Raw genomic sequence first — 72,089 nt, forward strand, 5'->3', positions numbered from 1 at the left:
AGGAAGCAGTTATCTTTAAAAGTGATGTCTAATGGGAGAACAAGCTGGTTACAGCTGAAGACAGAACAAGCCAGAGAATGAGAAAGAGTCTGAAGATGAAAACAAGTTGCTAGAGTTAGAGGCCAAACAAAGCAAAAATTCAGAAGCTGAAAGAAGTCAAGTTTGATTCAGTCAGCTTGGGGAGGTGTTTGAGCTAAAATAGTTAGGCTGAGTCAAGCAGGCAGAATTCAGAAAGAGTGAGAAATGGTGATTTTATTCAGAAGTAAGTCTCCAAAACAACAAGTATATCAGGAGAATGAAAGTTACTTTTAAAATCACCTGCTGGGATGATTTAGTGGCTTCTCAAATCAAGAAAGGAAAAGGACCAATCAGCCACATATCTGTCACCATCAGATGAGTTAGATTCGCTGTTGTTGCTATTGTTGCTCTTATATTTGTTGGTGATCAGAAAAGAAGCATTTCTAAAATTCTGTATGTAAATGAAGAAAATGCTGACTTTGAAACTGAAATTGAAATCTTGAAACATCTCTTTGCACCACTGAGCACCTCTTTTGTCATGGTCTAACAAACTTAAAAGATAAAAGATATCAACCATCAAAGCTAAGGCTACTATTACCAGATATACGGGCAAATACTATAGCAATTCTCTTTGTGTGAAGTCTTTGAAAGAGCTAAGTAAAGAGTAATTTTAATACCTGACATTCTTTTCCATAAAAAATTACCATATAAAGATATTGTTAAATCTATATAATACTCTCACCAGTCATCAATTAAGGAGAAAATTGTTGTCAGGCAGAGAAGAGTACCTACATTTGCTTGTCTTCTCCCACAGCAAATGGACCAACAGCAACCTGGTATCAAGCAATGGACGGTTGCCCTTCCATGCATATATTCCAAAGCATATTAAATGCGTTTAATCTATGTGTTGCTGGTTGTTTAATTCTGAAACTTTAAACAATAGAATGTAAAATATGTTTATTTTGTGAATGCTTTTTATCTGTGTTTCAGATTTATTTTGAAAATTATCTGAGTATAAAGCATATACTTCAAAAGCATATAAGACCCTGTTCAGTTTTTAATAAGCACTCTTGAAATTTCTCCCTTATACTTGTGACTTGACAACACCTTTCCTTACTTTCTCATTTTCCACATGTGTACACAAATACAGGTTACTTAGAATTTTCAACAAGAGATAATTAAGTGATAGTCATCCTACTACTGATACTTTTCACAGCTTTTTCTGCCAAGACTCTGATTCAAGCCATTATCTCTTATTTGAATCATAAAAGCAATTTCTATCTTACCATTTTCTTGACAAGCTACAGCAATTTCTTAGTGTGATAGTTCAACAATATCCAATCAATTGTCATGTAATTTGTAACGATGTCCAAGTTTTTGTAGGAGAAAACATGAGCTTTGTAATTACCTCTGGGGCCAAAGCATTCTCAACAGAGAGCAGTACAGAGGAGAGAGAGAGAGAGAGAGAGAGAGAGAGAGAGAGAGAGAGAGAGAGAGAGAGAGAATGCATGTGTGAAGCACAGTTTCTGTTAAATTATTATGAACAATGCCACAGTGGGCGGAATAGAGACCATGTTAACAGATGAGACATTAGATAATGAAACAGTGAGGATCTGGAACAGTGCTTAGTTATAAGTACATGACATAATTCCTAAGAGAAAGACCTATAAAGCTATACTTAATCAAAATTTTAAAATCTACTATTTAAAAGACAGTGTAAGCAGATCTAAGAGGCTTTGGGAGAAAGTGTTTGTAAAAAAAAATCACTGTTTAAAGACTGTTATCTAAAAATACAAACAGGTGTAAAAATAAAAATACAAGAAAGCTACGATAACTTATAATGGGGCAAAGACTACAAAAAAGGTCTCTTCAAAATTACTCAAACAGCATTAGATAGATGGATAGATAGATGATAGATAGATAGATAGATAGATAGATAGATAGATAGATAGATAGACAGGTCAATTGATAGGTAGAGATAGCCAACAAGGAAAGTAGGCCATGCACACTTAAATAGAAATGAAAAGCATTACATATCTCTCACTGTGATAGAACTTCAGTACATTAAAAAGTCAAATCTCTGAAGACATACTCAAGAATGACAAAAGTTTTGTTCTTTCAATGTAAATGCATGGATGATACAAACCCTTTGGAAGACAGTAAGCCAGTTTATTAGAAAGGAGATTATATGTATATATATATATATATATATATATATATATATATATATATATATATATTTGTGTGTGTGTGTGTTGGTATAGGTATAGGTATAGATATCATAGTCTAGCCATCTCTGACAAATTCTCATGGTCCTTCTTAATTTCCTTTACATGTTTCAAAGAGCAACATGCTTTGCCAGATGTATTTTTCATGCCTACATGTATTCTGTGTATAACTGGTCTCACTAGTCTTATCTTTTACCCTCTTTACTATCTGTGACACAGGTCTACAGAATCATTGAAATGATAAGAGAGGGTAAAGCATAAATTTTATCAAAATGAAGTATTGCATGTTTTAAAATGTCACTTAAAACTCATTATATGTAGTTAATATAATAAAAAAGAAAAACATTTAATACTGTTGAACTTTTTCAATGAAAAAGAAAGAAACCAAAAAGCACATAAAAACAGAATATCCATTCCTCCAAATTATTCCTTTATTCATGTTCAGTTTCTTACAATGTGGAGAGTTGTGGTATTAATTTGGAAAACTGCTAAATTTAAACATAGTTTTCATATTTGGGGCTAATTCTAAATATGCAAGTTGAGTTATTAATTTCCCCACAAGTAGGTAATAAATTTTCACAGATATTTCTTTTCATAGAAGGATTTCAAAATCATTTTGCATGAATCTGCTAAAGGAAAGCAAAGGTTTTTCTTTCTTCTCTTCTCTGTGTTAGAGGTAGAGTCTTATAATCCGGTTTTTGGTGACGATCAGAAATACAGACACACACACACAAACACAAACACACAGATGGGAGAATAAGGAGGAGGAAAGAGAGTCTATCTGTATATCTGTAGTCTTCTCATAACCAATGTGAATGTCAACCCAACATATTTTAACATGTTTCCTCTACATTACTTCTCCTATTTTATATTTAGTCTAAGAAATATACTTAATAAGTAAGTGACATATAAGAATGCTGTCTGAGGCTGAACCCAATTCACCTTGGTTAATAACCTGGAAAAGCAATGTTTGAAATGAGTACACTAATAATCTCATTAGGTTACATGCCAAGTGTCTCAGCAAAAACAATACCAGGATAATATGTACTAGTCTGCTTACCCAGAAGTACATTTTGCATGCATTCCCAGTCTATTTTGTATTGTTCTATGAAATATTGCAAACAGAAGCAGCTTGAAGAGGAAAGGTGAGATGTGTTTATTTCATGTTACAGGATGAAATGCATCATAGAAAGACAACAACACAGGAATTCAAGGCAGGAACCTGAAGTTGAAACCATAGAGACAATCTAATAACAGGATATGGCTAGACCTCCAAGGTTAAGTAGAATATAACAGAAAAACCATAACCTAAGCCAAAGACTATCAAACTTCCCCTATTTAACTTCAGAAATCTATCTTTGACAAATGCTTTAAAACCATTTAAACAACATTTTTTTTGGTTCTTTTTTCGGAGCTGGGGACCGAACCCAGGGCCTTGCGCTTCCTAGGTAAGCGCTCTACCACTGAGCTAAATCCCCAGCCCCCTAAACAACATTTTTTTAACTGATCAACTTTCAATAGTAACACTAGAACCTAATTTTTAAGTTAATTTTTTAATCAACTACTTGATTAAAATTGTTTTTCTGCTGCAGGGGTTTCCTGGAAGAATTTTTGAGTCATCTATGATGACTATCATACCATATAAAAACAAAGATATTTGGCTTTTACCTTTCCAATTTGTAGCTCTGTCAACACGTTTATATGTCTTACTTCTCCACTGAAAATACTGTATTGATTTGTCCTATTGGCATTGCCTATTTCCTTACAGAAGCTTTGCAGTTTGATGAGGTCCCATTTATCCATTCTTGAAACTGAGCAATTGAACTTCTATTTAGAAAATTTCCCCCTGTGCCAATGAGTTTGAGAATATTTCCCACTTTTTCTTCTATTAGAGTCAATGTATCTGATTTTATGTTAAGTTTCTTGATTAACTTGGACTTCAACTTCTGCAAGGTGATAAATTTGGATCTATTTTCTTTTTTTTTTTTTTTTTTTACATATCAACTGCCAGTTAGATCAGCACAATTTATTGAAGGTGCTTTCCTTTTTTTCCATTATATATTTTTGGCTTATTTTCAGAGATCAAGTGTCCCTAAGTGTGTGATTTTATTCTATTCTTCAATTCTATTCTATTGATCAATGTGTCTCTCTCTCTGTATCAATACCATGCAGTTTTTATCACTATTGCTCTGTAGCTATGAGTGTTTGAGGTCAGGGATGGTAATTCCCTCAGAAGTTCTTTTATTGTTAAGAATTGTTTTCATTATTATGGGCTTTTTTATTTTCTGGATGAATTTGAGAATTGTTCTTCCCATGTTTTTGGAGAATTGTGTTGAGATTTTGATGGGGATTGCATGGAATCTGTAGATCGCTTTTGGTAGTATGGCCATTTTGACTGCTAATTCTACCCATCCATGAGCATGGGAGATTTCTCCATTTTCTAAGATCTTCTTTGATTTCTTTCTCAAGAGACTTGAAGGTATTGCCCTACAGTGGGTAGAGGGAACTTGTAGAGCCATCTCCAGTAGAATGGCAGAATAAGGAGGGATGGGGTTGCCACCCCACAGTCAGAAACTCTGACCCATAATTGTTCCTGTCTGAAAGAACTTCAGTGATGGAAAGGGAGAGTATCCTGAGGAAAAAGGAAGTCCATTGACTGGTCCAAAGTGAGATCTAGCTCAAGGGGTAGCCCAAAAGCCTGACATTATTACTGAGGCTATGATGTAGTCACAAAAAGGGTCCTATCAGGAATGCCTTCTGAAGGACCCAACAAATAGCTGAAAGAGTCAGATGCAGATATTTACGCTCAAACAGTGGTCAGGAGCTGCTGACCCCTGTGGTTGAATTAGGGAGAAGATGGAGGAAGCTGAGGAGGAGGGCGATCCTATAAGAAGACCAGCATCTCAACTAACTTTGACCACTGAGATCTCTTAGACACTGAACCACTAACCAGGCAGCATACAACAGCTGATATCAGGCCTCTCAACACATATACAGCAGAGAACTGCTGGATCTGTGTTTGGTCAGAGAAGATACTCCTAACCCTCAAGAGACTGGAGGTCCCAGAGAATGAGAAGGTTTGGGAGCATGGGGAGTGGGTTTTGGGAGACCCTCATAGAGACAGAAGGAGGAGGTATGGGATTTGCAACAATCAGAGAGTGGACCAGGAGGGGAAGTCTGGACTGCAAAAAAATAGTGAAAAACCGTGACTTGTTCTTGATTTTACAGGAATTGCTTTGATGTTTTCACATTTAATTTGGTGTTGGCTATAGGATTAATGCAAATTGACTTTATTATATTTAGGTATGTCCTTTATATCCCTAAGTTCTCCAGGACTTTTATCACAAAGGGGAATTGGATTTTTTTCAAAAGCCTTTTCTGCGTCTAATGAGATAATCATGTGCTTCTGTTTTGCAGTTGTGTATGTTCAAGTGTCTTGGGATTGTTGAGATGATTCCTACTTAAGCATGTTGAAGAATATTGTGAATGTGATTCTGGAGTTGTTTTGAAACTATTTGTATTAAATATTTCAATTTACCTTCATAAGAAATATGGCTCTATACCTCTTTGTTGAATCATTTTCTTAGTTAGGGTTTCTCTTGATGAAACAAAGCATCATGACGAAAAAGCAAAATTATTTGTTGTCATTTACTCCTGTGGGGTGTGACTTCTTTTTATTTCAAAGCTTTTGGGTGTTCTGCTGTGCAATACTTTATTTTGTATATTTTTATATAGACCCTTAATGCTATAAACCTGCCTTTCCAAACCACCATCATGTGTCCCACAAGATTGGATGTGCTGTTTATTCACTTTCATTCAATTGTAGAAAGCCCTTAATTTTAAAAAAGTTCTGTCTTGACTCTTGTTTTCTTCAGTAGAGAAATGATCAGTTTTCATGAACTGTATGTTTTCTGTTGGTTCCAGTATTGATATCTACTTTATTCCATGACGATCAGATCAGTTGTAGGAAGTTATTTTATTTCTCTTGTTTCTATTTTTTTTCTATTTTTGTGTCCAAGTATGTGACCAATTTGAAGAAAGTTCCACTAAGAACTGAGAACAAGACATGTTCTTTTAGTTTGAGTAAAATTTTCTACAAGTGACTGTCAGATCCATTTGGAACATACAGTGAGACCAACAGCTGGACATTACTAAGAATGAATAATCTGGGAACACTCATCCCTAAACAGGGAATTTCCATCAAATCCTCTCTGCTGAAACAGAAGGGACAGAAGACATTAAGAAAACATGGCCCTCTGAATCAACATGAGCACAGCTCATGTTGCAGACACTGAAATGTCATGCACGGATGCTCAGTGGGTGTTCTGTCTGTGTATCATAGCTTCTCGTTTAGGATTTTGATGAGATTCACAGTCGTATGAATGAGTAATTCCCTAATTCTTTCTATTTCATGATATTTTTATTTACTATTTGGGGAATTCATATCATGAACACAGTCCCTTCCAAGTCCTGACCTGTTCTCACTGGCATTACATTTGTCTTGTCCGTTTTGTTTATTTGTTTGTTTGTTTGTTTCTAAATTGGATATTTACTTGCATTTTAAAGATAAGCTCCTTTACTGGTTTCCCATTCATAAACCCCCTATTTCACCCTCCTGCTTTCTTGTATGAGGGTGTTCCACCACACTTCCTGGCTTTGTGCCCTGACATTCCCTTACACTACGGGGTCCAGCATTGGCAGAACCAAGGGCTTCTCCTTCCATTGGTGCCCAACAAGGCCATCCACTGCTATCTATGAAGCCGGAGTCATAGATCAGTCCTCTTTGGGTGGTAGTTTAGTCCCTGGGAGTTCTGGTTGGTGGGTATGGTTGTTATTATGGGGTTGCAAGCCTATTTAGCTCCTTTAATTCTTTCTCTAACTCCTCCAATGGGGTCTCCATTCTCAGTTCAATGATTGGCTGCTAGCATTCACCTCTGTATTTGGCATGCTCTGGTATAGAATTTGAGGGGAAAGCTATATCAGGCTCCTATAAGCATTCACTCTTGGCATCAGCCATAATGTCTGGGCTTGGTGGCTGTATGTATATGAGCAGAGTCCCCAGGAGGGGCAGGCTTTGAATGGCCATTCCTTCAGTTTCTGCTCCAAACTTTGCCACCATATGTCCTCATATGAATATTTTTATTCCCACATTAAAGAAGGACTAAAATATCCACATTTGGTGGTCCTTCATGAGTTTCGTGTGGTCTGTGGATTATATCTTGGGTAATCTGAGCTTTTGGGTGAGTGCAAACCAGGGGTGGTTTTTGTGATTGGGTTACCTCAATCAGGACAATATTTTCTAGTTCTATTTTCCTATGAATTTCATGAAGTCATTGTTTTTAATAGCTGTGTAGTAGACCAGTAGGGTCAATGAACCATATTTTCTGTATCCATTCCTGTGTTGAAAGACATAAGGCTTCTTTTCATATTCTGGCTATTTTAAATAAGGCTGCTATTAACATAGTGGAGCATGTGTCCTTGTTACATGTTGGAGCATTGTTTGAGTATATGCACAGACTGGTATAGCTGGGTACTCAGGTAGTACTATGTCCAATATTCTGAGAAGACTCCAGACTGATTTCCAGCTTGTAAAACCACCAACAATGGAGGAGTGTTCCTCTTTCTCCACATCCTTGCCGCCATATCTTGTCACCTGAGTTTTTGACCTTAGGCATTCTGACAGGGATGAGGTGGAATCTCAGGGTTGCATTTATTTGCATTTCCATGATGACTAAGGAAGTTGAGCATTACTTCAGGTGATTTTCAAATATTTGATATTCCTCATCTGAAAATTCTTTGTTTAGCTCCGTACCCCATTTTAATAGGGTTGTGATTTTCTTGAGTTCTTTGTATATATTGGATATTAGTCCTCTATCAGATGTAGGATTGGTAAAGATACTTTCCCAATCTGTTGGTTGCCATTTTGTTCTTTACAGAAGCTTTGCAATTTTATGAGATCCCACTTGTCAATTCTTGATCTTAGAGCACAAGCCACTGGTGTTCTGTTCTGTAAATTTTCCCCAGTGCCTATGTGTTTGAGACTCTTCCCCAATTTTTTTTTCTATTAGTTTGAGTGTACCTGGTTTTGTGTGAGTGTCCTTGATCTCCTTGGACTTGAGATTCGTACAGGGCAATAAGAATGGATGAATTGGTTTTCTTCTACATGCTGACCTCCAGTTTAACCAGCTCCATTTATTAAAGATGCTATCTTTTTTTCACTGGATGGTTTCAGCTCCTTTGTCAAAGATCAAGTGACAAAGTGAGTGGGTTCATTTCTGGGTCTTCAATTCTATTCCATTGCTCTACCTGCCTGTCTCAGTACTGATGCCATACATTTTTTATCACTATTGCTCTGTAATATAGCTGAGGTAAGGGTTTATCTATCTTATTGATTTTCTTACAGAACCAGCTTCTGGTTTGTTGATTATTTGTTTCTACTTAGTTGATTTCAGCCCTGAGTTTGATTATTTCCTGCCATCTATTCTTCTTGGGTGAATTTGCTTCTTTTTGTTGTAGAACTTTTAGGTATGTTGTCAAGCTGCTAGTGTATGCTCTCTCTCCAGTTTCTTTTTGGAGGCACTCAGAGCTATGGGTTTTCCTCTTAGCACTGCTTTCTTTGTGTCCCATAAGTTTGGGTACATAATACCTTCATTTTTATTAAATTCTAAAAAGTCTTTAATTTCTTTCATTATTTCTTCCTTGACTACATTATCATTGAATAGAGTGTTTTTCAATTTCCATCTGCATGTGGGATTTCTGTCAATTTTGTTGTTATTGAAGTTCAGCATTAGTCTCTGGTGATCTGATATGGTGCATGGGATTATTTCAATATTCTTGTATATGTTGAGAACTATTTTGTGACCAATTATGTGGTCAATTTTAAAGAAGATCCTTCAAATGATCAGATGCTGAGAAGATATATTAAAGACATATTAAGATGATTAAATATATTTGGTTAATAAATTCTGTTAGATTCTCTGTGTCTTCATTTATTTTCTGTTTCCATGATGTGTCTATTGATGAGAGTTTGGTGTTGAAGATTCCCACTATAATTTTGTGAGATGCAATGTGTGCTTTGAACTTCAGTAAGGTTTCCTTTGTGGATGCACATGCCCTTGCATTTGGAGCATAGATATTAATTAAGGATTGAGAGTTCATCTGGTGGATTTTTCCTTTGATGAATATGAAGTGTTCTTCCTTATCTCTTTTGATATCTTTTTTTAATGTCGATTTTATTTGATATTTGAATGGCTACTCCAGCTTGTTTCTTGGGACCACTTGCTTGGAATGTTGTTTTCTAGCATTTTACTCTGAGGTAGTGTCTGTCTTTATCACTAAGGTGTGTTTCTTGTACACAGCAAAATGTTACGTCTTCTTTATGTATCCAGTCTCTTAGTCTGTGCCTCTTCATTGGGGAATTGAGTTGATTGATGTTAAGAAATATTAAGGAATAGTTATTGTTGTTTCCTGTTATTTTTGTTGTTAGAGGTAGAATTATGTTTGTGTGGATCTCTTCTTTTGGGTTGTTGTAAGATTACTTTCCTGCTTTTTTAAAGGTGTGGTTTCCATCTATTTTTTTGTAGGGCTGGAGTTGGGCAAATATATTGTTTAAATTTGTTTTTCCATGGAATATCTTGATTTCTCCATCTATATTAATTGAGTGTTTTTCTGATCATAGTAGCCTGGGCTGGCATTTTTCTTCTCTTAGGGTCTGTATGACATCTGCCCAGTATGTTCTGCCTTAAATAATCTCTTGTGAGAAGTCTGGTGTAATTCTGACAAGTTTGCCTTTTTATGTTGCTTGAACTTTTTCCATTACTGCTTTTAATATTCTTTCTTTGTTTTGTGCATTTGGTGCTTTGACTGTAATGTGACAGGAGGAATTTCCTTTCTGGTTCTATCTCTTTGGAGTTCTGTACTATTCTTGTATGTTTATGGGCATCTCTTTCTTTAGGTTAGGGAAGTTTTCTTCTATAATTTTGTTGGAGACATTACTGGTCCTTTAAGTTTGGAGTCTTCAGTCTCTTTTATACCTATTACCCTTAGCTTTGTTCTTCTTCTCATTGTGTTCTTGCTTTCCTGGAAGTTTTGGTTTAGGAGAGCTTTTTGCATTTTACATTATCTTTGTTGATTGATCAATGTTTTCTATGGTATCTTCTGCCCCTGAGATTTTCTCTTCTATCCTCTGTATTCTGTTGGTGATGCTTGAGTCTGTGACACCTAATCTCTTTCCTAAGTGTTCTATAACCGGGGCTGTGTCCCTTTGTGATTTCTTTATTGTTTCTGGAGCATCATCAAACTCCTTAAAGAAAATTGGTTGTTTTTCCTTCTCTTGCATTCTTTTCCTTCTATTGGTTTATCTTACCCAAACTTAATATCACAGTTGGTATTTAATCGTATTATATTTTATTTTGATATATTTCTAAAATATGAATGAATAAATAACTGAATGACAAGGAAGCCAATAGGGTAAATGTTAACAACTCAATGGCCACTAATACCTGTTGAGGAAGGGAAAATCAGTTTTCTCTCATAGAGTGACAGTGGGTACATGAAACTACATAACAGACTTACATAGATTTTCTGATTTGTGCTTTTATTTAGATATAGACTGACATATTTTCAGGGTTTTTTTTTTGTTTTTATGTATGTTTGGTTTATGTTTTTGATTTCTTTTGTCTCTGTTTTATTTTATTGTTTTCATTTGTAGAGCTAGTTTTTTTTTTGAAAAAAAACTTAAAGTTGCATAGTTAAGGAGGGGGAGGTTTTTTGGAAGGACTTGGCAGATAGGAAAATATCATTAAAATTTATGTTTAAATTACACACTTGTTTTAATAGATAAAAAAAGGGTATGGAATTTCCATTCATTTAACCCATATCAATCAACACAGCCTGATTCTCTGTTTTGTTTCTTCTACTATCCTATACCCTTCAATTTCATTCCCATACATATTCTCCATATTTCTTTTTTTAATAAATTAGCAAACTCATTAAGCTCAGAACACTACCTCATAAAATACAGTTTCCTTCTCCCATTTAGAATTTGTTTAGCCTTACATCTGTGTATAGGTCTTGAGGGAAATATTTGTTTGCCCAGAGAAACATCAGTTTGGTCTTTCCTGTCATCTTCTTCAAGGAATGTTATTATTGGTTTATGTACAGCAGAGAAATCCAGAGAGTCAGTGGAATGAATTGAAACAAATAGTGAGGGGAGTGGGGAACTTGGAGAACCACTAGAAACACCCAGCCTCCAGGAATGTGAGGAGCTTCGAGGACACAATGAGGATGACATTGGCCAAAATACCTAATAGCAGGGAGATAGAATGTGAAGAAACCAATTCCAGTAGGTAGAAATGGCCCCCGATGGGGGGATGGAGCCACCCACCTATCTCAAATTTTTAACTCAGAATTGTCCTTGTCTAAAGGAAATGCAGGGACAAAAATGGAGCAGAGAGGCTCTACCAGAACCTGACTAAGACAGATGAAGATACTTACAGCCAATCACTGGGCTGAATCCAAGGACCACGATGGAAGGTAGGGAAATGGCTGAAGAAGCTGAAGACTATTCCAGCCCCCTAGGAAGAATGACAGTATCAATTAACCAGACCCCTCAGAGCTCCCAGAAACTAAACCACCAACCAAAGAGTATACATGGGTTGGTCCATGGTTCCTGCTACTCACATAGCAGAGGACTGCCTCTTCTAGAATCAGTGAGAGGGAAGGAAGACACTTGGCACTATGGAGGCTTGATGCCCTAAAGAAGGGGGAATCCTAGAAGAATAAAGCAAGTGTGTATGGAGGGGGTGAAACCGTTTTGGAGGCAAAGGTGAGCAGGTGGTGTAAAGAGTTCATGGAGAAGAGAAAATGGGAAGACTAGGAAGGGGGATAACATTTGAAATGTAAACAAAATAATTAGTAAATTAAAAATTAGAAAGTTAAGAGAAGATTTTAAGGAAGGGAATATTAATACATTATCTTGTGAAGATGGACAGATTATTTCCTTAGGTGTGATAGACCCTTGAGACAGTCCTCACCTGTGATGAGGTCTTCCCACAAATCTTCATCCAAGTTACAGAACTTCATTCTCTAACAAATAATGCTCTTAGTTTAACCAACAATGTACTTCATGTCTTGGATTTGAATTTTCCTTGTAGTTTCTCAAGTATCATAACAACTGCTTAAGTTTGATTATCTTAAAATTGAGTTCTGTAGCTACGGGAGAGAAGGCTTCTTCTCTAGAGCACACTTAAAAAATCTCTAGATTTTTTTCTGTGCATCCGAAGCTGTTCACTCTTAGCACAAAGTTAATTGTTGCCCTTTGAGATGCTAGAAGTTGATTAAATTTATCATGTAGGATATTCTCTTCCCTTTTCAAGTTATCCAGTACTCCCAGGAGCAATCAGATAGCATTGCTCTTTTCTCCAAGTTTCAAAATTTTTATACAGAATTACCAGATTTTTTGCCTGTCATAATTGATGGATCATATTAACTCAATGTTTGTAAAATAGTTCACCCAAGGGATTTTTAAAATCTCTGAGCTTCTTAGGTCTCAATAACTGTAGGTGTTAGCAAGTTGGATAAACAATTCTAGATACTTAAAATTTTCATCCTAATACTTAAATTGCTCTAGAAACAAGTTTGTCACCAAAATCTTTATTACTCATGGTTCTGTAGAGAACGAGAGCTGAGAGAATGCAACTATACAGATATAAAATGGGAATTTAATTTTAAAGTGGTGTATAGGATGTGGTCACACTAGTCTCACAATATTTGTCTACCAATGGAAAGTTCAATAATCAAGTAGTTGTTCAGTCTACAAGGCCAATTGTCTCAATCAAATGTTAGTGTGCAAAACTCCCTAAGAAATAGGCTCTAATGCCAGAGAAGGAATAGATTGGCAGTGAGACTGAGGGAAAGCAGAAATAAAAATAGTGTTCTTTTTCCATGACTTACATGTAGGCTGCCATCAGAAAGTAAACCCACAGTAAGAGTGGATATTCTCACCTCAACAGATCCAAAATGAAAGTCTATCTTCCCTCTTCAAATTATGTAATTAAGAAAAACTCCCTAGCGGGTTTACCCAACTGCATGAGTATAATTGCAGATGTGCTAGGTGATGGTCAAGAATAGATATCACACTGTTGTATTGTGAATCCAAGCTCGGATCTTAATGATTGTAGAGCAATAGATTCACACAAGAAGCCCTTTGGTGACCCCCCCTAGTTAACATTTGGGTAGCTTCACATAGAAATGTTTATGCAACTGATATTCATGATCTTTATAGATTTGTAGAAGTTGATTTAGATCTACTCATCCAAAGCATTTAAAGATAGTTATGAGGCTGGAAGGCTAAATTATTTTTTTGATATGTAGGACAATTTTGGTTAAGCCAATATTACGATTTCTCCACTTAGCATGAGATCAATAGCTCTTTTTGCTAATTTATCAGTTTATAATAATAAATTCTATTTTAAGAACAAATTATCTGAATGTATCGCTAACAAAATTGACCTAATTTCATTATAAAACCATGAAATATGTTATATTTATTTCCCACTAGTTCTATTTTTATGTTTATGGGTATATATGAATTTTTTTTTTTATTTTCACAAAACACTATGAAGTTTAGTGATCTCTTCAGGCACCCTCAAGTTACAGAAATGACAGAAACTATGATCATTAAGCCCTCAGCATTTAAAACGAATTAGATTCCTAGTGTAATGTTTTGAAGAAATTTTATGAGATTCAATCTACCATGTTTACAATAAAATCACATTGAAGAAATGAAGCACTTGGAATTATGGTTAAGGAACACAGAAAATTAATGGATATATGATACTCAGAATATTCAAGAGCTGCACTTTACCTGGGTGATTTATTCTGGTTATTTAAATTTTCATCTAGTATGACTTTCTGATTTTAAGAAAAAAATACCTCTTATCATTACAGTCATATAATTCGTTTTAAACATTGAGCATAATGCATTCATATTGAAATGCATTGTGCTTTGTATTTACAAATAGGAACCTATGGAAAATGTAAATGTAGTTTTTAGTATTCAACAACACATATAAATAAGAAATTAGGGAGGGTGGTCATCACAAATGTCTAAATAGACATAAACAGACTTTTGCATTTGAGTGTGTGTGTGTGTGTGTGTGTGTGTGTGTGTGTGTGTGTGTGTGTGTGTATAGGGATAGATTAAGGCAGTTTTGGCCCTTAGGAAAATAATATATAATGATGGAGAAGCCCTATGGGTGGCACCATTTTATTATATGTGCTGTTGTCCTGAATGAAATTAGAATAGGAGTTGAGCAGGATATCTAACTGACCCCTTGCAAAGTATAAAATGTTTCTCTCTAATTTAAGATCTTCCTGCTAAGACTTAAATTCTAACATCCTATGATGGACACTATCCTTAAACTACAAGCCAAAACATTTGCCTCTTCTTAAGTTGTTTCAGTCAGGTATTTTGTTCTAACCTTATGTATGGTAATTACACAGCATTGCAATTATTCAATAAAAAGTATTTAAACTACCCTTACCCATGCAACTACTGAATAAAATATCTTTATATCATCATTTTTACCAATTCATAAAGTATAGGAAACCAAGATTAAACTCCAGCATCTCAAACAGTAATAGAGCCTTATTAAAAGGCAGACTTCAGTGTACTTCAAATGTAACTTAGGGGATATTTACCTATTTATAAGAAACTTTAATCTACACATATATAGAAAGTATAATTAACTATAATAGTAATTACATTTTCTTATGATTAAACATTATCATTTTTACGTATAAGATCCTTTAAACTCTTCCTCCTTAATTATCTTGAAATGCCTAATTAATCACTTTGCCCATAATTGTCTCCTCCTTTCAGAGGGTTAAGATGCAGCCTCAGCTAATACTTCCACTGACAGATGAATGTGTTTAAGAAATATATGGCATATGTGATATGGTTTTATTTAGTCATAAGAATGACTGAGATCTTGTCATTTGAAACTGGATATAACTGAAAGATGTTACATTAAGAAACATTAGGCACACACAAAGAAAAGTGTTCTAAGATCTCCATCACAACCAATCCACTTTGAATAATGTTGCAATCTGGGATATTTTTTTTTTTGTAATGAGAACACTGTGATTTAATGCTTCTTGTCTAAGGATCATACCTTAAGGAATAAGGCATTGAAACATGGACAGTTAAAAACAGTTTTGCTTTAATAGGTAGCACCTAGCTCTCAGGAAAATCCCTAGCCTCCCTTAAAATCATCCATTTGAAGGATGCTTAGACATTATGGGTAGAGAAAGGAATTGCAGAAAGCACAGCACTCATTTTTCCTTTCTCTTTAAGCAACGAGAGACTTCTAAGATTGTTGTGGGGATAATATTCCATGATCTGTTATTTATGGATGGATGGCAGCGTGTTGGTTGGCAAAAGTCTTACCTATAATTTTCCCACGCTGTGAAGACATGCCAACATAAAGAAAATAAAACCACTCACAATGGACTAAGTTTGACTTCCTAATATACACAATGTTTAAAGATATAATTTAGTGCTTTGAAAGCCTAAATAAAGGCTTACTTAGAAAATTATTTATCCACAAAATAATAGTTAGATTTCAGATATGTCAGGTGTTTATCATGGATATTTTTCCACATACAAGAATGAAACATATTGCCTAGCAAATAAAATCTAGCATGTTTGTTTAGTTTGCATGTGAATGCTCTATTACCACTCAAGGTACAAAAATACATTAAAATAGGCCACTTCAAAGAAAGCTTTCTCAAAACATTTGGTTTAAAATGATATTTTAATAAAATATTCATTCCTGTGGTATTTGAATAATCTGACTCCAAAAACCTTGAAATTAGATGTAGCTTTAGGAATATGGCCTTCTTCTTTAGTTGTTAAGCAGACTAAAGAATAGTGCATCTCAAAGACTGAAAATATTTTATTTTTACTCTCATTCACCAAGATAAGAGAATTATATTTTATGTTAAACATTGGAAGAGAATCAAACTGAATAAAACAAAACTCAGCAAAACAGAATAACCCATAAACCTTTATTAATAATTACAGTAGTAACAGCAGATTAAAAACAACAAAATTTTAAAAACAATAAAATGACAATAGCCACAAAGATTGAATCTTCCCTACTTTGCCTGAATATTTCTACTTCAAGAGTTTTTAAGTGGTTGCACAACTAGAATTTAAGTAATTAGTAAATATACAAGTGTAGTTTCCACTGTCAAATGGCTGAGAAAAAATAGTATGTCTGCTACAATCAGTATTGGTATCATGAGACATCTAACATCAAGACTGTTTAATAACAATATATCACAGAGATACCCAGAAATATATGAAATAAATAAGACTTAGACATACATTTTTCCACAGGAAATTCTTTTCTTTTTTAATTTTTTTATTAGATACATTTCTTTAATTACATTTCAAATGTTATTCCCCTTCCTGGTTTCCTGTTCATAAGCCCCCATTCCCTCCCCTCCCCCATATGGGTATTCCTCCCTATACATCCCCCTTATTACCCCCTTCCACATTCCCCTACACTGGGAGTCCAATCTTGACAGGACCAAGGGCTTCCCCTTCCACTGGTGCCCCAACAAGGCCATCCTCTGCAACATATGCAGTTGGAGCCCTGGGTCAGTCCACGCATAGTCTTTTGGTAGTGGTTTAGTCCCTGGAAGCTCTGGTTGATTGACATTGTTTTTTGTGGGGTTGCAAGCTCCTTCAATTCTTTCAAATACTTCCTCTAACTCCCCCCAAGGGGGTTCTGTTCTCAGGTGTGTGGTTTGCTGCTAGAATTGACCTCTGTATTGGACATGCTCTGGATGTGTCTCTCAGGAGAGATCTATATCCGGTCCCTTTCAGCATGTATTTTTTAGCTTCATCAAACTTATTTATTTTGGTGGCTGTATATATGGGCCATATGTGGAGCAGTCTCTGAATGGCCATTCCTTGAGTTGCTGCTGTAAACTTTGCTTCCATATCCCCTCCTATGGGTATTTTCCCCCTTTTAAGAAGGAGTGGGAGCATCTGCATTTTGGTCATCCTTTTCTTGAAGTCTTCCTGTGGTCTGTGGATTGTATCTTGGGTAATTCAAGATTTTGGGCAAATATCCACTTATCAATGAGTCCATACCAAGTGTGTTTTTCTGTATTTGAGTTACCTCACACAGGATGATTCCATTCTAGTTCATTCCATTTGCCTATGAATTTCATTAAGTAGTAGTTTTTATTTATAGCTGAGTAGTACTCCACTGTGTAGATGTACCACATTTTCTGTATCCATTCCTCTGTTGAAGGGCATCTGGGTTTTTACTGCTTCTGGCTATTATAAATAAGGCTGCTATGAACATAGTGGGGCATGTGTCTTTGCTGTATGTTGGGGCATCTTTTGGGTATATGCCCAAGAGAGGTATAGCTGGGTCCTCAGGTAGTGTAATGTCCAATTATCTGAGGAACCTCAAGACTGATTTCCAGAGTGGTTGTACCAGTTTGGGATCCCACCAACAGTGGTGTGTAAACATAGCTATGCAACTACAGTAGAATCTCTGCTTATAAGATTCAGAAAACATCATAGAAGATGTGGCATCCTTTCAGCTTGTTGACCTTTTTTACTGAATAACTGTAACAGAATAACTGTACCTTGGTTATTCTATATTTTGTTATTTTTGGCTGATATCCACTTATCAGTGAGAACATACCATGCACGTCCTTTTGGGTCTGAGTTACCTCACTCAGGATGACATTTTCTAGTTCCATCCATTTGTCCTTGTTCCTAATAGCAGTAGTATTCCATTGGGTAAATAAATGGACCACATATTCTGTATCCATTCTTCTATCATGGAACATCTGGGCGGATTCCAGCTTCTGGCTATCACAAATAAGGCCACTATGAACAGAGTGGAACACGTGCCCTTTTGGCATGGTGGGGAAACTTGGGCAATATTCCCAAGAGTGTTATTTCTGTATCTTTATGTATGTCTATTTCAGATTTTCAGAGGAACCTCCAAATGATTCCCAGAGTGGTTATACCAGCAATCCCACCAGAAATGGATGAATGTTCCTCTTTCTCCACATCTTTGCCAACATGTGTTACCAATTAAGGTTTTGGTTTTAGTCATTCTGACTGCTGTAAAGTAGAATCTCAGGGTCGCTTTGATTTGCATTTCTCTGATGACTAAGGACTTTGAATATTTCTAAAAGTTCTTCTCAGCCATTTCAGATTCCTCTATTGTAAATTCTCAGTGTAGTTCTATACCCCATTTTTGACTGGACTGTTTGGTTTTTTTGATAGTAAGTTTCTTCAGTTTTTCATATATTTTGAATATTACCCCTCTATCATATGTGGGACTAGTGAAGATTTTCCCCATTCTGTAGGATGTTGATATCTTATTGAATATGTCCTTTGCCTTTCTATTTTCATGATGTCCCGCTTATCAATTCTTGATCTTGGAGTGCGAGCCATTGGAGTTCTGTTTAGGAAATTTCTACCTGTGCCAATGAGTTCAAGGTTCTTTCCCACTTTCTCTTCTATTAATTTCTTGTGTCTGGCTTTATGTTGAGGTCCTTGTTCCACTTGGACATAAGCTCTGTGCATGGTGACAAATATGGGTCTATTTTTTTAATTTTTCTGCATACAGACATCTAGTTAGACCAGCAACATTTATTGAAGATGCTTCTTTTCCGTTGTATATTTTTGACTTCTTTGTCAAAGATCAAGTGTGCGTAAGTGTGTAGTTTTACTGTTGGTCTTCCATCCTGTCCCATTGGTCTATCTGTCTGTCTCTGTACCAATACCCTGCAGTTTTTATCACTATTGCTCGGTAGTCGATCTGGAGGTTTTTAAATTTACATTTATATAGGAATATAAATCCAAAATAGTCTGATTTTCACATACTTACTTTTCCATAATGTATACAATTCTGGTGTGATGAAAGTCAATGATGAGAATTAAGTATTAAGAAACGAAAAAATTCTAAATATAACGAATGGTTATTTTTCAAATAATATGTCTATTGAAAGTTTTAACAGTATAGTCTCTAGTACTCCATGTTGGTGCTCTTTGACGTGCTGAACTGGATAAAAGAGTCCCATTGTGCATTCAGTATGAGTGCTAATAGTTTGGGATTGAAGTTCCTGATAATAAATTGAGAATTTAGTTTTTGTAAAGCTGCCTCAGATGCACAAGTATAGATTTTTTTTTGCACTATAGTACAGTCAGTTATTGTAAATGGCTGGACAAAATTCTTATGACAGGTCCAGAGATAGCTTTATGATTAATAATCTCATATTAACCATCATGATCATCATCATCTTGTTCAGAACTGAGATAGTTAGAGTTGGTCATGTAGTTATGACCATAATTTTTCAATTCAATTCATAATAGTCTAACTGAATGTTCTATAAAAGACAAGGAGACGCTGACCTCCCTGCTCTTTTCTATCAGAAAATGTCTAACAACTCACAAGTATTACAGAAACTTAATTGTAGGGAAATAATTCATTCCTTGACAGTTTTCACAGAAAGTTATTGGTCATCCTTTATTCCATACACTGTCCTCACATAAAGCTACTTTATTTCACTCTTACAACTGGAGAATAATGTCAGTGTAACGTATCATCTTATTTTTAATACAGTATTTCCTTTTAAAAGGGTATAATTTTGTAATATATTTTAAATTACAACATTAATGTCATGATTGTGACTATGTATTTGTGCTGTTGATGCTGCAGAATGAATTTAGAAAAGGAAAAGGTGCAGGGAAAATTTAAATACATCAGAGTTCTGTCCCAATTTTTTTTGTTATAGAATGTAAAATATATTCAGTATTCTGTTAATTCATGATCAATGTGTGCTTTGCATTTGTTCTTGGACCAGTTGCATGCTGAATGCTGCTGTTTCTTTTAAGCCTCTTTTGTTAAATCAGCCTCTCACCTTCCTATTCAGATCTAATCATATTTCTCTGAGAGATCTCTTTAAAATTTTTAAAGCATAAACATATACAATAACGCAAATATCAATATACTCATCATATAATGCTTTGAAATGGAAAAGACAAGGTTTGTGGCATTTTATTATTTAAAGAATATAATACAAATGGAAATTCACAATCTATAAAAAACATAATTTTAAGAACATTTTGAAAAAGTAACTGATGTAACCACTAATATATTGAACATTAGTAAGCTAAACTCTTACCTCTTTTTTAGTAGCACACACATATAAGCATGTAAACATATGTAACAAATTACAACTCTGATATGCAGTATTCACTGAATTCTGTTTTGTCCTAGTTACTACAATTATGAAATAGCTACACACACACACACACACACACACACACACAAACACACACACACAAACACACAAACACACAAACACATATAGATGTATTTATAAAAATATTGATAGATATAAAAATATATAATAAGATGTAATTTAAGCAACATTTCAAAACAGAATGAGCCAAAATATACTATTAGTAAATTCAACCAGACATTTATCGTAGAAATTATTTGTAAAATTCCATTGGAGAGAAAAGATTATTTCAAACATATGCTAAAATAAACATACCCTTTTAAAAGGGGGAATAAAGTGCTTAAAATATGGCTGAATCACTGTAGTGCGTACAAACAGCCATGGGGAAGGTTGGATACGATACCATGACTCATGTGTGTCAGCATGCTTCATGCAGACACCTGTAACTCTAATTCTGATGGATCTAACATCTTGTTCCAGCTCTGAGCACACACACAGGCTTGTACAGATCGATATACACATGTACATACAAACATTGGTGCAGTATATATATATATATATATATATATATATATATATATATATGTATTATGCCAAAGTACAAAAGAGCTATAATTTAGCATTTTTGTGAATATCTTAACAAAATATTAGTAAGTAGATTTCCCCAAGGTATAAAAATAATTATACAACAAGACAAGATTATCCCAAATGGCCCAGGTTTATCTAACTTTTAAAGATATTAGTGTAACTTATCAAATGATAAAAACTTTGTAAAACTAAAAGTAAAAATCAATTTCTCAATTTTATAAAGCATGCCACAGAAATCTCCAACTAATACCATGATTAATAGCTGAAGCTTTAATCTTTCTTAGTAAGGCTAGTTAAAATATAAAGGTGGTAATATTCTCACATTACATAAAGTTTCATATGAATAAAATAACAGTATTTGGTTGGAAAATAGTAATGGTGAGCTAAGAAAATGAACATCGAGATATTCTACGTACATATATAGAAACATTCAATGTGCCAAGATAGGTAGTTCTAAGTTGATGTATAGATTTAATAAACTTGCAATCTAACCTCATAAGTACTTTTGTTGCATTCTAATAAATATCGGATATTTTTATGTGTAGGACCTAGATCTAGGTCTCTTCTCTGAAGGATGGAGTTGGTGGGCTGATACTAAATAATGTGGATTGATTTTGATAATACAATAACCGACATAGGACAGACTGGGAATGGGTTACATGAAACAAAAGCAGAGGCTATGAAGGAAAATGTGCACATATGATCACCTGTTCTTCGACCATAAAGGAGTGATCATGCAATACAAGGTGACAATTTTTCCAATAAAAGTATTGAAACAACTTGGCATCTAAATAAACGTAAAATTATAACTACAGCGTGAGAGATGATGACAGTGAAGATGATATATAGCACATGTCATGGAGTGCCAGCAAAGCTCTGGAAAGAGGCAGGCAAGAAAATATAGGATAAGAATCCAGCTAGACACAAATTTAAACCTAATCTCGCAGGCCTCTGCCTATACTACACAGGTCTTCTGGCTTGCCTAAAAGTGCTGTGCTGGAGCGAACAGTATTGAGGGTGCCAAGAAGTGCTTGCTGACAGGCGCCTGATATAGCTGTGTCCTGAGAGGCTCTGCCAGAGCCTGACAAATACAGAGGCAGATGCTCATAGCCAACCATTGAACTGAGAATGGGGTCCACAATGGCGGAGTAAAGGATTGAAGTGGCTGAAGGGGTTTGCAACCAAGACTAAACCACCAACCCAAGAAAACACAGTGATGGACCTATGACTCCATCCACATATGTAGCAGAGGATGGCTTTGTCGGACAGCAATTGGAGGAGAGGCCCTTGGTCCTCTCAAAGCTCGATGCTCCAGTGTAGCAGAATGTCAGGGCAGAGAGGTGGGAGGGAGTAGATGGGTGGGTGAGAGAGCACCCTCATAGAAGTAGGGGGGATAGGACAGGGGGTTTCTGGAAGGGAAACTGGGAAATGGGATAACATTTAAAATGTAAATGTAAAAAATCTAATAAAAGAAAAAAGAGAAATAAAACCTCATTAACAAATAAGAATTAAATCAGGTGTGTTGTGTGCCTTTAATCAAGGTATTTAGGAGACAGAGGCAGGCAGATCTCTATGAGTTCAAGACCAGCCATATATATATAATGTGATATAGCAGTTAATTTGTTCACTGCACACAAATCAAATTAAACTCATTACTCACCAAATTATGACTTTTCCCATGGTGAAAGCATTTCAAATCCATTCTTCCAGCTGTGTTGAAATATATAATATATTCGCAATGTCTGCATCTGCTACGTTTTACGATAGGTCATTAAAACATGTTCCAACTATCCAGGTGAAGCTTCGAGATCTTCTTCATCCACAGTCCACTCCCACCACCATCCTACTGGCTGCTTCCCTGCTGTCAACATTTTGACATTCTAGAAACTGCTCATATCAGGTGCTGTTTGCATTTCTGTGCCAGCCTTATTTGACCAAGCAGAATATCCCTTAGCTTTTAGCTTTTAGGTTCATTTCCCTTAGCTTTTCTGTTTCAGCACCCTGAGAAGTTAAGATCACTTCTCAGATAGGTTCTCAGCAGCCTAGGCTTGGTGTGACCTTTTCCAGCAATATTTCCCATGATTCTCATTGGAGTTTCAGTCACCTATCATATTGACATAGATGCCATCTGTATTTGACTTAATAGTCGTTTACTATTAGTTTCACCTGCTATGTTATAGCAACTACTTCTCTACCTCTTACTAAAACACTAACGTTGTTTTCTTTAATTTATTGGTGCAACGAAGACTATAAATAAAGTTATTCAAGGGTATTGACAGTACTCACATAAACCAGGCCAAATTGCTTTTTTACTGTGGTACAATAGTGTATTTGCTAACAATTTCTTAAAACATTTTACAGCACTATTAATAATTAAAAAAATAAAACAGAAAAAAATAAAGTGTAGGGGTCAGGGTAATGCCTCACATATAATAGACTTGTATGACCAGAAAAGACTGCTGTGCAGTGCTCCAAAGAAAATGACTTATATCGCCCCCTTCAACACTGCAGAATCCAGGAACAAGGCTGCAAAGTCAAACCCCCATTCAGCTCCATCACACAGAATCACCTGGGATTGGTAAAGCTAGAAGAACCCAAAGCCTTCACTTTCCAATTCAGTGCAGCTGTGACAGCAACTTTATTCCCTTAACTATTCTTTATTTTTAGAGACTTAATATTTAGTGAATTAGAGTGTGTTTACATGAACGTTAACTGAGAAAAAAACTGTGGATACTCTCAGAGGTTATAGACAGCACCATCCTGGTTCGGACACACGGGAGTTTGAGTCTCCTGACCAGATGCTGGATTTCATTCTCGGCCAAACAAAGTAGTAAATGCTCTTATTACTGAGCAATTTCCTCCCCCCCCAAAAAAAGAAGCCACTTTTTTATGCATAGTACTACTTAATTTCTAGTATTTCAAACATAATTTATGATGTTCTGCATTTGTTTCAATATTTCTCAAGTAGTTTTAGAACCGCTGATTACAGTCAACTCCCCTGATTACTATACCATCCTTTAATATACTCCAGCCAGGTCTCATGCATCTTCCAACTTATTGCAAATGCATTTTCTACTTCTTATCCTTACCACTTCCACTGTTTACTTCTCAATTATAGCTTCGATTGCTTTAAGTATCTTTAAAATTTGTGTACCTATGACAATATCCTAATTTTCTCCTCGTACCACTCTATCCGCCACAATTTTCTAATCATATGATTTTCTAAGTAAATCATATATTTACTCATTACACTTCCAGGAACTCCTAACACTAAAAAATTAAATCTGAGTATACTTTATCCCACAAAAGTTCTTTAATGAAAACAAGCCATTATTATAAGTTGAGTGGTCTTACAATTGTACAGTGCTAATGTCAAAAAGTACCTACTGTTTTTTCCAGGTTAACGCCCTACTCAAGAAATAATACAGTGCAATAATTGGAAGCAAATACCCTGAGGCTCTGTCTGAATTATTTTCTTTTTTCCATCTTTATTAAACTGGGTACTTCTTATTTACATTTCAAATGTTATTCCCTTTCCCGGTTAACAGGCCAACATCCCCCTAACCCCTCCTACTCTTCTATATAAGTGTTCCCCTCCGAATCCTCCCCCCATTAATGCCATACCCCAAAGAATTCTGTTCACTGGGGGTCCAGCCTTGGTAGGACCAAGGGCTTCCCTTCCACTGATGCCCTTACTAAGCTATTCATTGCTACCTATGAGGTCAGAGTCCAGGGTCAGTCCATGTATAGTCTTTAGGTAGTGGCTTAGTCCTGGAAGCTCTGGTTGCTTGGCATTGTTGTACATATGGGATCTCGAGCCCCTTCAAGCTCTTCCAGTTCTTTCTCTGATTCCTTCAACGGGGGTCCTATTCTCAGTTCAGTGGTTTGCTGCTGGCATTCGCCTCTGTATTTGCTGTATTCTGGCTGTGTCTCTCAGGAGAGATCTACATCTGGTTCCTGTCGGCCTGCACTTCTTTGCTTCATCCATCTTATCTAATTGGATGGCTGTATATGTATGGGCCACATGTGGGGCAGGCTCTGAATGTGTGTTCCTTCTGCCTCAGTTCTAAACATTGCCTCCCTATTCCCTCCGAAGGGTATTTTTGTTCCCCTTTTAAAAAAAGACGGAAGCATCCAAATTTTGGTCATCCTTCTTGAGTTTCATGTGTTCTGTGCATCTAGAGTAATATGAGCATTTGGGCTAATAGCCACTTATCAATGAGTGCATACCATGTGTGTTTTTCTGTGATTGGGTTACCTCACTCAGGATGATATTTTCCAGTTCCATCCATTTGCCTATGAATTTCATAAAGTCATTGTTTTTGATAGTTGAGTAATATTCCATTGTGTAGATGTACCATATTTCTATATCCATTTCTCTGTTGAAGGGCATCTGGGTTCTTTACAGCTTCTGGCTATTATAAATAAGGCTGCTATGAGCATAGTGAAGCATTTGTTATTGTTATATGTTGGAGCATCTTTTGGCTATATGCCAAAGAGAGGTATAGCTGCCTCCTAAGTAGTGCAATGTCCAATCTTCTGAGGAAACTCCAGACTGATTTCCAGAATGGTTGTACCTGCTGCAATCCCACCAACAATGGAGGAGTGTTCCCCTTTCTCCACATCCTCGCTAGCAGCTGTAGCTGGAGTCTTTGACCTTAGCCATTTTGACTGGTGTGAGGTAGAATCTCAGGGTTGTTTTGATTTGCATTTCCCTTATGACTGAAGATGTTGAACATTTCTTTAGGTGCTTCTCAGACATTCGGCATTCCTCAGCTATGAATTCTTTGTTTAGCTCTGAACCCCATTTTTAATATGGTTATTTTTCCCCTGCAGTCTAACTTCATGAATTCTTTGTATAGTTTGGATATAAAACCTCTAACAGTTGTAGGATTGGAAGAGATCTTTTCCCAATCCGTTGGTTGCCGTTTTGTCTTAACAATAGTGTCCTTTCCCTTACACAAGTTTTGTGATTTTATGAGACCCCATGTGTTGATTCGTGATCTTAGAGCATGAGCCATTGGTGTTTTGTTCAGGAAATTTTCTCCCATGTCCATGTGATCAAGATTCTTCCTCTCTCTCTCTCTCTCTCTCTCTCTCTCTCTCTCTCTCTCTCTCTCTTTCTATTAGTTTGAGTTTATCTGGTTTGATGCGGAGGTCCTTGATCCACTTGGACTTAAGCTATGTACAGGGTGATAAGAATGGATCAGTCTGCATTCTTCTACAAGCTGACCTCCATTTGATCCAGCACCATTTGTTGAAAATGCTATCTTTTTTCCATTGGATGGTTTTGGCCCAATTGTCAGAAATCAAGTAACCATAGTTATATGGGTTCATTTCTGGGTCTTCAATGCTATTCCACTGGTCTATCTGCCTATCTCTGTAACAATACCATGCAGTTTTTATCACTATTGCTCTGTAATACTGCTTGAATTCAGGGATAGTGATTCCCCCAGAAGACCTTTTATTGTTTATGAGAGTTTTAGCTTTCCTTGTTTTTCATTATTCCAGATGAATTTGCAAATTTTTCTGTCTAACTCTATGAAGAATTGGATTGGAATTTTGATGGGGATTGCATTGAATCTGTAGATGGCTTTTGGTAAAATGACCATTTTTACTATATTAATCCTGCCAATCCACGAGCATAGGAGATCTTTACATCTTCTGAGATCTTCTTTAATTTCTTTCTTCAGAGGCTTAAAGTTCTTATCATATAGATCTTTCCCTTGCTTGGTTAACGTCACTTCAAGGTATTTTATATTTTTTGGGATTATTATGAAGGGTTTCATTTCCCTAATTTCTTTCCCAGTTTGTTTCAATTTGTGTAGAGGAAGGCAACTGATTTATTTGAGTAAATTTTATACCCAGCCACTTTGCTGAAGGTTTTTATCAGGTTTAGTAGTTCCCTGGTGGAACTTTTGGGATCCCTTAAGTATACAATCATATTGTCTGCAAATAGTGATATTTTGACTTCTTCCTTTCCAATCTGTATTGCTTTAATCACCTTTCATTGTCTGATTGCTCTGATTAGGACTTTGAGAACTATATTGAAAAACTAGGGAGAGAGTGGGCACCCTTGTCCAGTCCCTGATTTAAGTGGGATTGCTTCAAGTTTCTCTCCATTTAGTTTGATGTTAACTACTGGTTTGCTATATATGGCCTTTACTATGTTTAGATATGGGCCTTGAATTCCTGTTCTTTCCAGGATATTTATCATGAAGGGGTGTTGAATTTTGTCAAATGCTTTCTCAGCAACTAATGAAATGATCATGTGGTTTTTATCTTTCAATTCATTTATATATTGGATTATGTTGATGGTTTTCCCGATATTAAACAATCCCTGGGATGAAGCCTACTTGATAATGGTGGATGATTGTTTTGATGTGTTCTAAGATTAGGTTTTCAAGAATTTTACTGAGAACTTTTGCTTCATTATTCATAAGGGAAATTTATCTGAAGTTCTCTTTCTTTGTTGTGTCTTTGTGTGGTTTAGGTATAAAAGTAATTGTGGCTTCATTGAAGGAATTCATTAGTGCTCCATCTGTTTCAATTTTGTGGAATAGTTTGGATAGTATTGGCATGAGGTCTTCTATGAAGGTCTGATAGAATTCTGCACTGAACCCGTCTGGACCTGGGCTTTTTTTGGTTGGGAGACTTTTAACGACTGCTCTATTTCTTTAGGAGTTATGGCGTTGTATAAATGGTTTATCTATTCTTGATTAAACTTCGGTACCTGGTATCTGTCTAGGAAATTGTCCACTTGCTCCAGATTTGCAAGTTTTGTTGAATATAGGCTTTTATAGTAGGATCTGATGATATTTTGAATTTCCTCTGATTCTGTAGTTATGTCTCCCTTTTCATTTCTGATTTTGTTAATTTGGACACACTTTCTGTGTGCTCTCATTAGTCTGGCTAAGGGTTTATCTATCTTGTTGATTTTCTCCAAGAACCAACTTTTGGTTCTATTGATTCTTTCTATGGTCCTATTTGTTTCTACTTGGTTGATTTCAGCTCTGAGTTTGATTATTTCCTGCCTTCTACTCCTCCTGGGTGTATTTGCTTCTTTTTGTTCTAGAGCTTTTAGGTGTGCTGCCAAGCTGGTGATACATGCTCTCTCCTCTTTCTTTCTCAGAGCTATGAGTTTTCTTCTTAACACAGCTTTCATTGTGTCCCATAAATTTGGGTATGTTGTACCTTCATTTTCATTAAATTCTAAGAAGTCTTTAATTTCTTTCTTTATTTCTTCCTTGACCAGGTTATCATTGAATAGAGCATTGTTCAATTTCCATGTATATGTGGGCGTTCTTCCCTTATTGTTATTGAAGACCAGCTTTAGCCCGTGATGGTCTGATAGCACGCATGGGATTATTTCTATCTTTCTGTACCTGTTGAGGCCCATTTTTTGACCAATTATATGGTCAATTTTGGAGAAAGTACCATGAGGTGCTGAGAAGAATGTATATCCTTTTGCTTTAGGATAGAATGTTCTATTAATATCTCGTAAGTCCATCTGTTTCATAACTTCTGTTAGTCTGTCTATGTCTCTGTTTAATTTCTGTTCCATGATCTGACCAATGATGAGAGTGGGGTATTGAAATCTCCTGCTATCATTGTGTGAGGTACAATGTGTACTTTGAGCTTTACTAAGGTTTCTTTTATGTATGTAGGTGCCCTTATATTTGGAGCATAAATATTAAGGATTGAGAGTTCATCTTGGTTGATTTTTCCTTTGATCAATATGAAGTGTCCTTTCTTATCTTTTTTGATGATTTTGGTTGAAAATAAATTTTATTCAATATGAGAATGGCTACTCCTGCTTGCTTCTTCAGACCATTTTATTGGGAATTTGTTTTCCAGCCTTTTTCTCTGACGTAGTGTCTGTCTTTTTCTCTGAGGTGTGTTTCCTGTAGGCAGCAAAATGCTGGGTCCTCATTATGTATCCAGTTTGTTAATATGTGTCTTTTTATTGAGGAATTGAGTCCATTGATGTTGAGAGATATTAAGGAATAGTGATTATTGTTTCCTGTTATCTTCATATCAGGAGGTTGGATTATTTTTGTGTCCTTGTCTTCTCTTCGTTTTGTTGCAAAATGATTAGTTTCTTTCATTTTCTAGGTTGTAGCTTGCCTCCTTGTGTTGGGCTTTACCATTTATTATCCTTTGTAGGGCTGGATTTGTAGAAAGATATTGTGTAAATTTGAGTTTGTCGTGGAATATCTTGATTTCTCCTTCTATGTTAATTGAGATTTTTGCTAGATACAGTAACCTCGGCTGGCATTTGTGTTCTCTTAGGTTCTGTATGATATCTGTACAGGATCTTCTGGCTTTCATAGTCTCTGGTGAGAAGTCTGGTGTAATTCTGATAGGTCTGCCTTTATATGTTACTTGACCTTTTTCCCTTACTGCTTTTAATATTCTTTCTTTGTTTTGTCCATTTGGTGTTTTGACTATTATGTGATGGGAGGTGTTTCTTTTTTGGTCCAATCTATTTGGAGTTCTGTAAGTTTCTTTTATGTTTATGAGCATCTCTTTCTTTAGGTTAGGGAAATTTTCTTCTATGATTTTGCTGAGGATATTTATTGGTCCTTTGAGCTGGGAGTCTTCACTCTCTTCTATACCTATTATCCTTAGGTTTGATCTTCTCATTTTGTCCTGGATTTCCTGTATGTTTTGGGCCAGTAGCTTTTTCCATTTTACACTACCTTTGACAGTTATTTTGATGATTTCTATGGAATATTCTGCTACTGAGATTCTCCATTCTACCTGTTGTAGTCTGTTGGTGATGCTTGTATCTATGGCTCCTTGCCTTTTCCTTTGGTTTTCTATGTCCAGGGTTGTCTCCCTTTTTGCTTTCTTTATTGTTTCTATTTCCATTTTCAATTCCTTCACCTGTTTGATTGTGTTTTCCTGTAATTCTTTCAGGGATTTTTGTGTTTCCTCTCTAAGGGCTTCTACTTGTTTACTTGTGTTTTCCTGCATTTCTCTAAGGGAGTTCTTTATATCTTTCTTAAAGTCCTCCATCATCATGATCAAATGTGACTTTGAATCTAGTTCTTGCTTTTCTGCTGTGTTTTGATATTCAGTGTTTGCTTTGGTAGGATAATTGGGCTCTTATGATACCATGTAGTTTTGGTTTCTTTTGCTTGGGTTCCTGCGCTTGCCTCTAGCCATCAGTTTGTCTCCAGCATTACCTTGTTCTGCTATTTCTGACAGTGGCTTGATCGTCCTATAAGCCTGTGTGTCAGGAGTGCCTGTTTTCCCGTTTTCTTTCAGCTTGTTATGGGAACAGAGTGTTCTTCTTTCAGGCATGTAGTCATTCCTGTCCACTGGCTTTCAACTGTTCCTGTGAGTATGTGTCCTGAGTCTACCTGGCAGGTCACTTTGAGCATAAAAGTTGGTCTTCCCTCTGGTCTCGGGCCTGATGTCTCTCCTTGGGGCTAGGTTTCAGTTCTCCTTGAGGGCAGCAACCAGAATGGCCTGCACCCACTTCTGCATCCCTGTGGGCAGGGTCCCTGGTGGCACTAGGTGTTTTCCTCTAGAGTCAGAAATGTGGGCAGAGAGTAGTCTCCTCTGGTTTCCCAGGCATGTATGCACCTCTGAAGGTCTAGATCTCCCTCCCATGGGATTTGGGAGCAGGGAGCTGTTTGACCAGGTCCCTTCAGATCCAGGCACAATCTGGACCATAGGTCTCCTGCAGCTTGCCTGCCCCTCTCTTTCTGTTCCCAGAGGCCCTACACATTTCCTCTTGTGCCAGGGATATGGGCAAAGGCGGGCAGAAGTGGCAGTCTCTCTTGCTCTGCAGTTTCAGGATTGACCACACGTCTGGGCAATGATGTCTCTCTCCCATGGAGTTTGGGATCAGGGAGCTGTGGGCCAGGATTAACGAGGTTTGAGTTTTTATTTTCTTAACTGCATACAGATTAATGCCATATCCAAATCCCACTTGAACATTACAACTGCTTTGAGTAAAAATAGCAATGATGTAATAAAACAAACCAAAGAGTTGAAAAACCAGATATATAAACCCAAATATATTAATGTAGTAAATAAAAAAAGACAATATAAAGACCTCCAAAATGTAGTAACCCTACAGAAAGAGCATTCTGCAAGATTGTGTTAGATGAAAATGCAGAGAGAGAACATCAAATAATGACTCTACGTATGTTTAAATACACGACAGCTGTAGGAAAATTGGAAGGTGTCAGATAATATGCTATGAGCAATTGAACAAAGATACAAACATAAAAGAGGGCATCCTCAGATAAACATGATTCTCTAAAAAGACAAACTTTAGAGGTTTAGGCACTAAATGAGAATAATCTCATCCTAGCAGTACAGAAGGAATATGCAAAAGAGTCATAGCAAAACATTTTTCTTAGTTTCAGTAGGAGATGATATTTCAGTGAAGAAAGAAATAAGAATACCAGGAATAAGTCTTCCATTGTGATTTTATGATTAAAACACTTAAGATACAGCACAAATAAAGTTTACTGAAATTGGTACAAGAAACACTCCTACAAAAATATAAAGGAAGGCCTATCAGAATAACAGCAGATTATTGAACTGACAATTTTAAAGTTAATAGAACTTGGTGTTAAGAAAACAGCTGCCAACAGAGTATTATGCATGGCAAAGCATTCTTTCATTACAAAAGAAAAATTAATAATTTTCAGATAAAGATATACTAAAGCAATTTATTGTCATGAATTAATCTCTTATTTATAAAAAATACTTTAGGGAATCTTCCACATTGGAGGAGACAACATAACTATCCATGAGACTACAAGAAATATAAACTATATTAGAGCCTCACTAAGTTTCAGAGGAAAAGGAAAAGGAAATGTCTGTCTTACCCACTCCCTTTTATGTCCCTTTTCATCCAGCTTATGTTTTTCATGGGAAAACATGGTGAAGTGCTTGGATCATCACAAGAGAAGGTTTTAGACACAACCACTTTTTAAAAACACCAGTTTGCTGACCTGTTACATCTGCTAGGTAACAGGGTCTATTTGGTCCTACACTCTGTTTTCCAGGAACCTAACACATATTTATTGTTATTCCTAAGTATTTCTTTCACAACTCATGCTTCTCACATGGTCATTTTTAGTCTTCTACAATTCAGAAAAAATTCTGTATATTGTGGTGCTGTGACTTGAACCCAGGTCCTTGATACTTGCAGATCTTTGCACTGTTCCCATAGAAATATTACCTGAATCACTCTTTTGTATATTCCTTTTGTACTGCTAGGATGTGATCAAGGTGTTTACAATGTTTCATTTTAAGATGATTTTCTTAACTACGTTTTCATTTTTTTCATTTATTTTTATATGATAAAAGACTAATACTGCTCCAATTTTAAAAACAGATTTCTTAGTTCATATTCTAAGAAAGTGCATGAAAAAGAGAGGATATAGCTTTCAAGTATTTAAAAACCCTTGTAGACTGTTCAGCCTGAATTCTCAAATGCATGGATGTTTAATTAATGAGACACAGCATTATTACTCTGGAGACATCACAGGGAGAAGTACTCACTAGTCATTTAAAATGCCATTCACTACTTTGGAAGTAGATATTAGCACAAATGCTTTAAAGAGTATTATGTCAATATATGTCAAAAGTTGTTTAAAATTTCACTTTCATTTTAGCATTAATACTACTTAAGGAGATTTATTTTTGAAACATAATGTATCTAAGAACAGATTTTCCCTAGGTATGTGTACTATGCATAATTTGTATGTTAATGAAATTATAAGATTTTTAGTTAAAACACTGCAGAAATAATTGTATAATCATGCAGTAAAGCACCATGAAGCCATTAAACAATATGTTACAAAATGTTTCATCATATATTCAAGTTTTCTAATCTTGAGATTAAAAATTAGAAATATGCATATGTTTTTAACGAAAGCCTTATAAGTAGTTTTAGATTACTATATTTCTTTTCATTAATGTAATTTTGTTTAAAATAATCTGTAAATTGTCATTTTATGTATATATACCCATATATATAATGTACGATCATCTTCTTCATTGCTTTTCATAAATAAACATGTATAGTATAGAATATAAACATCATAGCATTTATTTGAAAATTTATTGCAGTGAAAGTTGTTCTTTCTTGCTCTCTCTTCCTGCTCCTTCTCTCTCTTGCCTCATTCCCTCCTCCCCATAATCCTCATGGTAGGCCTCTACTTCACCTCTTCACCTCTCTCTCTCTCTCTCTCTCTCTCTCTCTCTCTCTCTCTCTCTCTCCCTTTCTCTGCCTCTACTGCCCTCTTGACTCCCCTCCCTATGCCCTGTATAAATTCTAGTGTATACTAAAAAGAAAGTTTTTTCACATTTGGGATCTTGACCTTACTAATAAACAATCTTAAATGTCTTGAGTTACATAATTATGCACAAAACAGATGTCATGATTTCATTTATATTACAGTCATAATCACCAGGACCAAAAACAATTTGGGGATGAGAGGGTTTATTTCATTTTATAGCTCATGAAGAGAAGATGGGATAGGATTTCAAGACATAAACCTGAAAACAAGAACAGAAGCAAAGGGCATAGGGTAACATACTATGTCTGCTTTTGTAGACATAGTATGTTAAGACTTCTTTCTTTAAACTTGAGGACCTACTGTCTTTGAGTGGTTGTTCACACAATGCCCTGACAAAGTTGAAGAACATAACTCTCAAATATGAAAAATTATTTTAACAAACACTGTATCGTATAACATAAGAAACTATCATGTATATGCCTAAGATCCTCACACTCAGGAGGGAAACAATGAAGGATTCTCATAAATTTGAGGCTAGACTTGTCCATTCAGATATCTATGAGTGACAGGGCTTTAGAGTGAGACCCTACAGTTAGTGGCCTGGTGCCTCATCCCACCTCAACTATGAATGAAGACAATAACCCCAAAGACTTCAATACAAGCAATCTAAGGGAAGTGTCTTTTTTAGTAGTGGTTCCTCTTGCCAGATGACACTACTTTATGTCATGTTGAACAAAAACCAACAAGGACAATAGGTATCACAAAAGCCATTAAAATCCTATTTATACTTAGAAAATGTAATAACAAATGAACATCTCAACATGATATATACATTTGAATTTACATCTTAAACAATTAAAATGTTAAGGAGCCTGATATAGCTAATTCCTGAGAGACTCTGCCAGAGCATGACAAATACAGAGGGGAACGCTTGCAGTCAACCATTGAACTAAGAATGGAGTCCCCATTGGAGAAATTAGAGAAAGGATTGAAGGAACTGAAGATGTTTACAACCACATAAGAACAACAGTACCAACCAACCAGATGTCCAAGGGACTAAACCATCGTCCAAAGAGTACACAATGGACAAAACCATGGCTCCAGCTGCATATGTAGTAGAGGATGGCCTTGAAGGGCTCAATGGGAGGAGAAGCTCTTGATCCTGCAAAGCCTGGATACCCACCCCCCGTGTAGGGGAATGTCAGGGTGGAGAGGCAGGAAGGGCTGGGTGGTTGGGTCAGGAACACCCTCATAGAAGGGGAAGGGGGTTCAATAGGGGGTTTATGGACAGAAAACTGGGAAGGGGGATAACATATGAATGTTAATAAAAAATCTAATAAAAAGAATTTTTCCATTCTGAATATGTAATTAGTATTGTATTATTTGACTTTTCTTTATTGTTGAATTTTCAAAGGTGGGCACTGACATATAATTAATATATTAACCATTTAAAGTCAACACTAAAGCCTGTCTAACTCATATCCCAGGTATATCATCTGTCAGCTCATGTGTTGAACATAATGATTCCAGGTATGCTGTTTCTTGATCACTGCTCATATACAAAATGCTTAGTTATCTTTTAGTGATGTGCCAGAGTTCAGTTTGCGAGCATAGCACTATGTGTTTTAATAGCAGACAAAGTTGAAGAAGATAATTCTCAAATATGAAAAGTTATTTTAACAAATACTGTTTTGTATAACATAAGAAACTATCACATGTATATGCCTAAGATCTTCACACTCAGGAGGGAAACAATGGAGGGTTCTCATAAATTTGAGGCTAGACTTGTCCATTCAGGTATCTATGAGTGACAGGGCTGTAGAGTAAGACCCTTATCTTTCTTTAGGTAAGAGAAAAGAAAGAAGGAAAGAAAGAAAGAAAGAAAGAAAGAAAGAAAGAAAGAAAGAAAGAAAGAAAGAAAGAAGAAAGAGAGAGAGAGAGAGAGAGAGAAAGAAAGAAAGAAAGAAAGAAAGAAAGAAAGAAAGAAAGAAAGGAAGGAAGAAAGAAAGAAAGATGAAGGAAAGAACAGATGAAAGGGAAAAGGGAGGAAGGAAGGACAGAAGAAAGGAAGGATGGATGGAAAGTTGGAAGGAAGAATTAAAAAATAGTAAATCATGCTTGGGTTTGAGACTCATTCAGTATAGCCAAGAATATTTATGTTTTCTGTAATCAGCAAGTTTTATATAACCAAGACAGTCATATAAATATACAAACCACACTTAACATTATTCTCACTCTGCCCTTTGTTTCAGTTGATCTATACTGTGAAGCCTGTAATTTTTTTGTTTTGTTTTGTTGTTTTTAACTTGAGTATTTCGTATATACATTTCGAGTGTTATACCCTTTCCCGGTTTCCTTCTTTATGGGTGTTCCCCTCCCCATCCTCCCCCCATTGCCGTTCTCCCCCCAACAATCTAGTTCACTGGGGGTTCAGTCTTAGCATGACCCAGGGCTTCCCCTTCCACTGGTGCTCTTACTAGGATATTCATTGCTACCTATGAGGTCAGAGTCCAGGGTCAGTCCATGTATAGTCTTTAGGTAGTGGCTTAGTCCCTGGAAGCTCTGGTTGCTTGGCATTGTTGTACATATGGGGTCTCGAGCCCCTTCAAGCTCTTCCAGTTCTTTCTCTGATTCCTTCAACGGGGGTCCTATTCTCAGTTCAGTGGTTTGCTGCTGGCATTCGCCTCTGTATTTGCTGTATTCTGGCTGTGTCTCTCAGGAGCGATCTACATCCGGCTCCTGTCGGTCTGCACTTCTTTGCTTCATCCATCTTGTCTAATTGGGTGGCTGTATATGTATGGGCCACATGTGGGGCAGGCTCTGAATGGGTGTTCCTTCTGTGTCTGTTTTAATCTTTGCCTCTCTATTCCCTGACAAGGGTATTCTTGTTCCCCTTTTAAAGAAAAGCCTGTAATGTTAATGAAGTAGAAGTGCCTTACTTGTAAATAAAAATAGTGGACTTACCCTTAAATAAAAATAGCGCTTGATACATTTGAACTTGAGCTTTTTACAAGGTGACAATTATGGGTCTATTTTCATTTTTCAATACCCTTGGAGGGACCTGGAACGGAAAGGGGACAGGAAAGGAAGAGGGGAACATGCTCAGACATTGGGGAGAACAGGGCTGAAGAAGCCCTGAGGGCCAGCAGAAAGCATGGAAACAGCAACTTCGGGAAGTAAGAGGTAGGGGGACTCTCTAGATTGTACCAGAGACCTGGAATGTGAGAGACTCTCAGGACTCAAAGAGGGGGATAGACCTTAGATGAAATACCCTATGGGTGGGGGAACTTGTACAGTCCACCTCCAGTAGAAAGACAGCGAATCAAGTGGAGGGATGGAGTTGACATCCAAGACCCAGAACGGTTCCTGTCTGGAACAACTGCAGGGACAAAAATGGAGAAAAGCCTGAGCAAGAGGAGGTCCAGAAACAGGCCCATATTGGGATTCATCTGGGAACATCGGGTCGGGTCCCAAGGTCTGACACTAATACTGATGCGGTGGTATGCTTAGAAACAGGGGCTTCCCTGGCAGCTCTGGTGTGTGTGGCGAGGAAGTATGGGAGAAGAGGAAAAGGGATAACATTTGAAATGTAAATATATAAAATATCTAAGAAAAAAAGACGCTAAAAAACAAACAAACAAACAAACAGAGGGCCTTTCATGACTGCCCTCTAAAAGGCTCATCAAGCAGCTGAAAGAGTCAGATGCAGATATTTACACCCAGGCAAAGGGCAGAAGCTGCTGACTTCTGTGATTTAATTAGAGGAAAGCTGGAAGAAGCTGAGGAGGAGGGAGATCCTATAAGAAGACCAGCAGTCTCTACTAACCTTGATCCTTGGGATCTCTCAGACACTGAGCCACCACCAGGCAGCATACACCAGCTGATATAAGGCCCCCAACACATTTATAGGCAGAGAAGATGCACCTAACCCCTGAAAGACTTGAGGTCCCAGGGAGTAAGGGTGGGGTTGGCTGGGGGAAGGGATATTGTCTTGGAGACAGTTGGGAGGATCGGTGGGATGTGAAAGAGTTGGAAGGTAGACTAGGCATAGGATAAAGTCTATAGTGTAAAAATGATTAAAGAGTAAATTTTAAAAATCCAAGAAAACAAGAATATAGTGCTATTCTTTGTTTTATGTATATATTTATTTGGTATTTTCCGTGTGTGTGTGTGTGTGTGTGTGTGTGTGTGATACCATGCATGTGGATATGAGAGACTACTGATTAGGTTATTTACGTCTATTATATGGGCTTCAGGGATGAACATGTCTCTTCAGATTTGGCAGTAAGTTCCTTTTTACACTGACTTATCTGATTCTAACACTAAATGATGCTAGATGATGTTCAATTAATTTTGTTGAAATATTACGATTTCACTACAAAGCAAGTGCAAGCCTGAATGATTTGTTGAATTTCTATAGTTACAAGTGCTGATTTTCCTTTGCCGCCCAAATCTGGAAGCACCATTCTATTATTAAAATCGATCATATTCATCTATTGACAGCTGTTTCCCAAAGTAGGGAAGTATCTTGTTACTGCATGTAACCATGTAATGGAAATTAAAAAAAATCTTACAGTATCAGAATATGAAGATGGATTAAATTGAATTGGTATTCTGTTTAGACTCTAGGAGACATTTGAATGTGCATGGTCTTGGTTCCTGTCACTTAACTGGGTTATTTGGGTAACATTGTTCCTAAAGCAGCCTTACTTTATCTGCATATTCTCATTTTTCCAATTGACAATATACTTTACTGTAAGTAAATAATTTCAGGAGGCTCTATCAAGGTGTGAGTGAGGAAGTCCCTAGCGCCACACACGACAGAGCACCCTAGCAGGGACTTCCTTACCAGTGTCTTATAGTATTCATCAGCACAGATTTTCGAGGGATTTCTCGAGGACCAGTGGAATTAAAAGTTAATATTGGTTAGTATTTTACCTTAAGTTACAGCTTGAAAACATTCAATAGCTTAAATTTCTAAAGAAGGATGGAGTGATACATTTTCTACTCAACTTTTAAGTTGAGAAAGCTGTTAGATTTTTCTGCTGACAGACATAAAAATTCCAGTTATCGAAGTAAGAATCTACTATGTTTGAAAGAAAACTAACCAATAAAATCTACTTAAATAATCATATCATTAAATTTTGCATTTTAGCACTCAGTTGCCCATTGAAATGCTGTGTATTTCTTCAAAACATCTGGGCGAATTATCATTTTCTCTAAGGATTGGTGTTGTTTTTGCCCCTTGTAAGATAAGCAATCAATTAATAAGTTAACATTTGACTCAGATCCATTTGCATAAATAATTTATAACTTAAATTAAAATAGAAATTGATTACAATATAGGTGTCTATTTGGTGATAGAAGACTTGAATTGAGTACATGGTTGGGAAGCTGTATCTGCAAGTGCAGAAAGACGCTCCTCTGTCAGGTGAGGATTCTAAGAATGTAAAGAATTTTCATGGCGATCCTTAACACAGACAATCTTAGAAGTTGAATTAAACCCCAAAAGAAAAGTATCTTGCCACTTCAAATAAAATAGTCTTGAAGGATAATTAAGCATGGATACACATCTGGCACCCATTATTATCTGGAGCTTTTATCCTTCCTCACACACTGTGAAGCAGGTCGTGTTGACATGGACTTTTTGACTAAGAAGGTGGATCTACTTTGACTCTGATTGGAATAAATATACTTGTCATTCCGACAATGACATTTTAATGAATCATGAATTTTTAAAGAAACATGTGCTTTCAACTGAAACTTCATCAAGTGAATTTGTTATATTGAATATTAACTTTATATCCAATGAAGCAGCAAATAAAGTAGAAAGATAATTGTTAGATATACGCCACTAAAAATGTCCGACGTCTTGCTCATACCAGCTAAATTACTCCCTAAAAATATAAACCTATAATTATAGCACACTTTATGTTTTGGAAACTCAAAGATGGGATTTCGAGTGTTTTCAGCAGTTTGAAGTGATAAACGTTTAAAAAGATGGATGTGTTCACCCTGTCTCAAATAAACGTCACACAATGTTTCATATACATATATATATAAAAATATATCAAAGCATCACAAGATATGTATAGATTTTATGCTTCTTTCACTAGCTAATGTTTAAATTAATATATGCATATATATGTTATCATAAGCTTCTGCATGTTTGTGATTTTATCCGCTGTCCATACCTAGAGAAGCTGGTTATTATTTATACAGTCAAGGAGACAGAGACAACCTAAGGCTGACAAGCTTTCTGTTGCTATTTTTCATAGCTCATCTTATCTTCTGGAGTCTTTTCTGTCTGCCATGTCTCAATCACCTATCATAGACCTTAGTATGTCTAATTTGAATGGACTCCCAATGAAGGAAATTTAGAACAAGAACAATTGTACAGTTTGATTTTTATATCTAAAGCATTACAGAACTCTTCTCTTCAATGAAACTGAATAATTGAATAGTTACAGTAGAGACAGGTGAATACTGAAGAATAAACATTTCCTGAAGAGGGTAAAGTTATGTGCATACACACACACACACACACACACACACACACACACACACACACACACCAGTTTTTTCCCCATTCAAAAATGTGTTTCCTATTTGCTATATATTTGGGACCCTGAACTCCTCTTTCACTTTCTATTTCAGACAGCATTAGGGTAATTGATTTTTTTTTATTTTTACACTTTCTCTCTCTCTCTCTCTCTCTCTCTCTCTCTCTCTCTCTCTCTCTCTCTCTCTTCGTTCTTTGTATTTTTTATTTTTATTTTATTATTTACTTTTTCCCACTAAAGCTTAACTTCAAAGGAGTAAATTAAATACATCACTTCATTTTCTCAATGTAATTGGCATCTGCCATATTTTTGGGACATGTGTCATGATATAGTACTGTCTGGGTATCTGGGAATTATCCTAAGGGAAATGTAGAAACTCATTCTTTTGCCAAGTTGTCTATTTGAATGAGAGGCCAAAACAGAATCCACACATAAACTTCTATCTAGATTTCAGCCACACAGTGAATAAACATGCAGAATTCACTATTGTAACTTGTGTAGTATTCACTATTGTAACTTGTGCATTATTCACTATTGTAACTTGTGTGGTATTCACTATTGTAACTTGTGTAGTATCAGGAGAGCCTCATTGTCAGGGTCAGATTGGCAATGAATTCAGCAACGGTGCCTGAAGCCTTCTTTGGCATGATGAGCTGTGGTGTCTCCTCTGGAACTCTCTGGCATCCGTGTGGTCCTATTGAAACCACCATTTGGTGTATTTTTTAAAATGATCAGAATTTGACGTCTTCAAAGCATAATCTCCAGGCACAGCTCAAACTTTTGGTGGCTCCATAAAGCTTTGTTATGTATTTCCTCTAAAATGACTCAAAAGAATTTATGGTTGTTTGTCATGAACGCTGGTTTATGTCATCTGGCATCAACTCAAACATATACATTATTGGCTTCGTATTTAAAATAAGTGACAGAAAATATATATTGATGATGTCAGAGAATAGAAGCACTTCCAAACAGTAGAGAACAAATGGACGTGGCCTCCACTACTGTACTAGAAAGAGTATTTTTATTACATGATTCTTTAATTTATTACAACCTCTATTTATCTTCTGAAAATAAATAGGATTCAGTATACAAAGGAAAAATGACCATTGTTAGAAATGTAGTTAATATGTAATTCTAGGTTTGAGCATGTTGTTATCAGACTTTAATCCAACAATTAATCACTATGTTCAAATATTTTAAAGCAGTATTCAGGAAATATGGTCAATTATAACATGAGATGCTTTACATATAGTTTATATATAAACATATATATTGATTATATAGATATAAACATATATAAAACAAATGTGTATATAAAGTTGATATTAATTTTTATTTATTTTTACCAACCTAATGAAAATTAACACCTTACTTAGGAAAAATTTCTTTAATATATTTTAATGCTATATATATCTCTTCTGTAAAAATATAATAAAATTAGAATTCTGGCAGAATAAATGTATACTCTTTATAGTCTGTATGTGTAGAACTACATAGTTTTGGACAATTTACTTGAGATAGATTTGGCAAGTTTTAAATAAAAGATTCATGTTTCATGACATAGAGATCTCTGTTAAATTGGAGTTATTATGATTTCTTTAGTACTATAGACCATCATGGACCTTACCCCTGAGTGTAGCTCATATCTAAGAATATAACTACACTTAAAAATAAAAATTTTAAATGAATTATTAAGTTATAACAATCTCTATGGGTGATTAGGTTAAGATATGTTTGTTTGGGTGGATGCTAACATAATCTGAATATTTTTTCATTGGCAAAAGGGTATGCATGAAAGAGCATGAGCACATAGGAAAACAGGTGAAGATAGAGAACGAGTGGCCATCTACAGACGAGAGAGGGGACCCATGAGAAACAGACATGGAGACGCTGTGATACTGGACTGCCTGTGTCCTGAGTCTGAGATATGAATGAGTGCCTTTAGTACTTTGTTATGGCAGTGCCATTCTCTTACTGCACTTCCAGTAAACAAACTTGCCATTAGATACATGTTGTTAAAGGCTCTTATTAATCTTTGTATCATAAACCAAGAGTATGATTATAACCAAGAGTATGATTGATTAATGTCAATTATTGTATAGCTTCTAATGGCGTAGACTAATGCATTTGTGGATAAAATATATATGTATTTATTAGAGTACCTTTTCCATCAAATGAGTTACTCATTTGATATATTAACAGAAAATGCTAAAATATTATTATCATTAGTCTATTTCTGTATGAAATGATGTATAGTGCATAGGCTCCCAAATGTGTACAGATGTGTGCATATATTTAATATATATTTATATAATTGATATCTGCAACGTTTTGAAATAATTTAAAAAGAAAGAGTAATATAGATGTTATCACAGCCTCCTAATTACAATGTATTCTGAATGAGAAACAGTTCTTTCAATAGACAAACTTTTCACATGAACTTCAAAATTTGACATAGTGCATTGGAAAACATGACTATTAAAATAAATCTCAATTTGATGAATGCTTTCAGTTCTTTCTATTCATTCTTTTTTCTTTATTTGATGTTCTCATGCCTCCTGTATAAAATAATGTATATTAACAATCACTAGAAAAATGATCTTAATGTTATAAATGGGAATGCGAATTTAATTACTTTATCAGGAAGAAATAGATGTGCACACTTGGAAAGAAGAATCGTGCAGCAGCAAAATGATGTCATTCTGGAGAAAAGGGTTCTGGAGAGACGATAATCCATGCTCTCTGTTCTCCCCATGCACACACACTGTACAGATATTTCTTTTTCCATAAAATGTCCAGAAAAATTGAATCTTCTACACTACAAAGCTTATGAGAATTAATTTATTTTCTTACATAAGAGTTTGATACATATTATTTATCAATAGATAAGTAAATAACATATAATATAGATGCTTTGGAAATTAATTCAGTATTTTCTGAATTATTCTTTATTAATATGATCTGAACAACTCAGGAAGATTTTAACTTTTAGGTCTAGATAATAAATAAAGCATTGATTAGATATTTCATTGTGAAATTAATTGTGCTGTAAAAGCAAATTTTAAGAGATTCTCATTTGGATATATTATGCAAATTTATTACTGTCAAATTGCTTACTATAACTTAATTGACAGGAACATATTATTTCATTTTCATATAAAATGTGAGACAAAAATATTGGCACTGTCTAATTGTTTTACCCAGCCCCTTTCTCTCTTTTTTATTTTATTTAATCTTTATTAATTTGAGTATTTCTTATTTACATTTCGATTGTTATTCCTCTTCCCGTTTTCCAGGCCAACATCCCCCTAACCCCTCCTCCTCCCCTTCTATATGGGCTTCCCCTCCCCATCCTCCGCCCATTACCACCCTCCCCCCAACAATCACGTTGTTCACTAGGTGTTGAGTCTTGGCAGGACCAAGGGCTTCCCTTTCCACTTGTGCTCTTACTAGGCTATTCATTGCTACCTATGAGGTTGGAGCACCTTTCTAAACATGTACTAATCATTTATTTTAAGAGGTAGAAGTTTGTTCAGGCTTAAATGATTCACTATCACTTTGAGAACTTCACAGATAGAAATCCTAATAATGGTATCTAGGTAATCCTTACACACACACACACACACACACACACTCACACACACACACACACAAAAGAAGAAGAAGAAGAAGAAGAAGAAGAAGAAGAAGAAGAAGAAGAAGAAGAAGAAGAAGAAGAAGAAGAAGAAGAAGAAGAAGAAGAAGAAGGAAATAGTGAAAAAATGGTGTCCACCATTTCCAGGAAAAAACAGTTTAGAAACCTGTCACATCTTGACCATACTTTTTAAATGTATGGTAGACTTTGAAAATACTTACTCAGTCCATATGAAATTACTACATGCTGGATACTGTAAAATAAAATGTAAATGTACTGTTCTTAGTGTTTGGGGAGCTTGGATTTGCAAGACTGAGTTTTGGTGTCTGAATGATTCATAAGGGATGGCCTCCCAAGTGTCCTGTATCCTCATGTAATGGAAAGAGGTGCAATTGCATTTAGGTGGTTTTTGTTTGTTTGTTTTTATTTTAGTTTATTTTTAAAGGACACCAGTTTAGAGTATTTGTTCCTCAAATCTAATTACTCCCTGAAATGTTCGATCTCCATAAAGCATCATGTGCACATCAAGAATGTTCCCAATATATTTAAAGGAAGAGACCAGAAATAGTGAGGCCAAAGACTCTTTGGTTCTATCTCTCCCTCTCCCTTCCCTCCTCTCTCTGTGTACAAGAGTATGAATGTGTTGTTTTGTTTTCTTTGATATTATTGAAGAATATCAGATTTCTGCCATATCCATAATGGTTTAATCCTGAAAATTCACTGTCAGATGATCCTGAGTTATCTGCACACACGTAGTATCTTGAATCATCCTAAAGGTGTTCCGTTATCTAAGCACATACTGTAGAGTTTTTAGTTATCCTGACTAAACAGTTCACTGATAGAACAAAACTGTAATGCCCTTGGAGTTTCATGTGGTTAATAATGAAAATAAAGAGAAGCAGAAAGTAAAACGGAAGAGAGGGTTACCTCACTCAATATATCCTCTTCCATCCATTTGCCGGCAAACTTCTTGAAGTCATTGCTTTTAATGAGTGAGGTAACCCAGACACAGGAAAACACACATTGTATGGACTCACTAGTAAGTGGATATTAGCCTAAAAGCTCACAGTTCCCACAATTCAACTCTTAGATCACTTGGAGCTCAGGAGAAAGAGCATGGTGTGACTGCTTCAGTCCTGTTTGAAGCAGGAACAGAATCATCATGGGAGATAGAGAGAGGGGGGTACATGGGAGGGACAGGGGAGGGGGAGGAGGAAGTACCAGGTACAGAGGGTCAAATAAAAGTATGTAGCAAGGGGGGTGGGCAGGAATGAGGAACTGGAGATAGTCACTGGACGATCCCAGACACCAGGGGAAACAGAGACTCTCAGGACCCAACTGGGATGACTTAAGCTGCAATGCATAGAGAAAGGGGAGATAAATCCTGTAGAGACCACCTCCAGTAGATCGGCAAGGCTCCTGGTGGACGGATGGAGCCACCCACCCATCTCAAAGTTTTTAATCCAGAAATGTTCCTGTTCAAAGGAAGAAAGGGGTCAAAAATGGAGCAGAGACTGAAGGAAGAGCCATTGGGGACTGCTCCACCTGGAGATCTATCTGTATGCAGACACCAAACACTACATTGTGGTGGTCAACAGGTGCCTGTTGATAGGAACCTGGTGTGGCTGCTCCTTGGGAGGTCAAGCCAGCAAATGAGCAATGCAGATGGTGATGCTTGGAGCCAACCATTAGACTAAGCTCTGGGGCCCTGGTAGTGGAGCTGGTGGAAGGACTGAAGGGGCTGAGGAGGATTGCAACCCCATAGGAAAAACAACATCAACTGTCCGGACCACCTAGTGCTCCCAGACACTAGACCATCAACCAAGGAGTTTACAGGGAGGGATCCATGACTCCAGATACATATGTAGCAGCAATTGTAGCAGAGACCCTTGGTTCTGTGGAAGTTTGATGTCCCAGATAAGGGAAATACTGTAGCTGTCAGGCAGGAGAGGCTGGTTTGGTGGGGAACACCCTAATAGAGGCAAAGGGGAGGAGGGAGAGGGTAGATGTGGGAAGGGTAAACAGGAAGTGGGGTAAACAAATAGAATGATTAATTAAGCACACACACATACACACACACACACACACACACACACACACAAGAGGAAGGAAAGAGAAGATGGTGCTAAGGTAAAGGGGAAGAGAGACACCTGTAAGAAAGAAGAAACACAATTAGATCTGTGGAGGTTCTCTCTTTAATTCATAGTTGTTCGGCTCTCCAGAACCTTCTGGTTGATTCTCGTTAAACAACTTGAATTCATATCGTAGTCCAATTTCTTAACTGGTCATGAAAACACCCCAAGCTATCTTTTGTGTTTAAACTCTTTAATGAAGTCAGACCACTTTAATGTTATAGATGGCAGCTCTAAGTGCCAGGGGTCTACTCAAGAAATCTTATCTATGTTTTGCTTTTGAGGTATATTTTTAATCAATATTTTATATTTCTCCTCTGCCGTTTTCCCCACTATTTCTGTGAATATCTGACTTCACTTAGTCTATCAGATCTGCATGTAGACGGCATTCACTCTGAGGCTATCAGCAACAGGGTAATTTGATGTTTCTCTGCATCTATCATAGCCCTATGTCATGTTCGTTATAACTTAACAATTTGGCTTTCCCTACATTGTTTTATATTGTTTCTTTCTGTTCCTCTCATTAAACTTGATAAACATTTATCATTTAAAAAGTAAGTGTTTATGAAATATGTTTAAAATGAATAGGAAATTTGTTATATTAAAGGAAATTTGTTATGTTAACCTCAAGGGATGAGGGTTGGGAATGGGGGTAGGTGGCAGGGGTGGGTGGGTGGAGGAAACATGATCTGGGTCAGGGGAAAAGAACTGAAGCCCTGAAGTCCAGCAGAAAGAATGAAAACAGGCAAGCTCAAGAGGAAAGAGGTTGGAAAGACCCTCCAGAATGCACCAGAGACCTGGGAAGTGAGAGACTCTCAGGACTCAAAGGGTGGGGGAGTGGAACTCTAGATGAAATGCCCTACATTGGGGAGAGGGAACTTGAATCCATGTCGAGCAGAAAGACAGAGCACCACGTGAGGCATGGGGTTGCTATCCCACAGTCAAAGCTCTGACCCATAATTCTTCCTGTCAGAAAGAAATGCAGCGATGGAAATGGAGAAGAATCTGAGGAAGACTGCCCTCCCAAAGACCCAACAAGCAGCTGAAAGTGCTGATATGTGCACCCAACCAATTAACAGAAGCTGGGGAGCCCTCTGGTTAACTTAGGGAAAGGCTGGAGGAAGCTGAGGAGGGCAACCCTATAGGAGAACCAGCAGTCTCAATTAACCTGGACCCCCGAGATCTCTCAGACCCTGGATCACCAACCAGGCAGCATACACCAGCTAATATGAGAACCCCAACACAAATACAGCAGAGGACTCCTGGGTTTGGGCTCAGTAAGAGAAGATGCATCTAACCCTCAAGAGACTGGAAGCCCCAGGGAATTTAGAAGTCTGGTGGCGTGGGTGGGGTGGAGACATCCTCGTGGAGACAGGAGGGAGGGGCGAGGATGTGAAACAGTCTGAAGGTGGACCTGGAGGGGAATAAAATCTCGAGTGTAAAAATAAATAAATAAATAAATAAATAAATAAATAAATAAATAAATAAATAAATATTATCATCAATTAAATATAAGTATCTTCAGAAGTTCTTATTGAGTGACATATATTTATGCATATTATGCACTTCTTCAGAAGAAAATTATATTTGTTTTTTTGCTTCAGAATTTAATTTAGTTTTAACAGAATAACTGTACATTTACTTTCTGCATATGGGCTACTTTTGTGTGGAAGGTGGAATCAGGTTGACGAATAATATGTGAGTGAAACTTTTTGTTACTTCCTTAAGTATCTCTATTCCTTCGTGTTCGTGTGAGCATGAGTGTGAACGACACAGCCTCATGAGTTTGACTACCCACTGGAAGGACAGATGTAAAAACGCAGTATATTTTTTGAATTCTGTGTTTAAAATGGATTTATTACTATACCCAAGAATTACTTTCAAGTGAAATGAGTGACGTGTTGGGTGTTAGAATCCTCCTGTCTCTGCCACCAGTGCTGAGATTACAAACATATGCTGTCACATGAGGTTGTGCTTTTCATGTTGCATCTAGAATATTTTAATTATTTTTCAAATATTTTCTTGGATATCACCAATTTTTTCTTTAAAGACAAAATAGAATCAGTGAAATTATTCTCAAAGAACTTGAAGCTATTATCTAAGAATCACATGTTCCCCTAATAATTCACAACTTTTAATAATTCACAGATTCCTCAGAATCCATGCAGTTACTATTGTCATTCATCAGTAATAGGTTTCACTCAAAGTTTTCAAATATTAGATGGTTGAGATTAAACCATTCTGCATTTTTTCTACACACTCAGGACTAGAAATCATATATTAATTTTTATGCCAAATCCTTATGCAAAGATAATGTAATTTCTTGAGTTATTCAGAAACACTTAACTATACATAAATTTTCCCTAAATTTAATTTTAAATAAGAAAATTGAATGATATTACTAGCTATCCATATTCACTATGTTATGATGTTAACATTAGTCATGGGAATTAAGGACGTTTTTAACTTTGCTTAATGGATTTTATGCCCGCCTCTTTGCTTTATTATCCTGGGGAGAATATTTTGAGATCTTCGTTTTGTCACTTGTCTGAGTCCTCATCTTACTTTTCACTCAAAGATCCAAACAATCTTTTGTCATTTCTTGACTGTTTTAGGAGATTTTAAAATGCTTTATTGACAGAAGTGTACTGTTACCATGTAATATTCTTTATATGGTACTCAATAGCTACTCAATATTCTACCTATGGATACCCAAAGATCACAAGTAATTGGGAGTCAAGTTAAACACTGATAATGAAATTGGTCAGAATGTCTTAAATGTAGGTGTAGTTGCTGACAAACCTGATTTTTTTTTTTTTAGGAGTAAAACCTTAATATTCCAAAATCTTGAATGTGTGGCTTTTTAGAAGCAGACGTGTCCATGAAAGTGAGCTTTGAGGTTTTGTATTTACAGGCCCACTATCTCTCTCTTTCTCAACTTCCAACTTTCAGATGAGATGTAAGCTTCTACTCTGGCATCATGTCCGACGATTTGCTGAATTTCTCCCCAAAATGATGATTGTGGATTCACCTTTAAAAGCTGTAAGCAAATTCCCAACTAAATACTCATTTTTATCAGTCATCGCATTCATGGTTTATCTTCACATCAATTGAAGGGTAATTTAAACATAATATAAAAATTGATTTTAGGTCTATTATTTTCATTTTATTTACATAAATGTAATTTAATCTACTAACTAGGTATTAGGACATAATTTATCATAATATAAATTAATACACATTAATTTTTATATATTAATTTTTACATGTTTTTTATCTTTATTAACTTGAGTATTTCTTATTTACATTTCGATTATTATTCCCCTTCCTGGTTTCCGGGTCAACATCCCCCTAACCCCTCCCCCTCTCCTTCTATATGGGTTTCCCCTCCCCATCCTCCCCCCATTACCACCCTCCCCCCAACAATCACGTTCACTGGGTGTTCAGTCTTGGCAGGACCCAGGGCTTCCCCTTCCACTGGTGCTCTTACTAGGCTATTCATTGCTACCTATGAGGTTGGAGCCCAGGGTGAGTCCATGTATAGTCTTTGGGTAGTGGCTTACTCCCTGGAAGCTCTGGTTGATTGGCTTTGTTGTTCATATGAGGTCTTGAGCCCCTTCAAGCTCTTCTAGACCTTTCTCTGATTCCTTCAACTGGGGTCCTGATCTCAGTTCAGTGGATTGTGCTGGCATTCACCTATGTATTTGCTGTATTCTGGGTGTGTCTCAAGAGAGATCTACATCCGGTGTTTACATATTAATTTTTTATATTCCAGTGGCACACATAGTAAAAACAATTCTAAAATACATTTATATGCTTCAGTATTCAGTAAATATTAAACCTGGTTTTACAAGATTATTTGAAGAGTATTTTATTGTAAAAGTTTTACACCGTTATATTTTTTACTGTCTAAATTTTCATGAAAGTTTGTATTGTAGGTACACCAAACTATGCTATTTTATTCCTTTTTTCCTGTAAATTCATAAGCAAAATATGACAAAAATAATTTTTATTATTTTTCAGTCATTCAGAAGCTTTGATTTTTTGTTATAAATCTGTTTTACATTGGACTAGACCCTTCAATATACTGTTTATTGCTTGGAATCATTTAGAGTTTATATTTCTATAAATAGGTTAATGATATGGTTGAATAATAATCATAGGTAATATTTTTAAATGACTAACAGGAAATTCATTTCAAGTATTTCTTTTAAGTAAATCACTATAAAGTTTCTTGGGATTGACTTAGATGACTGGGTTACATTTTTGTTACTTAAAAATCTGATTACTTCTCTTAATTTCTTACATTTCTATTTCTGTTTATGCTAGTTCTTCAGTTTGTTATTTATTTATTCTTCAATTAGTTTTAATGTTGTATCTCTAAGGAACAAGATTAAGCACTGAACAAAAATACTACAAAATGAATTAGTACTAACTAACATTAAGATTGTAAGGTAGTTAAAGATTTATTAATAAATAATAGAGAAAATAACAAAAATATGTAAAACAATAATCATTGTATTTCTCTAGCTGGTAATCAAATAATTTCACTAAGAACCATGATTATCTTAATAAAACAAAAAGTATATTTTTATTGTGCCTTTTATCTTCTATGCCCCCCAAGATATCTTTAACATATATTCTATTTGAATAAAGCACTTAATGTTAGGTCCATGCAATCATTTTGAAGCTTATAAATGCTAAAAGCATCTATACACACAAACACAAGTATTCAGAATAGAAATATGAATTTTTCTAATAAATTATAATTGTATTAATATAACAATCATTAGTAATCAAGAATTAAAATTCACCAACAAGAAACACTTCTAGGATGAAGGGCTCCATTAATATTTTCTAAAGTATCGCAAAATCCTGTATTGTAATATAGAATCTGAGTCTAAGGCATTATTTGCTAAAATAATCAAGTAAGATGTTAAACACGATGTGCATACTGAAGTTTAGGTCCTAAAATGAAGCACTATGAGGCTGGTACGGACATGGAGTAAGGTCAAGATGTAGAAAAGAAATGAGAGATGTTTCACTGAGTTACTGTTGGTCCCTTTCTCCTCACGAGGTATGATAGCATGTTATCTTATCATGTTTCCAAGTCTCTTCTATCTTTTTTAATTGAATATGCTTTACTTGCATGTATTCATGTCCTGTAATACTGGGTGATAAAATGTACAATATATCATCTTCTTTGAGCTTTATTTTACCAATACTATACTATACTTGCTATCCTTCTTCCCACCCCTTGAGTCAATTGATTTCCTTTATTGTTCAGTTTCATAATCCCTTAACACACACACAGACACACACACACACACACACACACACACACACACATATATATATTATACACACATATATTATACACACACATATGTAGGCAGGACTTTGTGTGTCTGTGTATAATCAAAGATTCAATTTTAGTATGGCTTAATCAGTTTAAGATCATAAATTCTACTTGATTCCCCTTTCCGACAAACTCATTTTTCTTTATGATTGGATAGTAAACTTCTATTGGGTATATATTCTTTGTTTTGTTTCTTTGCTTGCTTTTTTATCCTGTCTTTTCTGATTTACACTTATAGTGAGTGATTCCGGGGGTGTTGCAGCTCTGATTTAGATAGTTGATTTCTGTTTAGCTCTTTGAGAGACCTCAATGGTGATGTCAATAATAAATGTAATAATTTATACTGTCACTAGCAGTTCATACCCGTATGCTTTGTCTTTATCCAGCATTTCTTTTTACTTGTTTTCATAATATCTGCCATTCTGACAAATATGAAGTATAATTTCAATGTTTTTAAATTTGTATTGCTGCCTTGGCTATTGCTGTCAATTTCATTTTTTTCCTTTAAAAGTTGTAAGTGACAGAGGACCAGGAAGTCGGAGGAAGATTGTACCTGAACAGTGTCAACATGAGTAGGCTTGCAAATGTGGTTAGGACACTATCACAGGGTCCACATCCTTCTAGGGACCAAACAAAGCAAAACTAACCTACAAGTAGCTAAAACATGTTGACCAGAGAGCAAGTATTAAAGAATTAGCCTTCCCAGGGATAAGACCCTTTGTTAGCCAAGCAAATGGTCTACCTTCAAATCATACATATCTAAACAATAATAGATGGACGAAGTAGCTAAAATTTTTATATTTGTGTGTGTGTGTATGTGTGTGTGTGTGTGTGTGTTAAAAGTAATCAAAAATGAAGCAGACAATTTGATTGGGAGTGAGATGAAGGAGTAGAAGGCAAGAACATGGAAAGATTGAAATGAGAAATGGAAAATGGGAAAGGAGAAAATGATGTTATAGTTTAAATAAATAAATAGATAAATAAATAAATAAATACAAAAATAAGAGCAACACATAAAACCAAGAATTTACATTAAATGTGAACTATCATGTTGAAAACCTACGAGGAGTATTTACTATTATCTAATATAAATATTAACTATTTCAAATAAACATTTGCATAACTACAGATAGCATGGTAGCATTAATAAAAATTACTCTGTAGGCTCAAATATTTAAATGCTTACACATCAAGGAGTGACACTACCAGGATGGATGCCCATGTTGGAGTAGGGGTAGACTTTGAGGACATGTGTCAGTGAGGGTGTGCTTTTACGTTCCAGAAACACAAGCCATGCCTACTAGCTCTTTTTTCCTGCTACCAGCAAATCTATATATAGAATTCTCAGTGACTTGCACAGGATCATCTCATCCTTCCTACTGCCATGCCCCCTACCAGGATAATAATGAAATAAACATTTGAAACTTAAATAAACCCAATTAAATGCTTTTTTTTAATAATTCATCATAGTCATAGCTTGTCTTTACATCAATAGAACACTGACTAAGGTATTAACAAAATTTGCTGGGATTTCTTATTTCTTTATTACTTTATATTTTCCCATGTTGTTAATAATACCAAAAATATTGGAAAATAGAATAGTCAAAATATGTATTGAAAATCACGGCAATTATAAATATGGTAAATTTTGTCCCACAGAAGTCATGGGCTCACTTGCCTTAGGCTATCAATTGGCACCTTACTAAAATGATGGAAGCATGGAAAAATCATAAGTAATATTTTAATAAAATACTTGGAATAAATCTGCAAACTCACAACTTTTTTTAGGGACTTTATTTATTTTCCTTCCTGATTTCCCCACTGCAAAACCCCTATCCCATCACCCTTATCCTACTTCTATGATGGTGCTCTCCCACCCACCTACCCACCTCTGCCTCACTGGTCTAGCATTCCCTTATGCTGGGGCATCTCTACAGGACCGAGGGACTCCCTAAACACTGATGCCGGATAAGGCTCTCCTCTGATATATATGCAGCTGGAACCATGAGTCACTCCATGTGTTCTCTTTGGTTGGTGGTTTAATTTCAAAGAGTGCAAGCTCTAAGTGGAAAGCATTTAAAATACTTAACACTGCATATGAAGAAGCAACCAGAGGCATGAATTATCTCTTCAATGGGCTCAAAAAACCAGCCTCTGGATAACAGAATTGACATTAAGTAGAAGGTTGAATCTCCATTGTTTACAGAAACTATGGAGCCCTTAGGTAAAGATCTGATTTAAATAAATTAGATCAATAAACAAAGGATAAACATGGGAAATGAATCCAAACACATTGACAGATAGAGTAATGCTCTTAAAGTTTGTTTAGTTGAATTCTTCTTGAAAGATAAGCAAGGAACATATTTTGGTTTTCAAACTCAAGTTTTTAAGCTCCTATCCCAATAAATGCCAGAAAGAAATGAGTACATAGCTAAGGAAATTCACTTATGTTCAAGAACCTATTCTACATTGTTCAAAATAAGTCTGTATATTTGTATAACAAATCTCAGGAAACAACAGTAATGTTTTATTAGGAGACTTATTATCAATATTATATGGAATATTTGAAACTCTTATAACTTGAGGTACTATAGTTTTATTTAGAATTCTTCTCTTTTATTATCAATTTCATACCAATTAAGAAGTACTAAGATAGATCTTCTGGTAGCTGTTCCTGTCAATTTTTTTAAAATCAATAAATCTATAAATAATTCTCTTGTCAAAATTGTTACATTATAAAATTATTGATAATAATTGCCATATTAGGAATTTCATTGAAAAGTAAGAAATAAAAGAATGACCAGGCTGGGCTTGAACTCAGAGACATGCATGTCTCTGTATCCTGAGTGCTAGGATTAAAGGAATGCACCACCATGCTCAGAACTAAGCTTTTTTTTAATTCCTTTTCACAAGTTGGAAGCTTCTCTGTTTGGGGTTCTTCCCTGAGGTCACCACTCCCAATATTCTACTTAAGTCCCAGCTTTTCTTTAGTTTATCTCCTTGAGTAAAGAATTTAGCTTCCTTCTCCCTGGTGCTTTATTTGGTTAATGTCCTTTACATGCATGGACATTTATAAGAAAGGACATGGCCTATACCAGACTGTTTTGAAATCTCCTCTTCAAATACAATTAATAGAAAACTCTTCAATTTAGCCTCAGACACATTTTTCGTAAGTATAAAACGCAGCCATATCCTCCACTAAAATATCCTGAGAATGATCACCAGGCAACATATTAAAATCCACCCCCTTCTGAAACTTCTTGAGCCAGGCCCCCACAGTTTAAATAATTCTCAGCTCCAATGACTTCCATGTTTTTACAAGTATGACCCATTATGCTCTACTTAAAGCATTCAACTGTTTTCTAATCCATATTCCTAAAGTCCACATTCCTCCAAAAAAAAAGTATGGTCAAATCTTTTACAGCAGAACAGAAATCACAGAACTTGGTACCAAGTTCTGTCCTTGTTAGAATTTTATTACTATAAAGATAAACTATGGCCATGGCACCTCTTAAACATTTAATTGGGGATGGCTTAAATGTTCAAAAACTTAATCCATTATCATTGTAGAAAATATGGTGGACTGTAGGCAGGCGTGAAGCTAGAGAAGGAGCTGAGAGTTCTACATATTGTTCCACAGAGAGCAGACAGAGACTGTCACTGTGTGTAGCCTGAATGTAAGAGAGCTCAAAGCTTACCCCAACCCTGACACACATTTTCAAAGGGTTCATTACTACTCCCACAAGGATATATCCTTTAACAGTGTCATTCACTATGGGCCAAGCATTCAATATGTGTGGGTTCATACCTATTCGAAGCATAACAGTACACTTTCATATAAGTTGTCCTAAAGAATGACTCAACATTAAAAATGATGCAAGCCAGAATCTCATTATCATGTAAGACTGATAGTTTCAAAATTATCTAACATACTGATAGAGGCCCAACTCTAGCCTAAACATGAAGAGTCTTGTTTTGTGTATAGAAACAGATTTCTCTATGACATGTTTAACACATAGTCCCAACAAGAAACATGATATTAGCTTTCATTGCATGTTCTCTGCATGTATGCAGAAACCTCTATTTACCTCTGTTTCTCTGTGTTGGAGGAGAACTCTCAGATGTGGCGAGTGTCTCACTGCCTCCACCTGTTGAACCTGTACTAGTTTAGTTAGAGGTTATATTCTTGTTAAGGGCAGGAAGCAGGTGTTTCAGGGCTTTACTGTAGTTAATGGCATCTGTGTTTTTCCATCCTCTTTGTTCCCTGAAATGATAGCTTTGACACATCTTATATATGAAAACATACTTAGACAAAGAGCTTTGTCTATACTCCCTATACCACATATCTCCCTAATCCAGCTTATTAAATTCTAAGTGTGCCCTGTGGCTGGTTCCTGAATATGTATCCTTCTCAGATTTTGGAGTAAATTTATAGCGCCTGAGTGTCTCCCAGAATCTCTCTCTGTAGCAATTTTCACATCCCTATTTCTTGCCTAAGCTAATAGACCAACAGTATTTTTGATAGTCAATGATTCCATACAGTACAGGAGAGTCTCTCTATACTTTAACAATCACGTTTTGTTACTAGACAGTTCTGTCAACATATTTCAATTCAAATGACTGTATTTGAGGCCTTTTCTCTTCTCCAAGAAGATTCATTGTTCCTTGCTTCTTGACATTCAAGGAACATTGCATTAACTCCTATATAGTAACCTGCTTCTATAAAAGGTCTTCTATTAGTAGGTAGACATGATACTAATGGAGCAAGCACAGAATTATGTCTGTCAAATATGTTTATTTGTTTAAGTTCAAAATAACTATATGAAGAAGTGACACTAGATTATTAGTCAAAGACCTGATGAGAGAAAGGGAATCAGAGGTGTCTTATGAGCAGAGCTCACATTGTCATATCAGGTGTGAGTCAATAAGGAGTTAGTGATTTAAGCTCTTTTTCTCGCAAATTAAAAGAAGGAATCCTATAGACGAATGAGTGGTGATTTTAAACATATGGTATATTATTATATAATACAGTCCTATGGTATATAAAGCATAGTCCAGAAAACAAGCAAAGCTTAATACGGGTTTCCAAGAGAGAAAAAAAAAAGAAACATTGAGAACTTTTATCTAGATTCTTTTCAAAGGGCTTATACTAGAAATCAACATGGGCTGAAATACATTGTGCCTTCCCTCTCACCTCAAAGACATGAAGCGCCCCTTTAGTAGGTATGTTACGTGAATATGTGAAAATCATTATTTTCTTAAAATTCATGAGTTAATATTTAATGTTTTAAGTGATTAGACTTTTGTTCTAGCCAGATGATTACACATCACATTCAAGTAAAACATGCCATATAGTATGAAAAATTGCAAAGTGATTATATTTATTTGATTATTTTATTCTTTTGAAATTATATGACCACACTTTACCACTTTCTTTTCCCTGCCTGATCCCTTACTTGCATTCTCCTTGCTTTCTCTCAAATCTATTCTGATACACACACACACACACACACACACACACACACACACACACACACACACGTAAATATATATGTATGTATCTGTATCTGTATATGTATATATATCTGCTGCTGAAAGAATAATAAAAATATTGTACATATACATTGGAATATGAATCATCTGAAAGAAAAAATGAAATCATGACATTTGCAGGTAGATGGGTAGAAATAGGAAAGATCATATTGAGTGCTGTAAGTCATACCCAAGAAGGAAAACTTCACATGATTTCTCTCATCTGAGGTTCCAAATTCCAACTCTTCAGATTTGAGAGGAGAATCTGGAGTGATCTGAGAAAATGACAGTACATGGGAACCATGGAGGGAGCTTCAACAAGAGAAGATGAACAAGGTATTCATGGCTTGATTAGGAGATATGAAACAAAGGGCGAAAGCGGGTTTTAATTCGAGTGTGGGAAGATGATAAAACCAGAACGAGGCAGTAGGGCAAAGGACTAGAAAGTAAGTTGGAAGGAGTCACAAGGCATCTTGTGATTATCAACAGTCGTTACTTTTAAGGCATATGATGTTTTACATTAGAGACATACCTTCTTTTGTGTCATAGATATTTCCTGGAAATTTTGCACTTTTAGAAATAACTCACTGGTTTAAGTCATCCTAGAAAATCATCCAGAGCCTTGCTTTGATGCTTATTCTGAATTAAGTATTTGTATATAATCCTGATTTTTCTCTTTTCTTTCTCAAACCAGTGTTTTGGTTGCTTTACATTTAAGAATTTATCTGAAACCCACCTAAATTATTCAGCGTCTCATGCATAATAAACACAGACTTTTATAACCCTTATAACAAATGTTCATCTGAGCAGATGGTTTCTCACCATGGTCTGCACTGTAATCTGTGATTCATGGGTTACATGCCTGGGGGAAAAGAGTTTATAAACACTGGATTAACAGCGTAATTACATTTAGTTTGGAGAAAAAGTGACATTATTGAAGGAATAGCAAACCTATAATTAGTGAAAGTAGAAGTCCGAAGATCCAGTTTTACACTCAAAGCCCTGAACTTGTACAATGGATTCCATAGGACTACAAGAGCAATTTTTATCTTTATCTTCTTTTACAAACACATAAATTTAATTAGTAATTGTGCTGATGACTTTTGTATCACCTTACTACCGAATAAAGTTATCACATACTACGACAATATAATACAATTTCTTTGCTAAAGAGCAGTTTTCAGGTATAAGATCTGACAGGAAAGTGGAGGAGACAGGATAAAGCACAACAAGAATATGCAAAGCACAGAGAGACACAAAATCTGCTGAGCTGGGGAAACTGTGGCACTTCTCAAATGGAGGAGGTGGCAGATAAATTATTTCTATAGTACAGGAGAACGAAAGCTAAAGAGTCTTTCAGCTCCTGTTCTGGAAGGATGATGGTTATAGGTCACTCTCTCAGCTTCAGCTTTCCCTTTCACAGTCTGATGTGCATACTCAGATGACATTAATTTCTGGTCCTTTACTCTTTATACTGATGAAGTCAAGGCATGCATACTCTTATAACTAGCCTCACATAGTTCAGTCCTCTGAGTACACACCACATTTTTACAAATAATATTTAAAGGAGAAAGTGAGAAATTCTTTAAGGTCAGGGGATACTAGAGAGGAATATTTCTTAGTTACCTTTTGTTGGGATAGCTATCATTTAAATATCTACAAGGATAATGAAAATATCAAGTCTTGATATTTAATCCTACACTTTACATTTCTGCCAGAATCAAACCCTTCTTACACATAAGGATGTTGGTTTATGAAACAATGTGTTTGCTTATGAAATTACACACCTTGGATGTGCACTCACTAATAAATAGAGGATTTTGGAAACAAAATGCTGCTGGGACCTAATATGAACCTGTAGCTTCTATAATATACCCACTTATTTAATAAACCAAATGGAATCCAAACATTATATTCTAAAATTATATATGACATTATTCTTTTCAAAATATATATCAAGCATTTCCCAAAATATGCAAAGGAAATTGCTCAACCATGCTCACTAATGCTCTATTAATAATAATCAGAATTTGGAAACATATTGGGTGACCATTGACAGAAGAATGGATAAAGAAAATATCATGCATTTACACAATGGAGTATTTCTCAGCTTTAAAAACAATGACATCACGACATTTGCAGACACATAAATGGAACTAGAAAAATTATTCTGAGTGAGATATCCCAGATTCAGAAATAGTAATATGATAAATATTAGCTTATACATAGATAGCACCTGTGGGGACAATGATATCCATGTTAAAATCCATAGAATGACATGAGAAATGTGTTGAATAAGAACAGATAGATCTCATTAGGACAGATAAATTAATATAAAGTTACAGAGTAATGGGTAGAGGCTGGAATGGTAGGAACATATGGGAACTGTCACTTATACCTCCTAGGAGATGGAAAACCAATTTCTGTTAATGGAGGGACAGTGGGTGTTTTAACCACTTTAGGGCAAGTTTCATGCTAAGGAAGAGTTAACAAATTAATAATGGACTCCACCACAGTGGGTTTTCTTGTTGTTGTTTGTGGTGGTTGGTATTGTGGTGTGTGTGTGTGTGTATGTGTGTGTGTGTGTGTGTGTGTATGTGTGTGTGTGTGTGTGTGTGTGTGTGTGTGCGCGCGCGCGCGTGTACATGAGCAAGAACACATTCGTGTGTGTGCTTTTATTGTTTTTTGTGTGTTTAATTTTGGGTGTTGTTTTCTCTATGGAGGCATATCCGGTATTCTTGCATTTTTAAAATTTTTGCAGGGAAATCTTATAACTTTGGAGGATAAGGTGAGGAGAGTATCTGGACAGACACAGGGGAAGGAAAGAATATGATCAAACTATAGTTATATTTAAAAAACAATGTTTTAAGTGGTTTTGTGGAGGATGTAGCATCCACTTTCATTTAAGCATTTGTAAATATTAAGGAGGAGGTGACCTAACTTACATCTGGTACTGACTGGTACTTCCTTCTTGACTATTAATACTACAAGTAAATTAAAATACTAAGAAATTCTATACATTTAATATTTGATGTAACTGTCTCTTCAGATTCTAGCTTCTGTCTCTCTTTGTAATGTCTTATTCTCCTTTGTAAGTAACATAAGAATAATGCGACCATCAGGTCTATTTATAAATCATCCTTAATCCCTTACTTTCTCTCATACAATTTAATTGGTGTCACAAAAAATAATCAATATCAGCCTAGTCATTTTATTTTAGCAAATTCTTCCAGACTTCTTATCCCATGGTATCTAAGACCTGGATAATGTAAAATGTATGAATTAGGTTTTTGTGCACTAATATAATTTGGCCCCAAATTAGAAAATTTCATTTCTAATTACTCTTAAATACAAGGAATTAATTTCAGATATGAGTTTACCTCAGTACAGACATATTCCTCAGTAAAGAGTGCACAGTTAAAATGTATATGTTTTACTTTGACAACCGTATATATTCACTGACTGAATCTTAGTAGTCTTTGCCCTATCAGTTCCCTCTCTTGCTCTCTCGCTCTCTCCTTCTTCTAACAAAACAGTTGTAATATAATCTTCCTTTTCCTTACTTATATGACTTCATTGTCACATGACCCAATGAATATAATTAAAGCTTCTTTCCTTAGCCCAGGTGGAAGTTTAATTACCTGAACAAATGCTCTAGCACTGAATAGGGTTTTAGAAGTCTTGCCTCCCTTTTACCAAAACATCTTTCAAGTATTTTCCCTTTTGATATTTAATTTGCTTCCCGCATTTCAAATGCAACTTCATAACCTAACTGATGACACATTTTAACATTTGTCTTCTCTCAGATAGGAACTTTTTCCTGAATTCTAGGATATTTTATATTTTTGTTCCAATGGGGAAAACTATTATATTTCGAAACATCAATTGATTTTTTAAATGTTCTTGATAATTTCAATGTGTGTGAATATGAAAGAGGTCAATACACTATGATACCTTATCTAATTTCATCAGTTCCTCACCAGCTCCCTTTTCTGAAAATTTAAACTAGATAGAGAAAATAATTGATTTTGAAATTCCCTCAACTTTTTTTTCTCAAAACAGTGTCTTACTCAAAATAAACAGTATACAATATTTATTAACAACAATATTTTTAAATGAGGAAGGCAATTTTGGAAGTGTTCCTTTTATCATTATTTAGTATGCTCGCAAAGTTTAGTGTAGTATCCTGTTCTTCCTAGTGCAGCTCTTCTGCCTTCCATGTAATCGTCTGACATATGAATATCTCTGTTGTTCTGATGATGTCAGAATTCTTTGAACCCACTTCATTCTCCTTATTCTCTTTTATGCTGCTATAGCAAAAGTGCTAAGTACGTTGTAATAATTATAATTTTATTTTTTCACAGTCCCAGTGTTTGTAAGGTCTAAAAGATGAAGCCAGCATCTGACTTCACCTTTTGTGTGGGCTAATGAACAAAGGAAAAAGTGAGAGACCAAGTGGCTAATCCCACAACACAGGACCCTTTTTATAATGAGAACAGAGCAACCTTTATACCATAGGGACTTGCAACCTGCCTCTTCCTTCCACTGCTCTAACACTTCAGGCTAAGCTTATAATACCTGGCTTGTAGAAAATACATCTAACCTGTTAAGTATCTTACAACATTTGTATCTTGCCAGACACATTCATAACAAAATTTTAAATGTCAAGTAGAAAACAAAAAAGCAGAATGTATGACAGATGGGTGCATAAAAAGGCCTCTCCTAGCATGCTTCACCTTATGGCATTTGAAAAATTGACTAATTGGGCTATAAATTAGATCATCAGTTAGATTATGTGAAATGAAAATTCCAAGGAGCAATCTTTGTGTAATTATTTTGTCACATCTGAGATCAGATTGAAATCATCGCAAATAAAATCTGATCCTCCACAAACCTTCATTATGGATTTTCTCATTAAATATCATTTAATCCCCATTTGCTATAATCATCATGGTTTTCTCTGATTAAACGCTAAATCCTTAGAGAAATATAAATACCTTAAAATGTGGTAATTAAAGAAATGAAAATTTTCTTATCTGAGTCATTATGCCCTAATTCTTTACATACTGAATCCAGAGGAAATGATAATGGGAAGTCTTACAGAGACACAAAAACAAAGTTCTCAGTCATAAAGAAGTAATAATTGCATCTATTGTTATCCTTAGTACTTTTTCTCAAATAATATTTTAAACCATTTTTTTCATTAGGTGATGATACCTTCAATTTATCGCGCTCAAACATACTTTCCAAACTATCATTGCAGAGTCTGATTCAAATTTAAAAACTGAAAATAGAATTGTGATTTAAGTTTCTTTTTTTATATTAGAAGTACTAATTATAACAAAGTAAATAGACCCATTTATTCCTAGTTTCTCTCATGGTTTATTATCTATATAGTTATCTCTATTTTGGCAATTTCATTTTAGTTATAACTTTGGTATTGTATGTATAAATTATTCAATGTTTATTATTAACATACTCATAATTTTAAAGGGATCTCCTTTCTTTGTGTTAGACTGGTGGCATATTTTAAAACCCTGTATCATTTATGTTAAGATATCTGCATTTCTGTGAACTTCTTTGTTTAGTATGTCATGTTTTAAATAATAAAATTTGTACTTCAGGCATTTGAACAAAAAGGGGATTTTTTTGGTTTGTTTAAATTTTGTTTTAATGTTTAAGAAAACATGCTTTAAAAGATTAAAATGAAGAACATTGTCTTATTTTGATTATTGTTAAAATTCAACTTTTTCCAATTGTAAAAGTTTATATTTTACCCTTATAATACTAAAGACTTCTCCATTTGAAGCACAGTGGGTATAAGAGTCATTTTGTGAACATAACGCTACAAAATATATTGTTAAATTTCTGACTGTTTAATGCTCTATGACTTAGGAGAATGCCCAAGTAGCCTCTAAGGCATGGCCTATCAAGAAAGGAAATCAAGGTTTGTACTCCTCATGGGACTAAAATGTGGGAAGTGACAACAGAGTCTATAACACAGACAGCAGCATATTGGAAATTGTCTCTGAACCTTTACTTATAAATTATCATCCTTTGTTTCCATATCTTTGCTTTTGTAGTTTTATTTTGTACTACTAGAACCAAACATAGGGTCTGGCAAATGGCAAGTAATCCCTCTGTCACAGACATAAATTCCCATCTCCCATGGTTTTTCCAAACGAGAATGTCCAATTGACTAACAAAGCTACCACCAGAAATCACCTTTGATCATGGTCCTTTTGTTTCCTGTTAAGCAAGCAAGAGAAGGCTGTGAAAATTGGAAAAGTGTATATGAACCCAACAGGGGAGCAATTAACCAGGAAGCAAGAAAATGTATACTAACCAAAATTTTAAAATCTGCTATATTTTTATTTATGTACCAGACCAGGTTTAAATCCTAGCTTAGATATTCAGCTTCTTAGATTTCACATCATAAACAAATTCAAAGAATATTTTTTTAGCTCTATCCTGTTTGTCTACCATGTTATTTCATGAAATGCTCGACATACCTAATAGGGTGGTCTGGTTCCAGACCGAATATTTTAGTTGTAGGATCCAGCAGTTCAGTAGAAGTTTATGAAAACAACTTCAAGGAACATATCATGAAGGATTCATTTCCAAAAGTCAGAAGTAAAACTGAAAAAACCCTGAATTATTTGAGTAGAAATCATAACTTTGGGAACGGATGACAAGGCTTACCTCGGAAACGATAGAAAGCATCTGTGGGTAGATTATGTTAATTACTGTAGACAGTCTGCGTGTGCATCTCTGAAATGAAATCTTAGAAGAAAGAAGGTGGTATTAGGACAGGCAGACTGCCATTGCTTACTTTATAGAACTTGTTTTGCACACATGCAATCACTTAAACAAAACCTAATCCTGCCTCCTGCTCCGAAGGATAAAATATGTTTTCCCATTTGAACAGATACTTTGCATTCTCTCTACTTGCAGGAATAGTCCTGCCTTGCTTGCTGATGGGGTAAAATTGAAAGGAAACTGAAAGAAGCCACAGTCATGTTAAGGGAGCTATCAACTTGACTTTATATTTTCTTCTCATTCTTATGTAAAATATTTCCCCTAGAACTGCTCAGTTTTCATCCTCAGACTACAATTGGAAAACCTTTGAACAATATTAGCATTAATATATCAATATTAAAATGTGGAGAGTCCTTATTTCATACTTAGAGCAAAAGCTACTGTGCGTAATGTCATCAGAAGGAAGTGGTCGATAGTGTCTTAGTATTAATTGGCATATATTGTGTCACATGCCTAAAAAGTTGGAGGCAATCATTAATTGATTTACTCATTGTAGAATCACGTGCTTATCTTTGAATTATTTATAAGAAAAGCACAATTTAAACAAGGGAGGTTAAAGCTTACAAAGCAACAGTGTATAGCACAGACATGAGCAGTTATCTCATTTTAGCCTTGACCTCCCAGTACCCAAAATTGATTTCTCGTTTAAAATGATGCTGCCAACGACAGTTTTATATGCTTTTCCACTAAAAGAGCCAGGTGAATTTTCTTCTAATTGATTGTTTCCCAAGTTGCATTAGCAAGTAAAAAAAAATATATGTTTATGAATGATGACTATGTGTTTGCATATTTGCTATCTACTCAAACAATAATAAATCTCTCATACACAAAAAGACTCCAGTACATGCAATGTACCATGATAAGTTGAACGAAGGTAATTTAGTTGACAAAAAGATAAAAGCAATCTATACATTTATTTTTACCATAATAGTAATCACCATGTAATATTTATAAAGTATATTAATTGCATTCATGAATTTCTATTGCTATACTAAGACTTGAACAATAAGTGACAACATTGATCTTAGTTTCAATTCATTTATTTTCCCAAATAATAACTAATTCACAGTGGACTATGGAAATGAGAAAAAAAATCATATGCCAGCCAACCAAAGAAATCATGTCATTCCATGAGGTTGCCGTAATCCTCTTATGCTTTAATTATGCTTTCTTCTACATGCTGACAAATTTGTAAAATTTTGTAATCTAAAAATTGTTCTCACAGGGACTACTACCTCAATGGCCAAGTTTCCTTATACATTTTTTTAAAAGCTGACCTTTCAGTCAGAGCAGTCTTCCAAATCAGTGGAAGCTTTGAGCCTACAATCACTAAACAGGCATGAAGAATACAGGGGAACCAACATGCACCCATGGCAACTAAATGCATAATTAACCACTAGCACTTTATGCCAAAAGTACAAATTAGACACTCTATTGCACCTGTACTTTGTCACCTACAAGCTCAATTAAACACACACATAGACTTGACTGGACAATGCATCTCTACCAAAAAAGAAAAAGAAAAAAAAAAGAGAGAGAGAGAGAGCCAATTGAATGGTTTTCTCACAGAAGACATTTAACTTTTACCTCTAAACAACTGAACTATAGGCTATTTTTTCCATCTCTATTAATTTGGGCATGTCTTATTTACATTTCGATTGTTATTCCCTTTCCTGGTTTCCTGGCCAACATCCCCCTAATTCCTCCCACTCGCCTTCTCTATGGGTGTTCTCCTCCCCATCCTCCCCCCATTGCCACCCTCCCCCACAACAATCACGTTCACTGGGGGTTCAGTCTTGGCAGAACCAAGGGCTTCCCCTTCCACTGGTGCTCTTACTAGGCTATTCATTGCTACCTATGAGGTTGGAGCCCAGGGTCAGTCCATGTATACATATAAAGACACCAAACTAGATAAAATGGATGAAGCAAAGAAGTGCAGGCTGACAGGAACCGGGTGTAGATCTCTCCTGAGAGACACAACCAGAATACAGCCAATATATAGGCAGCACTGAACTGAGAACTGGACCCACGTTGAAGGAATCAGAGAAAGGCTATTTCTTTACACTTATTTTTTTTCTTCTCTTAGGCAGTATCATCCAAATATTTCCAAAATGGAATTCATCTTCATGTTTTCTCCTTGACTTACTGAGTTTGGTGGACCCCACAGAGCTGTTCAAATATTATGATTGTGTAACTTTGAAACCTTTTTTCCCATTTATGTTTCTGTTTTTATGGAACTATACATGAAACCATTCAGCACAGACAAACCAATTAATCATCATCCTTGCTTAATCAACTAGCACTGAGTTATTTTAACCACAGTGGATTATCCTAAAATTTCATTTATTCTCAAAACACATTTTTTTTATTTCAATGAGAAAATTAAAGGATGATGGTATGAATGAATGATGCTTTTGTTTTTATGGGATTTTAAAGTATGTTTTCATTATATTTGTTGGAAGGATATCTTTTTTTCATTTCCCTAAAAAATATTGTATCCTTTTTAAAAAGGATAATATCACCTTTTTAAAAGTTTGTAAGAAAAATGGTAAATTAGTCTTCAGAGAAATTTCAATAAAAATTATTTGTTTCTCAAAAATATGTTAAATAAATATGTCAAGATCCCAATCCCAAGAGGCAACCAGTTATCTGTATGAATCACGAGTCTACACATTTTCATCTGAAAAATATTGGTATGGAAACAGTGTCCAAACCTGAAAATGTGAAAAAGAAAACATCCTCGCCCTTACTTCAGTTATAATGTCTATTAGATTTGCTTGATGTCTTCAACTGATTATGATATTGCACATATCTGGAAGGAAAACACTTACTGTGAAAGAAAGTAGGATACATGATATTAATACCAAGTCTCCTTTATTTCTGTAAAGATACAAATGACTTCTATCATTAACCTACATTATGATTTTATGACCTTGAAATACATGTTCTGCCTTTCAATGAAGTTAGTAATTTGATATTCACTTATTTCTTCAAATGACTATGAATTTTTCCATCTTTCTCTTTGACATAAGCCTACCACATTGCTGAATTCTCTTTAATAAACAAATGAGGTGTGACACAATGTACATTTATGAATCCTTGTTAAAAATTTGGTTGTAAAGAATCAGTATTTAAAATAGACATTGCATATCTTGATTGCTATAGGTAGAGAAACCAAGGTGGATCTGAATCGGTTGCTACCCTCTGCTCATGACCTCATAATGTTTGAAGATTTGATGCAGGACCTAGGGAGAGGGTAAAGGCTATTGTTTGAACTAGCAGCAAACTGTACAAATTATGATACCAATTCATTGGGAATACAGACCCAGTTGTGCAATAGTGGTGTCACTATTATGAAAGAATCAAACTGCTTTCTGATAGCAGGGGGGAATCCACTGTTGGTATTGTGAATTCCAGCCCAAAAAGCTGTTTCAGGAAGGTACAGGCACCAAGGAGGAACCTAGTATTATAACCAATATGCTCTTCGACTACATTCTAGTTATTTATGTTTTCACAAGACCAAATGTTAGCCCTAGCCTTATTTAGAGAAATTTTCTCTGAAAAGTGGTGGATGAAGAAATACATTATTGTTCAACATTTTGAAAATAAATAAGATATGAATATTCATCAATGAATAACACTCCTCTAAGGATTAGTGAACAATAGGGAAGAATGGACTACCTGGAAATAAGGGCTTTAGAATTCCATTTTCTGGGCACAGTATACCATTTCTACACTGGAACTAAAATGAATGAAGACATCCACAGTTATTCATGCTTGGAGGAAGAATACGTGGCTACCGATACTTTCTCCAAAATGGTCAGTCATTGCTGTGAGTTGGGGAAGCTATGAGTAGTGAGCTTATGAGGCTTCAGTGAAGTGTTAGAAACCCATATTCACACACATGGCCCACATTGAACTCATTGGGTGTCACAGCAAGCAGAGCCACATGGATGTGGAAAAGGAGTTTGTAGGGAGGGGATTGTAGAGGCAGGAAAGACGCTAGGAGCAGGGAGAGAGTAGAGTAAAATGTAAGCAAGAAATAAAATGCCATAGAACACAGGTAGTAAAACATTATCTAAAATAGATCAAGTTATGAAAAGACAAGAAGATAGGACCAAAATCCTGTCCAATATCCATTGCTAAAATTTTATAGCAGTAAGCTGTATTTATCAAATTTAATTAACCATTTCTTTAATAGAATTAACGAAAATTTATCTTTGGTTCAGGATTTCTTTTATTCCCTACAATGTTCTTTTTCTGGTCCAGAACCTCATGTAGAAGACAATGACATTTAATTTTTATCGTTTCCTAGATTTTGTACATTTTTGAGACAATCTTTGTTTATATTACACTTGGTAGTTTTGGAGAGTGTTGAGTCAATTGTATTATAGCTGATCCTTCACTGGCATTGTTTAGAATTTCTTCTTTTTCTTTGCATGTTTACATTAAGTTCAGCACACTTCTGAATGAAGAACTTACTGAGGCAAATGATTTTCTGATCAATATTCATGTATCACTCCATGACCTGCTTCACATATCCTCCACCTTCATTACATATCAGATATTTTGGAAGGATAAAGACCACGTGTACAAAGTAGAATCTGTGGTCTACTTTTGTCTATTTCTCCTCATTTGACTACTTATTCAAACATACCTGTATATGGTTACAGGTACATAAATACTTGTTTTATATCTGCAGGTAAAATAAATTATTATTATGTAGCTAAAATTATTTCTGTTTAGAATTGGTATTGTTTCTATTATGGTCTCTTTTACACTGTGTGTGTGCCCCTTTCTCTCCCTCCGTCCCTCCATATCTCTCTCTCTCTCTCTCTCTCTCTCTCTCTCTCTCTCTCTCATCCCCCCATCTCTCTCTGTGTGTGTGTGTGTGTGTGTGTGTGTATGTGTGTGTGCGCGCGCCCCTGTATAGGTAATTGTGATGTTTCTTATTTTTTGACAAATAAAAATAGGCTATGTTCACCACACATATTACTTTCTACATCTAAAGCAACCATTGCATTTCTCTGAAAAATATTGCTAGAAAGCAGATCTATGCCCTGGCTGGAGAATTAAAATTAATTTGTTTTTGTAAATTTTATAGTGAAAAATTAAGTAAACTTAATTGAGATCACACAATATTGGGAGTTTTCTCATTCCAAACCTAATGATATTATTATTTTCAATAAAAGAGCAAATCAGCTTAGGCAGAAATAAAGCTAGCATGTGAGCCAGGTTCAATGGGACCCTCCTCATATTCCCTCAAGCTTTATAACAAAACAAAATGCAACAGTGCAGCAAACGTAGCATAGAAATATGTATGCCTATTCGTCTGTCATTCATTGAGATATCGCATAAATAAAAGATTCAGACCATGCCTCATTGGTATTTTGAAGGAACAAAATAACTATATGATCTACATTCATTGAAGTATTACATTTAACACAGTATAGAGGCTTGTATTTCAGTTCATATTCATTTGCTGATAAAACTTCAATAGCAATCAACTGTAAATCTCTACTTCAAGGATGTACTCGCTACTGTGTATTGAATACCTGTCTTCATCCACCAGTGATGAGGCCTGTTCTACCAAGCTATACTGTAGACCACAGGACATTTCTTTAAATTACATTTGATTTTGCTCTTCATGTGCAAGAAACATTTGTTGAGTTAAAATTAAGACTGCTACTTTCTAATACTTTTACTATATAGAAAAGACACTCATTTCTGTGTTGACAAAAACAATTTTGTATTTAAAAGAATTTATATGCATATCATGTTGAATATGCATAGGGGTATCCAAGCAACTGATTGTTCAGATGTCAAAACAAATATCAGTAAAAACTAGGTTATAAGACACTATGAGTTTGGGCTCTTTTTTTTTTTTTAAAGAGCACATCACATTTATACTTTTAGTTTGCAAAAAGTAATCCCTTTAGTACAAACTGGAACGTAATAAAAACCAATTGTCTTTAATTTCACAATATACAGTTTGAAATACCAAAAAACTTCATCCTTGTAATTTATCTTCATATGCATTTCTGAAATGTATGCATATGGGCTTAATATTTGAAACAATATATTCCCCAGAGAAGTTTCTCATTTGTCAGTCAAAAACTAGAAGCGTACAACCTTAAGGCCATTTGATTCATTTCTCACCATCTTATTTTCTGGGAAATTTGGTGTCAGGCATTTGGTGAAGAATATAGCAAGTAGTATTACCATTATTTGTTGGTGGTTGTAAAAGTTTAATAGCCTAGCTCATTCTGTTATAAAACAAATATAGAGTACATCACAGATGTACTTTAAGAAGAGGAATAGCTTTCAACCACTTGGAATTTACTCAACGCTCATCATTTGCTCTCAGGACCCTTGAAAAGGCAAAATGGTTGACGAATCAATTCTCTTTCTTCTAGACAGAAACTTGAAAATAAGCAGCGATATCTTCCTCAGCTTACATAGAATCTGGTCGCTTTGTAATGGCAACCTTGAGGTACACAGTATGAGCTTATTCCTACCTCTTCACAGTGCAGGGTTCCTGTAAGTACCAGACATATTGTCAGGGGCTCCTTCAGTCCCAGAAACTCAGTGCAGCATGTTAGATGTACTGTCAGAGAGAAGATGTTTATTTAGGTAAAAATCATTGAAATAAAAAAAGACAGTGTTGGGTTGGGGATTTAGCTCAGTGGTAGAGCACTTGCCTAGCAAGTGCAAGGCCCTGGGTTCTGTCCCAAGCTCTGAAAAAAAGAAAAGAAAAAAAAAGACGGTGTCATTTTTCTATATCTTAATTTTTTGATGTTTTTCAAGTGTATTTGATATTTTTTATATTTGGTATTTTAAAAGTATCTTTTTTTCTGTTTTTAAAGAGGCCAAATTTTTGAATGGTTCAGTTTATTTCTGGAATAAAACGTCTAGCTTATAGATACAGAATAATGATCTTGCCTTGTAAGTACCTTGAACCCCCACAGACACCCTGCCAAAGTCTTGAAAGCTCATCCTTCACATACTAGAAAATAAACACAATTTTCAAAGCTTCAATTTCACTTCTCTCCTTGCTCCACTCTTTCATCACTCCTAGAAGTTTTTCACAGTAAATAAAATAAGGTTATGTTTATTAATGTGGAAGCTTCTTTCTTTGTTTTGTTTCTTATATATGTCGATGGGCTTTTATAGTAAATTTTATAGAAATTGCAGCACATAAACATTATATCCATAGTGTATATATAAACATAACTAGGGACACTTATTTAAATTTTGTTAATATCACATATCAAATGGTTTCACTCATATCTTATTTGCTACCAAGAAAATATTTTAAAAGAAAAAACTGTCTAAAAGTTTAGAAGGGGTAAACAGGACTGCATAACTAGTAATATTGTCATTACTTCAACTAGACAGCAGGGAGCAGTAGAAAGCTAGCACTATGCAAAAATTAAATCATCTTAGATTTCATTAATTACAAGCACAAAACAAACTCACAAAATGTCTAAGGTCGACATTTTTCTTTTGCATAATGATTTATTGTATCCCTATTTGAAGGTATAGGAGAAAAAGGATTAAAAGTCACATTTCAATTTCAATTTTTCTTAGGAAATTACCACCAGCATGGAATATATTTTTTTGTGTGGACTAATTAATGGAATTAGCTTTCTTTCTAAAATAATTATAAAATTCTAGTTCTTTTTATCCTTTTCTGAGGGACTAAATTCAAGTTTCATCACTAGACCACTTATCTATTAGTTGAATATTTCAAGTATTTGGCCAACCAGATCAATAACACTATATACTTGGATGTTTTTCACCTCCTTCAACTTCCGTTTGAAGTTTTATTTTACTTGGTATCTTAAGTTTACTCTTCTGTGAAATGTATACTTGCTAAAGTTTTAAAAAGTCTGAAAATCACAAGGATCTACTTTCCCCATGAGTGCAATTTCTTTGGAGGGCTGATGACTACTGTTAACGTTAGCTAAGATGAGGTACTTCAAAATTCATTTAGTGTTGTTTTAGTTCAATTTCTCATAAGCACCTTAAACACATAAGAGGAACAGACCTTATCATGTGAAATAAAATTTGTTGTTGACCTATCACTACTATCTGTAACTGAAGCTCATTGATTTGGGATCTTGATAATTCTGTTCCTGTGAGTTATTATTTTCCTTTTTTCATTTTATTTTCTCTGGCTTTAACTTAGTCTATACTGGCTTTTTCAAATTCACACAAACTACATCATTTGGGGAATTACTACATCTAGGATTATTGGACCAGGAATAGACACAATAAAACAAACACAAATAAGACATGAGGACAAAAGAAAGGAGGTTGTTTCCCTGTCTATTATAAAGATATTTTGCACATTCAAATTATTCTATTTACTTTCAAACTATACTATTTTAACCCAAAACCAAGCAGCAAGCATGATGTTAATCTTCACCATCTGCTTGACTAGATTTAGAATCACTGTGCAAATGTATCTGTCAGTGTGTCTATCGAAGCTGCTTCAGCAAGATTCAAGCGAACAAGGAATATCATGTGACTGGTACTATTCAATGAAATGGAGCCTACGACTAGATAAAAGAGAAGAAGGGACACGTGAACCAGGATTCATCTCCCTGCTTCTCGCCATGGATACAATATGATCTGTGACTCTACTTACCTG

Source organism: Rattus norvegicus, chromosome 11 (genome assembly GCF_021556685.1).
Source record: "Rattus norvegicus strain SHRSP/BbbUtx chromosome 11, alternate assembly SHRSP_T2T, whole genome shotgun sequence".
Lineage (NCBI taxonomy): Eukaryota > Metazoa > Chordata > Mammalia > Rodentia > Muridae > Rattus > Rattus norvegicus.